Raw genomic sequence first — 72,089 nt, 5'->3', positions numbered from 1 at the left:
AACCTCTTCTTGAGCGAGACAAGGTTTAGATGGGACCCAATTTCAAACACCATTATTGGTAATGAGACCTAATGGTAGCAATAATCAGGGTATGTGCATGCACACCTATCCTCTTTACTTAGGATTTTTAGTTTTTTATGACGAGTCGGTAATCTATTCAAATATTCCTCCATTTAGGATAACAAAAAGGCCAAACGGTTTTTTAATGTTTCTCATTCTAGCCCCTCAATTCACATATGTTAATCTCTTAGTTTTGTTATTATTTGATGTTTGGTGTTGTTTTTATGTTTTCTTATAGTTTTGAAGGTTTTGAAGAAAAGAAAGCATTTCAGGAAAGTTCCAAGCTTAAAGGACAATTTGGGAGAAAAGCTGCCAGCAATGAGATCGAGTACAAGTACTTAGGCTCAAGCGCACCAGCGTTCGAGCACAGAAGCAAAGGGCTTGGTCGCATCAGCGCTCAAGCGCAGGAGCGCAAGGATCAAGCACGACAGCACTCGACTGCACATGTAGCTAGGCTCGAACGCATCAGCGCTCGAGCGATCGCAGCCTTGCGCTCGAGCGCCCCAATCTAAGATCAAGCGCACTCGAGACCCTAGCATGCGGCAGAACCCCTTTTCAACATCAGCTTTGGATTGCAGTCTCCTATTTGGACTAAGAGACTGACCTATGAGTTTCCAAGGGTTTTTGGGGTTTCTAGGGTTTTCCTAAGCCTATAAATAGACTTCTAAACATTAAGGAAAATATACAATTTTTGGAGAGAAGAATTGGAGGCTACTTCAAGAAGCATTTTTTGGTTTCTTCTTTTCCTTTTTGTTTTTATCATGTGTAACTAAACCTTTGTCATGGGCTAGATTGAAGCCCTAATCATGTCTTTTTAGGATTTCAATATTGGCGCCTTTGCTGCAATTATATTTTGGGAAATTTAACTTGATTATTTTCTATGTGATAGAATTCCTCATATGAATGTGCCTAATAAACATATGCATGTATTTGGATTTGTTAATTAAGTCAATTTAGATGACCGAATCTTGGGCTTACTAAACGTGACAAAAGAACCTCATCATGGGTTTTTGAATTAATCAACATGAAAAATCGGGAGTAGATACCATGCTCTATACTTCATGTGTTTGTTGATTTCCATAGATTTATGCTTTCTTGAAGAACAACTTAGTGCATATTATGTTAAATCCTTTGAGAAAGAAAAGAATTAGAGTAGATACCATGCCTAATTAGTTGCTTAGCAAGATCAATAGCTTAAGGAGTAGATACCATGCCCTTTGGTTGGCAAGCATTAAGTATACTGATATGATTGTAGTATTCGTATATTGTTTATCATAATTGAGTATGATTAGTAGTGGATATCAAAACCCTATCCCTTTTGTTCTTATTATTTCAATTAAATCTTTCAATTCGTGACAATTCATTTAATTAATTAGGAAAATCATTCAAAACATAATTTACGCAATCCTTGTGTGAATGATCTCGTATTTGCCTACTATATTATCATTTTGATCTTGTGCACTTGCGAGTAAAACATACTAAATATTCGCATATTAGTTTAGGTTGGTATTTGGCACAACAAGTTTTTGGTACCGTTGCCGGGGATTGTTTTAAATTTTGTTTAGAATTTTTTTTTTTTTGTAAGTTTAGTTTATTTTATTTTTTATTTTTTTTCTATTTCAAAGTTTTTCTAATTTGTTTATGTTTCTATTCTCTACAAGTCTAGTTCTTCTCCGCAACAATGCGATCAAGTGCACCACTGCCTGTTTTGTTTTTGTTCTGTGGCACCATGCTCGAGCACCCATTCTAGAGGGATCAAGCGCACTACTGCGATCGAGAGTATGGCCAAACAGCAGTACTGAAGCTGCTGTAATTTCTAAATCTGATTTAATTTTTAAATATTTTTGTTTTGCAGGGGTCATCGATCCACAAATTGAACGTACCATTCGACAAAGGCAAAGGGACAACCTAGAAACAGAAGAAGAACTCGAATCTAAGGAAAATATGGAAGAAGAACATGTTGAGAATCCAACACCAGTGCGAAGACCTATGAAAAATTACTTCATTCCTTAAAACCTCGACCAGCCATCATGCATTGATTTTCAGCCCATTGTGCAAAGCAATTACAACTTATCTCCACATCTGCTCAATTTGATTCCACACTATAGAAGCACACCTTCTGAGAATCCATACTTGCACATAAGGGATTTCTTTGATCTCTGCAAGACTCAGAATGTCCAGGGTTTAACCGCAGAAAGAATCAGGTTAATTCTTTTTCCTTGTTCATTGAAAGATAATGCTACGCTATGGTTCAATTATTTGGTTGTAGGTTCTATTCACAACTGGGAAGAGTTGACCGCAAAGTTCTTTCCAACTCAAAAGACAAGGCAACTTAGAAGGGAGATTATAACCTTTCAACAAAAAGATGGAGACCTTTTCTTCGAAGTATGGGAGCACTTTAACAAGCTACGTCTTAAATGCCCACATCACAACTTATCTCAAGACAATCAGGTACAAGCCTTCTATAAGGGTTTAAATGATTTTAACAGAGGTCTTGTAGATTTAGCTTGTGGCGGCATGTTGATGGAGAAAAGCAGTGAGGAAGCCATAGAGCTCTTTGAGACCTTAAGCAAGAACTCCCAACAATTCTCATCCAGAGGGAGACAAGGACTCAAAGAAAAGGGCATACATGAAGAGAGCATAAAGCATAAATAGTGGAGTTCAGACTCAAATGGCTACCATGGAGAGAAAGCCGGATATGATAGTAAAAGCCATGACTAGTCATAACATTTTCCCTGTTCAACAAATTGCACAAGTTGAGGTATGTGCCATATGTTCCCATCTTGACCACACCACTAAGACTTGTCCTATGTTTTCAATTGCAGATCAAGAGCCGAAAAAGAATGACTTTGTAGGTGCCACGACCTAGTTCTTAACTGCGGAGCGACAGACAAATGCTCAGAATAGTCAAACCATTTAGAAACTGGAAGCAACAATCAGTCAAGCCATTTAGAGATTGGAGGTGAAGGTAGGGCAATTGGCCAAGGAGCTGAGCAAAGGAGAGGGGCGAATTTCCAGCCCAAACAATACCCAATCCAAGAGGTCACGAGCAACTAAAGGCTGTAACAACCCTCAGAAGTGGTAACAGTGTTGATAACTAGGTAGGGACTGATGAGACAATACAAGAATCCCCAACTGAAGCCACAATTTCCAAGGTAAGTGAAAAGGAGAAGGTGAATGCACCACCCTTCCCTCAGAGGTTAGTAAAACCAAAGAAAGAAAAGCAAATTTTGGATATTTTTGAAACTTTGAGAAAAGTCGAAATAAACATTCCTTTATAAGATGCAATTCAGCAAATTCCTGCTTATGCTAAATTTTTAAAGGACTGTTGCACTCATAAAATGAAGTTTCAGGATCATGAAAAAATGTTGTTAACAAAAGAGGTAAGTGCGGTGCTGTTGAGGAAGTTGCCACCCAAGCTGAAAGATCCAAGTAGTTTCACTATTCCTTGCACGATAGGTGATCAGCTTTTTGAGCATGCATTATTGGATCTAGGAGCGGGTATCAATCTGCTGCTATACACTGTGTGTGCGACATTGGGTTTGGGGGAGCTACAACCAACCTCGATCACCTTACAATTGGCAGACAAAAGCATTAGAAGACTGAGAGGTATCTTGGAAGATGTCTTGGTTAAGGTAAATCAATTTATCTTACTTGCTGATTTCATTGTACTGGATATGGAAGAATCCCCTATGCTATTACCTTTGCCATTATCTTGGGAAGACCCTTTATGGGGACTTCGGATACAAAAATTTGTGTGAAAAAGGGTATCGTGAGTATGAAGGTAAATGGGGAGAAAATAGAGTTTAAAATTTTTGATACATTGAAATTACCCCATGATAATCTCAATTGCTTTAATGTCTGTATAATTCAAAGTGTTGTTGAGAACTTTATTGCGTTCATCATATTGATTCATTGGAGGCCACCCTCACTCACAGTCTCACAAGACAAGACATTAAGCCAGATTTTGTGGATGTCACAGATGATATCATTGAGGCCATGCATCACCTTGAGACCTCTCCACCTCATCCAAGTAAGTATGGATCCTCTTTTGAGAATCTTATACCAAATATAACTACTCGCGTTCTCTCTATTGTCCAGGCACTAGTTTTAGGGTTGAAGCAGCTACCTACACATTTGAAATATGCCTACTTGGGGGACAATCAGACATTACCTGTGATAATTGCTTCAGAATTAAGTTTGGGGGAAGAGAAAAAGCTTTTAAGGGTTCTTAAAGAGCATAAAACTGCACTAAGGTGGACTATTGCCGACATCAAAGGAATAAGTCCAGCCAAATGTATGCATCAAATTCTCATTAAGGACGAAGCAAAGCCAACCAGGGACGCATAAAGAAGACTTAACCCACACATGAAGGAGGTGTCAGGGCTGAAGTTCTAAAGTTGCTAGACGTGGGTATTATCTATCCTATCTCAGATAGTAAAGGGGTAAGTCCGGTTCAAATAGTGCCAAAAAAGAGTGGGATCACAGTGGTGAAAAATGAAGTGGATGAGCTGGTACCTACAAGAATGACCACCGGGTGGAGGGTATGTATTGACTACCGAAGGCTCAACAAGGTAACCCGAAAAAACAACTTTCCTCTGCCCTTTATTGATCAGATGCTAGAGAGGTGGCTGACCATAAGTATTATTGCTTCCTAGATGGGTACAATGGCTACAATCAAATTGCAATAGCACCAGAGGATCAAGAAAAGACCACCTTCACGTGTCCCTTTGGCACATTTTCCTACGGAAGGGTGCCATTTGGATTATGCAATGCACCAGCCACGTTCCAAAGATGCATGATGAGCATTTTCTTAGACATGGTGGAAAAATTCATCGAGGTATTTATGGATGAGTTCAGTGTTTTTGGGTCTAACTTCAATGAATGTCTCAACCATCTGCAGTTGGTCCTCAAAAGCTATGAAGACTGCAATCTGTGCTTAACCAGAAGAAGTGCCACTTTATGGTACAAAAAGGCATCATGCTGGGTCATGTTATTTCCAGCAAGGGCATTGAGGTGGATAAAGCGACAATTGACATCATTTCCAAACTCCCTCCTCCTATGACGGTCAAGGGTGTGAGAAGTTTTCTAGGGCATACCAAATTTTATAGAAGATTCATGAAAGATTTCTCCAAGATCTCTAGACCCTTCTGTGTACTGTTGGCCAGTGACGTCAAGTTTTTATGGACTGATGAATGCATGGATGCTCTTAACAAATTAAAAAAGTTGCTCATATCTGCACCAATAATGATGGCACCTGATTGGAACCTCCTGTTCGAACTTATGTGTGATGCCAGTAAATTTGCATTGGGAGATGTTTTGCGTAAGCGAGTTGATAAGGTACCTCATGCCATTTATTATGCTTCTAGGACCTTAAATGATGCTCAACTGAATTATTTCACCACCGAAAAAGCATTGTTAGCTATCATCTTTGCATTAGAAAAGTTTAGGTCATATCTAATTGGATCTAAAGTCATCATCTTCATTGATAATCCTGCTCTAAGGTACTTGTTTGGAAAGAAAGATGCAAAACCTAGGTTGATCAGATGGGTCTTACTGTTACAAGAATTTGACCTAGAAATCAAGGACAAAAGAGGTAGTGAGAATGTGGTTGTAAATCATTTATCCAAGTTGCTTCATGAAGAGGAAGGGAGTGAGCTTCCCTTGGGCGAACAATTTCCGGACGAGCAGTTATTTGCCACAATGTCCACCTTCCTTGGTATGCTGACATTGTGAACAACATCACTACAAGGTTCGTTCCTCTAGGTATGTCCAGTCAAGAAAAGAAGAGATTGATGTCCATTGGGATGAACCTTATCTATTCAAATTCTACCTTGATCAAATCATCCGGAGATATGTACTAGAGGAAGAGCATATTAGCATCCTACAACATTGCCATCAGTTTGCGTGCGGCGGATATTTTGGAGCCAAGAAAATGGCACTCAAGGTACTACAATCTAGATTCTTTTGGCCTACTATATTTAAAGATGCTTTTGGGTTTTGCAGTGCCTGTGACAGAAGCCAAAGGACTGGGAACATCTCATCCCGAAATCAAATGCCATTACAAAATATTCAAGAGGTCGAACTCTTGGATGTGTGGGGTATTGATTTCATGGGTCCTTATCCTAACTCCTTTGGGTATTCAAATATTCTTGTGGGTGTAGACTATGTGCCCAAATGGGTCGAGGCTACCCCTTCAAAGACTAATGATCATTGAGTTGTTGTGAAGTTCTTACAGGAAAATATTTTCACTCAATTTGGGACACCAAAGGCAATCCTTAGTGATGGAGGAAGCCATTTTAACAATCAAACTTTTGCTTCTTTACTAAAGAAGTACGGGATCACACATAAGGTGGGCACTCCGTATCATCCCCAGACAAGTGAACAAGTGGAGATCAGCAATCAAGAAATCAAGAACATCCTGGAGAAGATGGTGCACATTAACAGAAATGATTGGTCCCGGAGATTGAATGATGAACTATAGGCCTATCGAACTGCTTACAAGACCCCCATTGGCATGTCACCATATCCATTAGTCTTTGGGAAGGCATGCCACCTGCCTATGGAATTGGATCATCGAGCATACTGGGTCATAAAGAAACTCAATTTCGATCTGAAGCAAGAGGGTGAAAAGCGAAAACTTCAGCTAGGTGAGCCAGAAGAATTGAGGCTTGATGCCTATAAAAATGCCAAGCTGTACAAGGAAAGGACTAAGGCATATCACGACAAGCAACTTGTCAGAAGAGAGTTTCATATAGGACAAAAGGTATTTATATACAATTCAAGATTGAGACTTTTTCCTGGTAAGCTCAAGTCTCAGTGGTATGGCCCGTATCGTGTCACTAAAGTGTTCCCCCATGGAGCATTGGAGGTTCATAACCCAAAAGAAAATCAAACATTCAAGGTTAATGGACATATAGCAAAGCCATACATGGATATGAACTTTGAACCAAGAGAGGAAGATTTGGCGCTCTAGTCTGTCCAATATGCAGCATTACCAAGATTGCTCGAGCCACAATCAGAGGAGCTCAAGTGCATCTCCCCAAAATAATAGCACCAAAGCTATTATCAAAGGCGTTTGAGCACATCTGCCCAGAGCAGTGGTACTGAGACCACTTCATCCAAGAGAGTCATATAGTCTGGCTGAAGACGATAAACTTAGCGCTCTTGGGAGGCACCCTATTCTATGAAAAAGTGTTCATTCATTCAAGTTTGGGGGTATGCTATGAGCCATACCTATTCCAACAAGTTTTCTCATCTCCTTGGTACGATCTTTCCATGATTCTCTACACATTGAGAGCAATGTGAAATTCAAGTTTGGGGGTATGGGAAACACACACACACTTTGTCTAAGTTTTTTTTGTTATTGAAATGCATGTTCATATTATTCTTGAGGTTTTGGTTGATCTAGAAACTGTGATTTGAATTTCATTTCTGAGCTTAAAATGTTGAACATATGATCTGATGGTTATAATTTTTAAAGTCTTGTTACTTACTTTTGGCACTTGAGAATTCATTTGTTTTGATTTTTATTGCCACAAGCACATGAGCACTTAGTTTGTGAGGTATGACATGTGAATCTAATTCTGTATGTTTTCAATGTCTTGGGTGAAACTGGGTGACATGTTGGATGAATAATTTGGCATATGACTTGCTCGAGCAAGTCATTGGCTTGACTCGAGTTAGTATGTCCTTAGGGGTGTCTTTATATCTAATGCCCTAAAATCATCTAGTTTAGGAGTCATTTGCTTAACATTCGTTACATGGGTCAATTAGAAAGCTTAAGGGAACTAAGCATTGCACAGCCTCACCAAAAAGAAAGAAAATAAAGTTATGCCTTGGTTATTCATTTCAATAAGAATCCCAGTGAACTTTGAGGTATTGAGTCATTGCACATTGGAAATAGTTTGGAAGCCTCAAAATTATGTGTTAGTTTATTTTACACTAAATTGAACTTGTGATGCTTCAACATGTATGTGGAAACTGGTTAGACTTCGGAATTCCAATTCATTGTGAAGATGGATTTTATCCTTTTAAACTTGTTAATGAATGAAAATCATTGTTTTGAGTAATATTTCAATCTTTTGGATAATTTGAATTTTGCATAATGTTTGTGGGTAACATTTCTGTTAAACCCTTACAAGGCTTCACTCATCCTACTAGGGATGCCTAGGAGTTTAAAAGGCTTGTTGCATACGCTAAATGCAATCGTACATCCCACGAAAAAATGATTTATCTTTCTATTTTATGTTGTTTTTATTTTCAGTTTCATATTGCTAAGAGACTAGCAATATGTAAGTTTTGGGGTGTGTTAAGTGCTGAATGTTTCATGTTCTAGGCCCTTAATTCACATATGTTAATCTCTTAGTTTTGTTATTATTTGATGTTTGGTGTTGTTTTTATGTTTTCTTGCAGTTTTGAAGGTTTTGAAGAAAAGAAAGCATTTCTAGAAAGTTCCAAGCTTAAAGGACAATTTGGGAGAAAAGCTGCAAGCAATGAGATCGAGCACAAGTACTTAGGCTCGAGCGCAGCAATAGAAGGCTCGAGCGCAGGAGAGTAAGGATCGAGCGTAGAAGTGCTTAACCTCACATGCAGCCAGGCTCGAACGCATCAACGCTCGAGCGAATTATCGGCAGGATCGAGCGCAAGGCTGCGCTCGAGCTCACCAATCTGGGATTGAGCGCACTCGAGCGCCCAGCATGCGGCAAAACCCCTTTTCCACATCAGCTTTGGATTTCGGTCTCCTATTTGGACTAGCAGGCTGACCTATGAGTTTTTGAGGGTTTCTGGGGCTTTTAGGATTTTCCTAAACCTATAAATAGACCTCTAAACATTAAGAAAAATATACAATTTTTGGAGAGATGAATTGGAGGCTACTTCAAGAAGCGTTTTAAGGAGATCAATAGCTTAAGGAGTAAATACCATGCCCTTAGGTTGACAAGCATTAAGTATACCGGTATGATTTTAGCATTGGCATATTGTTTATCTTAATTGAGTATGATTAGTGGTGGATATCAAAACCCTAACCCTTTCGCTCTTATTATTTCAATTAAATCTTTCAATTCATGACAATTCATTTAATTAATTAGGAAAGTCATTCAAAACATAATTTACACAATCCTTGTGGGAATGATCTCATATTTGCCTATTATACTATCGTTTTGATCTTGTACACTTGCGAGTAAAACGTACCGAATATTCGCCTATTAATTTAGGTGGGTATTTGGCACAACAGGGGTCTTCCTAGGAGAGGGCCTCCATTTGGGCAATGAGAGCCTCCATATTCATGGAAGAGGGAGAGGAGTCAAAGGTTGAGTTTAGAGGGAAAGAAGAAGACAAAGTCTTAGGGGGGGAACCAAGGATTCCAGAAAGAGCTCTTCCTAGAGAGAGCGAGTTTTTTGAATATGTGACTACATTTGTTGAAATGTTGGTGGACCTTTCGAATCAAGGCCGACTAGTGGATGGCCATGTGCACCCAAATCAATGCTTACCTGTTGCCTCCCAATTGTTTGACATGTTTGGTATGACGTACACTTCAAGACAGTAAAGTGAAATGTATAAACGACTGCAAATGAATCATCGTAAGTTTTCTGACCTCCTCTTGAGCGAGACAAGGTTCAGATGGGACCCAATTTCAAACACCATTACTTGGAATGAGACCTAATGGTAGCAATAATGAGGGTATGTGCACACACACCTATCCTCTTTATTTATTTAGGATTTTTAGGTTTTTTGTGACGAGTCGGTAATCTATTTAAATATTCCTCCTCATAGGTTAACAAAAAAGCAGAACGGTTTCTTAAGAATGGGTACCCGAATTATGAGTTTTTGGGAGTGCTTTTGAATGAGTCCACTGTAAAAGGTGTGTTGAGGCACTCATGTGCACATGCTCCACCCAATACTGATGAAGAGGTCGAGCTGGACTACGAACTTAGGTTCGATATGCTTCTAAGCTCGAAAGGAGTGTAGGTAGCAGTACACTCTAGGCCAATGGCAGTACTGCTGCTAGGGATTGTGGCAATCCTTATGCCTCTCCTAATGCCAGGATTGTTATAGGTTGTAATGGACGTTTAGGAAAGTATCCAATGGTTGACGGTGACGAATTTGGGGGTAGGTCCCACAAGAAAGATAAGAAATTTGCATCTTCTTACATTAGTGATGCATAGAAGAAGTTCACTGAGATAGCTTGTCAAATGAAAGACTTAATGATGGTTGAGGCCATTAGGGGTAGTCAGGATGCTGGTAGCTCAACCATATTTGATCCTATGACCAAGTGTGTAAAACTGTTAAGTGAATTTGCACCTAATCTTGATTATGACCGCTATCTTAGAGCGGTCGAACTGTTGAGGGACAAATAATTACTAAAAGCATTTATATTTATGTCTAAGCAAAGGAGGCTTGCATGGGTTTAACGCCTCTAGCTGCAGTGCTAGATTGTTGTGTACTATCTATTGTTTTACAAAACAATTGTTATGTTTTCATGTTTTTATTTCTATGTTGTACTTGGCATCTTGTTCTACCATACTATTTGCTTAAATTTGTAAGGGAACTACCATTAGCTAGCATATTTATTGTTGGAAATTTTATTAATGGTATGCTATTTTTATTAATGATATCCAATTTATTTCAGGCAATTTTTTACTGTTCTTTGCATAAATTATTCACAACTTTTTGAAAAAGTGACGATGTTTGTAGTCTTTAATTATTTTCTTTTAGACATGCAAAAAGAAAACAAACAAAATGGTCTAATGGTATATCTACGTACCTTTGGCTTTGAAGTGGGATGTTGGACTATGAAAATAAAAATCATTGTATGGTATATCTCAATTTGGATTTCTTCTTTACATATAGTGGATTACATATACAATTCTATAAATATTGTCGACTATATACAGAATTATATAAATTGTGTGATTTTGTATACATTTTTTTGAGGTGTTTGTTCATACAAAAGTCATATGATTCTGTAAATAGTGTTTATTGTATATAGTCCACCTATTTTGTACTGTAATTCTATAAAATAGATTCACTTATTCCTACCATGACTTTCGTATGAGGTGTTCGTTTTGTTATGTGACTTGGAGCCAACTACGAATAATGCTACAAGTCCTTCTTGTATCCCTTTTGAGTCTCTTCAAGAATGATGTGGCTATTAAAATCATAATTTGATCATATTGGGAGATAAAGTGGTTATAGAGTTTTTACCAAGAGTACATTAATATACATAATTGAACACAACTCTAGCCTAAAAGTCTAAGCTAATGGGCTAAGGTCCACTTAGCTTTGTTAAGCACTATTTTCTTTTATATTTCCTCAATGTGGGACACAACACTCACAAGTGCACTCACAACAATCTCTCTCTCACTTGTGAGTCTCTTCACATTGACCTAACCCCTCTCGCTTGTGAGTCTTTTTACATTTCCAAGAGTGTCTCATGTCAAGAGTTACGGATGGAGACACAACTCTAAACCCGACGCGTCCAGACACCCATCCCAGGAAGGTAACCATGGCTCTGATACCATTTGTTGTTACAGTGCACAACAGTGATGAATAATATAGAATCGAAAAGAGAGAGTCAAGACACAGATTTATGTGGTTCGACAATGTGCCTACATCCACAAGAGAGAGTGCAGCTATATTTTACTATACAATGATTTAGGGTTACAACATAACAAATTTATCGAAAACCCTAATTGTAAGTATTCTGGAAAACCCCAAAATACCCCCCACAACTTATTTGTCCCCAAGCCCACATAAACTAATTACACTCAATGAGCCAGTAGTAGAATATGAGCCACTTGTTTCAACATATCAAAATCTAATAATGATCAATCCCTCCAAGAATGATGTGGCTATTAAAATCACCATTGGGCTTGTAATTGATCACTATTAGATTTTGATCAAATTGTGATTTTAATAACAACATCATTCTTGGAGGGATTTAAGAGAGACACAAGAGGGACTTTTAGAATTACTCACCAACTACAGATTAACGAGAAGCTCTCAGGCAACTGGAGGAAACAGTAGATGGGCTATTGGGATCTACCTTGCCCAAAATAAAGAAAACATTGGGAGCTAAAAGGTGAGGGATGCAGTAGCAACTGGAGCGGAGAAACATATACGAAATACTCAGGCGAAGATGTGGAATCATTGATTCAATCCAAGGAAGAGCCAAATAGAATAAATCGTTTAGAGGGTTGTCAAGAATGGTGAAATACTCGAATGAGGGAACTTGAGCAACGATCATATGGAAGAATACAACCCTTATAAAGAAGAATTGAGAAACTCTTATGAAGATGAAAGTGATCTGATAAAAGAAGATCAACCAACAAGAGAAAATTGAAGATAAAGTAAAAGATAAGTTTGACAACTGAGGGTATTTATAAAGAAAAAATCTTATAAGCCATACGGTCGTGTTCAAATCGAATAGACATCTAATGGACAGAGTTTTCCTCCAAACTTGGTTGGAGGAACTTTCTTCAACCCAGTCTATAAAATTGACATGTGTCTCTTTTTTTCATAACATGTGAGATGTAGGTGAGTTTTTAATATTATTTATGATGAGAAGCAACAAGCACCATTAAAGGATCCATTGCATGTTCCAGTTGGGCCTATTACTAGAGCAAGATCCAAGAAGGTCAAAGAAGCACTTAATGGGCTGATTCAAGAGATTTGGGCTGAATCTAAAATGGGGCATTCCAAGCCTGGCCCAAAGGGAGATGAAGGCGTAATAAATTTGATCAAAGCTATTGATGGAGCTGATTGCGCATAATTTCCTTAGCAATGGCATGAATTAATGGTTGATTATGGCTGATTGACTTTCCAATTACATACCAATTAATTGGATGATTGACTTGCCAAATTACATGATAATTAATTGGTTGATTGACTTAAATCAACCTTAATTTTAGGCTTTTATTAGTTAGTCCTTTTTTACCTTATTTACTTTCCAATGTTGGAATCAAATTAATTTCCTTTCCATAGCAAGTAGGTAGTCATATTTTCAACCATGCTTTATAAATAGCATGCACTCATTGTAATTAACATCATGAATGAAAATTAGAAAAATGTGAGGCTTGCGTCCTCTTTTGGTTCTTCAAAGAACTTGTGAACTTATCAAGGATTCTTCCTTGTGGCTAGGGCTGTTAAGTGAGCGAAGCGTCTCGCAAGCAAGCTCGGGCTCGGCTCGCATAAGCTCGGCTCGTGCTCGACTCGAATATTAAATGAAGCACTTCATGAACACAAATCGTAGCTCGAATATTAAACGAAGCAAGCTCGGTTCGACTCGGCTAAGCTCGTGAACAGCTCGTATAAGCTCGAGTGTATATATATATATATATATATATATATATATATATATATATATATATAAACTAAGTAATACATAATTAATTATAAATCTCATAATTATTAAAACCTTAAAATTGCATTTATATTTAAGCGTTAGAGAATGAAAAATTCTAGACCCTTCGTGATCAAAGAGAGAGAACAATCATTAAAAAGACCTCGATTCAATTAGAGCATATCCAAACGAAAGGAAGAAGAATCAAACAGAAACTATTGAGGGAGATTGCGAAAGGCATAAACTATTGAAGAATCAAACAGACCCAAACACTATCACTACCTGTCTGGTGAGTGAGAGTGAGAGAGTGAGAAATAAGAGTTTAAGTGGAAGATCCGTTGTGACTGGTGAGGCGGATTGAGAGAGAAACGTTAAAAAAATATTTTTTTGTAGGGGGTGTTGTCCCAATGCAGTTTGAATGCAACATGTTAACTTGTCCCACATTGTTAAGAAAACATCAATCTTCAAGTTTGCTTATCTATAAAAGGATGCATATCTTCTCTCTTTGAAACCAAATGCCTTGCTGTATTGACTCAGGCTCCATACTCGACTAGTCAGGCTAAGCAAATGCTCATATGCAAACTAACTTCTTAAGCCGTTTAAGAGTACTTGAAGTTAAAAAAAAAATTTAAAAACAAAAACATTAAATATAAGAGCCAGCTCGCGAGCTGGCTCGGCTCGACTTATTATTAGCTCGAGCTCGATTTTTTTGGCTCGCCCTTAAGCTCGACTCGAGCTCGAGCTCGAGTCAAATTTAAACGAGCCAAGCCTGAACAAGGGAAGCTCGCTCAAGCTCGGCTCGTTTACACCCCTACTTGTGGCATTCAAACTTTATACCTTCGGTTCGCGTTTCATTTATAAACGTTGGGTCGATGGTTGTTACTTCATACCTTCGGTTCACGTTTCATTTATAAACGTTGGGTCGATGGTTGTTACTTCATACCTTTGGTTCACGTTTCATTTATAAACGTTGGGTCAAGGTTTTCTATCCAAAAAAAAAAAATCTGAATTTTAGCTTTCTTGGGTCCGTATTCCAATATTGTTGTTGGGTCTCAAAGCGCGTCGATTGAGGTTCGCATCATTTGGTATCAGAGCACAGGCTCTAAAATCAGGTTTCCTATCCTTTCTATCTTTTGTTTATTATTATCATCCTATCTTGTTCTGTTTGTATTCATTATTCCTTCTTGTTGTTTTGTGTCGTGCACCAAGTACAAAAAAAAAAAAAAAAAAAAAAGAGAGAGAGGAAACAAAACAAAAAGAAAAAGAAAAAAAGAGACGTCAAAAAAAAAAAAAAAAAACAAAACAAAACAATTGTCCTCTTCCTTTTGATATAGGTGATGATTCGAGGACGAATCATTTTGAAGAGAGGGGGAATGATGAGAAGCAACAAGCACCATTAAAGGATCAATTGCATGTTCCAATTGGGCCTATTACTAGAGCAAGATCCAAGAAGGTCAAAGAAGCACTTGATGGGCTGATTCAAGAGATTTGGGCTGATTCTAAAATGGGGCATTCCAAGCCTGGCCCAAAGGGAGATGAAGGCGTAATAAATTTGATCAAAGCTATTGATGGAGCTGATTGCGCATAATTTCCTTAGCAATGGCATGAATTAATGGTTGATTATGGCTGATTGACTTTCCAATTACATACCAATTAATTGGATGATTGACTTGCCAAATTACATGACAATTAATTGGTTGATTGACTTAAATCAACCTTAATTTTAGGCTTTTATTAGTTAGTCCTTTTTTACCTTATTTACTTTCCAATGTTGGAATCAATTTAATTTCCTTTCCATAGCAAGTAGGTAGTCATATTTTCAACCATGCTTTATAAATAGCATGCACTCATTGTAATTAACATCATGAATGAAAATTAGAAAAATGTGAGGCTTGCGTCCTCTTTTGGTTCTTCAAAGAACTTGTGAACTTATCAAGGATTCTTCCTTGTGGCGTTCAAACTTTATACCTTCGGTTCGCGTTTCATTTATAAACGTTGGGTCGATGGTTGTTACTTCATACCTTCGGTTCACGTTTCATTTATAAACGTTGGGTCGATGGTTGTTACTTCATACCTTTGGTTCACGTTTCATTTATAAACGTTGGGTCAAGGTTTTCTATCCAAAAAAAAAAATCGGAATTTTAGCTTTCTTGGGTCCGTATTCCAATATTGTTGTTGGGTCTCAAAGCGCGTCGATTGAGGTTCGCATCAATTTATTTCAACTTTATCCCTGCTATTAGAAAAATATGTACATCTCACATGTTCAAATGACACTTATCATTTTTATAGACTGAGTTGGAGGAAGTTCCTTCAACCTAGTTTGGAGGAAAACTCTGTCCGACATCTAATACACATGTTAAGATTTCCCCAAGGGTTGGGATTCAAATCGGCACACTAAAAGCATAATGGGCATGAAACCTAAAAGTCAGCACCATTCCTAAAAATCATAAATTCTCATTATCTTCATTGACAAGTCGAACAAGAGAATTTGGGAGTAACAATTCATAATTGGGTCAACAGTTAAAGCCCATACTACTATCGCCATAATCAACTAGTGAAAGCCAACAACCAATAAGGGCCCATTATCAGCTCTTGCCATTTGAAGCCCACAATTGATTGGGGCCCATGATTGGACCCAACCATCTGAGCCTTTGACCTCGATCGCCAAGAACCATTCGAGCTTCTTCCAACAACCTATACCTTCAATCTTGGACACGAGGATCATGCCTCCCCCAACATGCAACACTTAATAGCACTAGCAGCAGATGTCCTATATGCCATTTTCTTCCTTATGTTTAGGGAAAATTAAAAAAAAAAAAAAAAAAAAAAAAAAAAAAAAAAACCCACAAAAACTTACTCACATCATCCCTACATTTAACCAATCCTCAATGGTTGCTATAATGTTTCCCAATGTATAGGGAACCAAAAGAGGTTCCCTATACATTATTTTAATATAAACATTTCTCTTTCCTCTCTCCTATTTCATCTTTTTGTCTTTAATTGAGAATTATGTTGGGATTTTGTGAAAAAAGTGAGGGTAGGTAGGAACTTATATTTTGTAAATAAATAATATCTTAATGGTATAGGGAAAGGTAAGGAAATCTATTGTGAAATATATTTTCATAGGGAAGCAAAAAGTAGTTGTATACCCTAAACTTAAGGAAAATAAAAAAGAAGCTGCTGCTAGTGCTCTAACAAGATCTGGCCACTATATAAACCATGTCCTGCGGAGGCTATGGTGGAGCCACATTAAGGCCAGCAATGGTCATGACCCCCACCACTTTTTTCTTTAAAAAAAAAAAAAAAAAAAAAAAAAAAAAAAAAATCTTAATGTAAATTTTTACCTACTTGAAGCATGGGTCCCATTGTGCACTAAGAAAAAAAACCAATGCCCCCCCACAGTAAAAAAAAACTTCACAAAGCCCAAACACCTTTTACTCCTTTTTTTTTTTTTTTTGTTTATTTGACGGAGATACCAAATATGCTACATCACCTGATATAGTGTACTATTGTTAGCTTATATATATATATATATTAAAAATTGCTATTACAAATTTACAATAGAATACTCGAAAGAGAAGAGGTAAATGCTACATCAATCATCCTCGGTAGGCTAAAGCATGTTTGAGATTGCGTTATAGAGCTTAAAAAGTACTTTTAGTACTTAAAAGTTATACCAAACAAAAATTTGACATGTTTGATAAAAAATTTTAAAAGTATTTATTTGACTTTTTTACTCTAAAAATGATCAAAACGCATTTGACAAAAGCTTTCTATTTCTCAAATACAATCTCAAACATGCTTTTAGCATGCAATAGCAATACTGTAAGAACTTAGATGCCTTGCTTTTTCAAGTTTTATTTTTTATAGTTCTCTTTCATAGCTTCATATGTTTTTTTTTTTTTTTAACTATTTTTTAACCTACTTTTTTGTTGTTTATAAAGTTTGATTGTCTCTTATGGGGTTGTAATTTAACTTGAAAAATTTAGGTTTATAAATCATGTCAAAGTTTAAAACTATCAATTCATTCTTCAAAAGAAAAGAAGCTGGCATTTTTAAAAGTAATACACTGTTAGATTTTAATGCCGAAACTTCAAATCTCAAAAAGCGTCCTCTTAAATCTCCAAGGGTTAAAGATGAACATCATTTTGAATCTCTAATTGTGGAAACCCAAGAAATTCATTTTAAATCTTCCACACTTAATGTTAACGAAGTTGATGTTTATTCTATAGAGCGAGATACATGATTACGTCTTCCGATGTGAGACTATCCAGTCAATAAACATGATGAAATAAGACATGCTTATTTGAAATATGGTCCACATCAAATTCTTCTTCCAAATTAGCCACTTTTAGTATTTCTGTCTTTTTGTACTAGTGCCAACATGTTACATTTCTAATATATCAATTTTAGCACATATTTATGAACTTTTATAAATATCTTTTTTGTGATACATATATTATGTGATAAATTATTCAATTTTTATTTTAAATTGTGCTTATCATATTTTTAGTTTGGCCCATACAATAATAATTATCTAGCTCCGCCACAATGTAGATGTAAGTAGACTTTTAGACTTTCAGCAAAAACTCTTATGATTTTGTCATTATCCACCTCTAAAGCGTTAACTGATGATGAAATAAGACATGTTTATTTGAAATATGGTCCGCATCAAATTATTCTTCCAAATTAGCCACTTTTCGTATTTCTATCTTTTTGTACTAGCGTCAACATGTTACATTTCTAATATATCAATTTTAGCACATATTTATGAACTTTTATAAATATCTTTTTTGTGATACATATATTATGTGATAAATTATTCAATTTTTATTTTAAATTTTGCTTATCATATTTTTAGTTTGGCTCATACAATAATAATTATCTGGCTCCACCACAATGTAGATGTAAGGAGACTTTTAGACTTTCAGCAAAAACTCTCTTATGATTTTGTCATTATCCACCTCTAAAGCATTAACTGATTCAATTATCGGAGCTATCCCCATCAACCTACTTGAGCAAGCTCTTTTGCCTAATTGTTTTCTTTTTTGCATGTATTGCATCACCACCAACCGAAAACTATTATAACAAATTTCAAATACGCGTTTATTCAGGAATTTATCATTCATTTACCATTTACCATTTACCATTTAGTTAATAAGTAAAGATGTCTAATTATAATAATGGGAAAAGTCCATATACCACCCTTAAACTATAACTCAATTGACAATGTTCCCTCCAAACTACCAAAACATTGTCGGAGCTATCCCCATCAACCAGCTCGAACAAGCTCTTTTGCCTAATTGTTTTCTTTTTTGCATGTGTTGCATCGTAGGGCTAGCAATTTGACCCATGACCCGCGAACCCGACACATAGTTAAAGGGTTAGGGTTGGGGCTTATCGGGTTCGGGTCATAAATGGGTCAACCCATTTATGACACGTTTAGTAAACGGGTCAACCCGACAGGTTCGTGGGTTGACATGGTACTGTTCATCTTCTTTTTTTTTCTTTTTTTTTGGGGGGGTGTTTGGAAACAATCGAACATTGATACCTCATACCCCTAGGGTTTTATACTTTCCTTTTTCTGACTTTCTCCCTCACTCTCCACGCCGTAGTGCCGCACACAGCACAAAGCACACTCACTTGTCTTTCTCTCTCAACTCATCTCATCTCTCAAACTCACTTTTTAGTCTCTCCTCTCTCGGACTTTGTTTTTAGCCGTGGGCTCTCTGTGACTGTCACTTCGTGTCTCTCCGAACAGGTATTGATCTATAATTTTTTATCTTAATTTGATCTATTGAACTGAATGGGTATGATTTCTTTAGGAGTTCTATTTATTTGTTGTTGTTGCTTTAGGTGTTCTATTTATTGATTTCTTTTTTTGTTTATTTCTTTAGGTATGTTTATTTGTTTATTGAACTGAATGGGTAAGATTTATTTGTTGTTTCTTTGGGTGTTCAGTGTTCTGTGTGTGCAAAAGATTAAAACTTGCGTAGTGGTTGAAGAATAGGTGTTCATAATTTTTTGTCAGATTCTATTAGAGAAAGAGAAAATGTATATATAGATATCATTGAAATAGCAAGGATGGTTATGTTGGCTTTTCTTTTGTTTAGGGTGTGTAAATGAGTAACAAAGAATATATGGAAGATATTCGTGAAGAAGACGAATTTGAAGGTAATGAGGATGTGGTTGAATTAGATCCAGTAGGAGATGATTATATGTCTTTGGTCAAAAGTAAGAAGGGCAAAAAGCGTAGGAAGACCTCAGATGTTTGGAACTATTTTGATCCTGTTCCTAGTATTGCAAGAGATGACAAGTCAAGGGAAAAATGCAAGTCATGGGGTATTAAATACTTGGCTCCAGGGGAATATGGAATAGAAAATTTAAAAAGGCACATAAAAGCTTGCCCAAGGATAGACACTCGTGATGTTGGCCAGATGCTCATATCTTGAAGACAGGGAGTTATGTCAGTAAGTTCCTCTCAATTTGATCCTAAAAGATTTAAAGAATTGGTAGTTGCATCGGTTATTAAGAATGATTTGCCTTTCTCGATTTGTTGAGTATGAGGGAGTAAGAGAAACAATGCAATACTTGGGTAGTGGTGTGCAACTTATCTCTAGAAATACAGTTAAGGCTGATTTGATTAAGATGCATGTAAGGGAGAAACAAAAGATTAAATCTATGTTGCATGATTGTCCTGGGAGGATCTCTTTATCATCTGATATGTGGACTTCTTTAACATCTGAAGGGTATATATGTATCATAGCACATTTTGTTGATGAAAATTGGGTCTTACAAAAGAGGGTGCTGAATTTTTCATTCATGGCCCCACCACATAATGGGGTACCTTTGTGTGAATAGATGTATAATATGATAAAAGAGTGGGGGATTGAGAACAAGCTTTTCTCTATGACATTGGATAATGCCTCTGCCAATGATGCTTTTGTTAAGTTATTAAGAGATCAATTGAACATTAAGAATCCCCTTGTTTGTTTTGGTGAGTTCTTTCATATTCGTTGTTGTGCACATATCTTTAATTTGATAGTTCAGGATGGTTTGAGAGAGATAGATGGTACTCTTCAAAAGATTCGTGATTGTGTTAAGTATGTGAAAGGATCACAAGTGAGAAAACAAATGTTTCTTCAGGCCGTGAATCAAATGTCATTAGACAGTAAAAGAGGGTTGAAACAAGATGTGCAAACTAGATGGAACTCCACATACCTTATGATTGAGAGTGCTATTTATTATCATCATGCTTTTAGTTATTTAGAGATGATTGAACCAAACTTTAAGCATTGTCCTACGGCACTTGAGTGGGAAAAATTGGATGGGATAGGAACTTTCTTGTCTTGCTTCTATCGTACAACTTGTGAATTTTTTGGTACCAAGTATCTCACAGCCAATTGATACTTTCCTGTGGTTTCTATGATTTATATGAACTTGAATGAACAAATTGAGAGTGGAGATGAGAATAAACGATTAATGGCAATTCAAATGCTCTCTAAATTTGAGAAATATTGGTTAGAGTTTAGTGTAGTGTTGGCCATAGCAATTGTCTTGGATCCTCGTTACAAGCTTCAGCTTGTAAATTTCTGTTATGCAAAACTTTATAGAGTTCCCAACTCTTATCAGTTTTTGCATGTCAAGAAAAAATTATCCTCTCTCTTTATGGAATATAATGGTTTCTCTACAACCGCAAGCACCACAGCGGTTCCAAAATATGGTGATCCCAAAAAGGTTGAAGTGGATAGGGAACCTATCAAAATGCTGCAAGTAAAATTATATGTTATTTAATTATTCACGTCATATTGCTAGTATATATTTATATTCTTTATGTTTTCTTTTAGGAATTTGATGAATTTGGTGTGGAGAATGATAATTCCCTAAAGAATCAATTATAACTCTATTTGGACGAACCAAAGATGGATAGAAGTGGAACATTCGACATTCTTTCATTTTGGAAAAGAAATGAATTTCGCTATCCTGAAGTAGCTGTGATGGCTCGTAACATTTTGAGCATTCCTGTTTCTACTGTTGCCTCGGAATCAACTTTTAGTATTGGTGGACATGTGATTGATCAATATAGGAGTTCACTCAAACCTGATATTGTTGAGGCACTAGTTTGCACCAGGGATTGGTTATATGGAAAGCAAGGTAATATTAGTTATTTGTGTAATGACCCCGATGGACAAATCAATTAACTAGTAATTGAACCCATGGTTCATCTCCCAGCTATCTCTCGCAGGACAAGACTCAGGAATTTCAACATTTCTCGCCGAAAAGAGAAAATCTCAACAGAAGACTTTCGAAAACTATAAGAAATAGAGAGCAGTAAATTTAACATCCACACAACATGCACTAGAGTAAATATAAAACCTCATAATATATAGATAACCATCAAATGTTTTGGTCATCAGACCGTCATCAAAATAGGAAGAGATTAAGATCTCTATCATATCAGCATGGATGGTTCCTCCATCATCCCACATAGACTTCAACCATACCGGGTCCATGTCCTTAAAAATGACCTGAATCAGATCCTGTGTAATCACCCAATTCTGCTCCGACGGCATCCTCTTCTAGGATAGCTAAACTGCTCAGATATTCGTAATGACAAGCGAAAACATAAATAAAAAATGGGGTAAGTCTAAGACTTGGTGAATATTAACTCAAATAACGCCATGCCAGTTTAGTGATGAACTCTAATTTTTAGTAAAGCAATAGCTCCATCATGACAGTTTTACATGGTTGTGATATAAATATATAATACATGCATATGATATAGAGTGACAATCATAGTTCAACAGTATGGTTTACCTGAGATATTATCTCTTCCCGGCAGGGTCGGCACTCTCCCGAAGGACTTGTAATACAACACCGGTGCCCCGGATATTGTATGCTACCGTACATAACACTAGAAGTACGACCGAGTCCTACCTCAAGTGGCACACATCGCTAATGATGTCCGTCCTGTAATGACCGCCCGTTAAGGCTGTGCCAGCCATAAAACAACCATTGGATCCAAGACCCATATAATACACACACATTTGACCATAAAGTTAACATATATAGTAAGGCCATGGCCGTTATCCCGCATGTACCAGTGTACCATGTCATACAATACAAAATTATCTTGTTTGTGTTTTACATGCATGCTTTTACAAGTCTCACTTTCTTAACATATTCAGCATAATATTTTTTTCAAAAATGCTAGAGTTCATGTGCAGCAAGTATAAATTGTGAGAGTTGCAAACATGCATGTTTTTGGTACACAAAATAGTCGTGCAGTGCATGGAAAATAACAACAAGCATTATGTGAGTTAAAACTTACTTGGGTCGTATAACGTCTCCGAGTATTCCAAATGATCTAGGTTTTCGAAATCTGTGGAAAACCTTCTATTAGTCCTATTTCTATCAAAACAACTCTAAAACAAGAAAATATGAGCTATCGGATGGCTGATTAAAATAAAGTCCCCTGTCACACTCCGAATTGTACGTCCGGGCTCGGGACCGTATGTCCGCTGTGATACTTCAGACAATACGTCCGGTCGTGATACCGTACGTCCACTTCGAGGTTTTCAGGGAGAACCTCATTTTGTCCACTTGTCCTCCTATTCTCCAAAACCAAATTCTAAGGCTATCAATGGGCTTCCTAAGGTTTCCTAACTCAAAATGAAACCTCCATGCAAACGCGATCATGCTAAGTCAAAACAACGCTATTCTAAAGAAGATTGAAAGCATAACTAAGGCAAAAGCTACAACTAACAACACAAGACAACATTATGGCAGCATAACGACGTAAAAACGGACTAAGTAAAGCGACATTACCTCCTTAAAATGAAACTTCAAGAATCTCCTCACCGTTAGCACCGAAACTAACAAAACCTCACAACACGCACACAAGGATGGATTTTCGCAGCCTAGTTGCTTGAGAGACCGTGAGAATTCATGAGGGGTAGGGGGTATTTATAGTTGAGAGGCTCTACCAACTCTCCAGAAAAGCAGCGAACGTTCGCCAACCCTAGCGTACGTCTGGTACTATTTACACAACGGCCCAAGGGCTGCCTCGTACGTCCAGGTATTATCCAAAAGGTATTCCGAAAAGTAGAATACGCTCGTGTGGTCCCGCATACGTCCATGTACTATTTGCAAAGCGTATGTATGGTGGTCCCCCCCGCGTACGTCCGCTAACCCTAGCATACGTCCGGTCCAAAAGTCCAAATTACCCTTCTAGTGTCCTTAGTGACCCAAAGCCCAAATTAACCCCATAACTAAGCTACCTAAGCTTAGTTAATTATTTGGGTCACTACAATTTGCATATTTATTTATTCATTCACTTAGATTATTTTTTTACTACGATGTAATAACACCAATTCCTCGTCTTTTGATGTAGTACACACACAAATGAACTTGGATGAGCCAGAGGAAGTTATTCTCACAACAGAAATTGATTCCAATGACATTTCGGTTAAGATGAAGACTTGAAGCTGTAACTCTTGATTTTGGTTAAATAATGTCATTATTTATGGGTGTGAATGTGTAATATTTTGGTTAAACGATGTCATTATTTATGGGTGTGAATGTGTAATATTTTGGTTAAGCTGCAACTTTTGATTTTGGTTACGCTATAACTTTTTATTGTAATATTTTAAGGTATGTTTTTTTATGGAAAAACAATGTCATTATTATCATCAGTGTGAATATGTGATGAATGAAACAGATTTTTAGACTTTTGTTAGAGTGAGAATCACATATTTTTTTTTTATGGTCTAAGCATGCTAAATGGGTCGTGTCAAGTCGTGTCGTGTCAACTTGACATGACACGTTTGCTAAACGGGTTACACGTGTCATGTCGTGTTACCCGTTTATATAGTGTGTCGTGTTCAGATTGGGATGTTCAACCCGTTTACGTAATCGTGTCGTGTTCGTGTTGCGCTAAACGGGTTGGCGGGTTACTCGGGTTAGACATGAGCACGACACGCGAACCCATTTTGCCAGCCCTAACCGTGACCTCGCAGCCGTGACCCAGCGTGGGTCTCTGGCCGAGACCCGCCTGGGCACCATAAGAAATTTTTTTATAATTTTTTTTATAACTTTCGTTTTTTAAAAAAATTTAATTTAAAATTTAGGGTAAGTTTGAAATTTTATAAAAACGTTATGGTATAAACGTGATTGTATCACTTTTAAAGTTTAAAATTTGACGGAAATGGGTCAATTAACTCAAATTGAAAGTTTAAGGGGTTAAATTGATAGTTTTTGAAATTTAAGGGGTCTTCTCAAAACGTGCGGTAGTGCAGGGGTTTAAAGTGAAGTTTTCCCAAACAAAAAATACTAAAACTTTTAGAAAAAACCTAAACCTAAAAAATAAATATCCAACAAATGGCCAAATTTAATTTTTCGTAAAAAAAAAATATTTTTTTTTATGAAAAAAAAATTAAAATTTTTTCGATTTTTTGTTTTATAAAATTGAAGATTTTAGTTTTTTTTTTTTAATAAAATTTTCCGTTTATATATATATATATATATATATATATATATAATTTTCGTTTTTTTTTTTTAATTTTCGATTTTTAATTTTTTTTTTAATTTATAAGAACATTTTTGTCTTATTAAAAAATATATTAAAACATTTTTATCATTTCACTAATATTATAAGATAATATTAATAATATTTTAGTAGTTTGAAAATATTGTCCCAAGACATTATCACAAGTAAAAAGTAAGGAGAAATTTCAGAAAGCCCCCCTGAACTTTCAGTCAATTTGAAAAATCCTCCCTGAATTTTCAAAACTCTCATTTAGGCCCCCTGAACTTTGGTTTTCTCTCACTTTGGACCCTTTTAACATTAAACTACGTCGTTTTGTTTCCTAAAATTACAATACCTATTCAGCCCAAAACGACGTAGTTTAATGTTAAAAGGGTCTAAAGTGAGAGAAAATGAAAGTTCAGGTGGCCTAAATGAGAGTTTTAAAAATTCAGGAGAATTTTTCAAATTGGCTGGAAGTTCAGGGGGGCTTTCTGAAGTTTCCCCATAAAGTAATAATTTTCTCTTTTCTCGATAGACATGAAACAATTTCTAATGCGATCTTACTATACGTCATGAGTAAAAGGTAAAAACAGTGACGTTTTCATCTCCCCCATTTAAGAAAGTCAAAGCAAGAGGTCTGCAAATTCTCACTTTCTGGGGAAAATCCCATGTTTTCCCACGTTTCATCGCTAAGATAGAGAGAGAGAGAGAGAGAGAGAGAGAGAGGGATGGATCCGGAGCAGACGTTCATACGCGTGCAAGAGAGGTTCTCGCAGATGCTGAGGCCCAAAGTGAGAGCTGCTTTGGAGTACTTTTACCTTTTCGTCGCCATCACCCTGTTCTCCATTCTCGTTGTTATGCACGCCAATTACGTTCAGCAGGTACGTCGTTTGGACATGCTAAGCGATTCAAAAATTCGATTTATGCTTTTATTCGATTGCGCTGAGGGCGTCGGATTTTCAATTCAGCAATTGCTTTCTTGTCAATTTTCAATTCATGGTTAATTTTTTGATGTGGAATAAACTACTGTCAGGTATTTAATCTACTAGGGATTAGTTCTCTAGTTTTTAGATGATCATTTTGGCTTCCGTGGGTAGAAATGATTAGGGAAAGTGAAAGAGAGATAAATGGAAAAAGAAGATAGGTTTCTATGGACTATATCATTGTGGTTTCCTTCTTATGTTTGCCATAAGTAGTACTAGTTGCTCTTGCACGGGTGTCCATTAACGAGTGGGCTTGGAGTGTTAGTAGGTAAGCGCATTACTGTTTCATCCCAACATTATGAGAAATAAAAGGGGATTTGACGACAATTTCTACTGTAACAGGCAACTTATGAGTTCATTTATCCATTAGGTGCGAATAGGAATTGGAGAGGGTGCTAATATTAGTGCCATCAATGAGGGCTGGAATAAAATGTATGGTGTGGATCGAGAATTGTAGGATTTTATCATTCAGATTAGAAGTTTTATAACAGCTATGAGTCCCATACAATGGGTATGGAGAATTAGTGCCTCTAATGGGGGGTTTGAGCAAACTATATTGTGTGGGATGCAAAATTGTATGATTTTATTGACACATCGGAAAGTGAAGTTGCATATTGGGCAGGTGAGTTGTGAAGGTGTTGGATTAGGTGGGTGGATTGTGATGGTATTGCATTGAATGCTAAGTCCTACATTAGCTCTTTAATAGGTGAAATTGGGCTATATAAATGATTATGCAGGGTTCCAATTGTAACATACTAGTCTTTTTACGGTATAGTGCAGATGTAACTAGTACTTCCTTGGATCGTGCATTTTACTTTTTTAGAGTGGAAGTTTAACAGCTATGAATCCATAAATGGGTAGTGAAAAATGAATTTGATGGTTTTAAATATTGCCTCTTGTGGTGCCTTTGGAGGGAAATGAATGATAGAAATTTTGAGGACCGCAAAAGGACATTGGTGGAGCTTGAGTCCTTATTCTATACTCTTTTTCTTTGGACAGCTACTTTTGTTTCTCCCCTGGTGCTCAGTTATCATGATTTTATTGTTCTTTTTTCTCCTTCTAGCTAACTAGGTGTTTTCTTGATTTTATTGTTCTTTTTTCTCCTTCTAGCTAACTAGGTGTTTTCTCTTGTATACTTCATGTATACATGGGGCATTTTACGCTTTTAATGATATTTTGATTACTTATAAAAAAGAAATATCATGCTCGAAGCTTGCTTTTACTCTAGATGACCCTTCAGCTACTTTTGAGAAGTGGGACTGACTTGTAGGAATAGCAAGTTATGCTTTGTGCAACTATTTGAAATCATGAGCAAGTTCTACTAGCTTCTTATTGTTTGGCCACTTACTCACACATGTATGAGTCTAATTTGTAATCAGTAGCCCAAAAAATGGAGAAGAATATAATTAGAAAAATGACATCAGTAGTGTTCCAACAGCTTAGGTTTCAAGCACAGTGTGATGGGGGTGTTATTTTACTGTTTTCATTAGATTTGCAAAGCATTTTGCTAATGCTTTTTAGAATGTGCTTTTTCTTTTTGGTTTTTGATGTAGTTTTGAGTGTTTTGTGAGCGTTTTTTGTGCTTGTTTGTTAATGCTTTTGTTTTTTTTGCTAAAAAGCAAATAGCAGTCCTAAAATGCATTAGCAAATGAGACCTAAGTAATTCAAGTTCTGCCGTTTCTGGTTGCTTGGATTTTTATGTCAGAATTATGCATTCTTTTGTAACTTCACGGTAATGGACTTATCAACATTATCTAGATAATGTTATAGAAATTGGATTCTTTTTCCAGCTGTTGGTTTTTTTGAGAAATGACAGTCATAGATTGTTGTAATTATTTGGCCAAGTTTCTATCAGATTGTTTTCATTATCTTTTTAATAGTCAAACATGTTTCTAGATGGCATAATAATATAGGCTTTGTTTGTAAATGCTTTTTCATTCTTCCCTTTGTTTTTTGTAAAAACAAAAAACATTAACAAATAATCCAAAACATAAAACACTCGAAACTAATTTCACATTTATGTCATATTAGAACACTTCAAACAAAAAGCTAAAAACTCCTTTTAAAAAGCATTAACAAACAGAGCCATAGCGGCTGGTGGTCAAGTTAAAAGCTTTATTTTTATGCTCTGGGCAGTCTACCATCTTATTTTCTTGATTTTTCCTTTTTTGATTGTAATTTTTGAGTTTCTTTTGTTACAACTGTTCTCGTTTTTCTAATTTCTTAATGATTTGTGTTTCTCCTTTGCTTCGTGATTGATGTTTCTCTTGTATACTCCACATGTAGGGCTATAAATCAACAAGCTACTTGTGAACTCACTTGGGCTTGGTTTGGTTAAGCTCGACTTGATTATTAAATGGCTATTCATGAACTCGAAACTAGACTCGATTATTAAACGATACATTTTCTTTTTTTTTATAAGTAAAACAAATCAATACTTAAAACGATACATGTTCGTATAAGACTCGGTTCGACTCGAATAATGTTTGTTAACATGCTTGTATAAGATTTGACTCGTACATATTTATTAATATGTACATATATATTAATATATATGTAAAAAATTTCTTTAAAATTTGAACAAAATTTTAGTTCCATATTTATCTCTTTGGTAACATCCACGTCCACCTCCCAATATATCCCATCAATAAAAACAAGGAAAATGGAAGTTTCACTTCGTGTCATTAGAATAGGCCCATATATTCTTCTACTCTTCTACAAATCCCATACTCAAACCTTCCATTAGACAACTAAATCAAACCAAACTGAACTAAATCTCTCTCTCTCTCTCTTAGATGTCTACCTCGCCAGCTGTATGTACGGAGATCCCACTAAATAGGTAATCTTTTGTACTCTATTGAGTACTTCAAATAGTGAGCTTTTATCCATCTATCAACCTAATTAGTCAAGGGCAACCACATAAAGCAGGATCAAACAATCTCAGCCGTCCAAACTAGGGAAACAGTTTCACATCACAATCTATCCTCACACACTGGACGAAAACAGAAACATTTTAATTTTTCTCTTAATTATAGTTTATTGCTCAAGTGGAAGGAGAATCGTGACAATTGAAGGGAAAGAATGTTCACATGACAAACATCTTAGCAAGGGCCCCACAATTAGCCGATTTGACTTTCTGGCCACAAGAAGAACATCCAAGATTGCTCTAGCTTTCAGAAGAAACCATTTACTTCTACTTTTGCCTCTTTGTTTTCTCTTCATCCTTTCTTGATTCATTCCTTTCTTCAAAGAAAACCATGGCATCGGGAGAGCCAACCCTTGCTGCATTCCTTGATGTGTTCTTTTACCGAATGGCATCTTGCAAGGTGTTCTCCTTTGCACGCTAACAGGGACTTCGAAAGAAGCTGTACAGGTGGAGAGAAACGTTAATAAGAATTAAGGTAGTCCTTGATGATGCGGATGAGAAGCAATGTGCTGGCTATTCACCATAGAAGCTTTGCGACGTTGAAATCACAAAATACACGTTGTTTCTCTTTCTCTCACAATCCCATTAGCCGAGCCGAGCTGAGTGGTCGATAAGGCGCTTGGCTGGGCTAATGAACGAGCTTGAGCTTGCACAAGGTTTTCCCCTTGGCAAGCCTAGCCAAGCTAGGGTTCCTAAGCTCATTACGAGTTGAAGCTCTTCTATGGTGCAAACGAGCTGAGCTCGCATAGGCACTAATCACCCAAGCTCGGCTTGTTTACAGGCCTATCCACATGTACTTAGGTTATGCCCCTTTGGGCCTTTTTATGATATTGAATTACTTATGTTAAAAAAAAAAAAAAAAATAAATGTTAGCTGAGGAAGGCTGGTTAACTTAGGCTGGTAAAGTTAACTCTTGATTGCACTTTGGTTGGTAACCAATACAATAGCTGAATTGGAAATGAAAGTTAAATACATGCCCATTTCAAGAAACATTGGAAGAGGCATGGAAGAACAGATCCTTGTTCCCTTAAGTAGTAACTGTTGTTTTCATCATTAACGTTGTCTTTTCCACAGTTTCATTGTTGGCAGTTGATGTATTTCATATAAGGTAGTGATTCAGTCATAATAATGGCTGGTTGATTACAAAATTCCAAACATTACTTCCCTTTGTTTAAGTTTGTGTATTTACCAAATTAAGGCATCTTGGTTTATTTCATAGTGCTCTAACTAAAATCTATGTTTTTTTTTTTTTTTTTTTTTTTTTTTTGCATTTGAAGCCTGGCTGTTCAAGTGAGCTCTCTAGAGTTGAAATAACAGAAGCCCAGCTTATCCAAATTAAGGTAATATGTTGTCTAGTACTTTTGATAAATTAGCGCTGTTTGTATGTTTTTGCAACTACTTCATTGTGGCAAGTTACTAAGTGGGCTTGACATCATTGTGCTGGCTTCCTTTGGGATTGGGGATTTCACAGATTGACACCTAAATACTGAATTTAACTTTTTTTTTTAATCATCCTGCAATTGCTTCCTGGTATTTTCACTCTTTCTGCTGTGCCTTGACTGGCTACCAGATCATATCCTTTCTCCATCTGCAGCTAGTAGTTTTTGATTACCAAAAGGGTTTGGCAACATGTCCTTAGGCATCTTAGTTTTATTTATTAATTCTTAATTTTATTCCCTTTTTTTTGTCGAGGGAAATAGGAAAAAGATTATGGTGTAACTTTTTCATCATGGCATGTCAATTTGTTTGCTTTGGTATTTATGTAGCTCTGATTTGGTTCAGAAAGTTCTATGTCCGTAATGTATTTAAGGTTTTTTTTTCCTCTTCTTTATGGGGCATTGCCTATTGTTGTGCTGAAACTTCTTACAGCATTTTGTTAGTACCAACTAGTTACAAGTTGAGTACAATGCATATTAATTGGATTGTTGTATCCGGGCCAGATTTCTGGGCCTCATATTCAGTTTTGTTTTTGGTCACTCATATTTTTTACTCTAGAACTTAAATCTATCACTTTTTTTTTTTTTTTTTTTTTTCTGAGATCTATGGAGATGAAATTGTGAGATTCACTGTGCGTTTAACATATGCTATTGGTTTTATTTCTTAAGTTAAGCAAACTGTCATGTTTAAGTAACAATTGTGACGTTTGGTGTAGATAACTAGTGCAGGGTTGTGGTCACAGAATGAGTCTGAATCTAATGCGATAGACTTCCCTAATATGGAAACTGCGAAGGAGAAATTAGAAGGTGCAAATGTGGATGGAGAAGGATTGACATTTTTGGCTGCGAAGTTTTGGCTAAATTGGATTGGTTCTGGAGCTAGAAGGGACAAACTAGCATGGAAGTTCTGGAAGACTGACAATGAACTTCTTGAGCAGCAAGCAGAACTGTCGGTGAGCAGTCAAAGCCCTAAGCAAACAGTAGATGATGCAGCCACGAAAATTGATAAAGAGGAACGACGTAGTAGTTTCCCTGTATCTGCTAGAGAGACATTTAAAGCAGCAATATTTCACTTCGGCAAAAAGTGGTACAAGCGTCTACTATTCATTTGGAGACATGCAATGCAGGTCGTTAGAAGTTTCTGGAAACTGTGGGTGAGTAAATCAATAAAATGTTCTTGTGTTGTGCTAGACATAGTATTCAATACAATAGCCCCATTTTTTAATTACCAAATTATGGAAATAGCTAGTGTCATTCTGATTTCTGCTTGCTTTACTTGTAGTGATGTTAATTCCCCTTCGGTCTTGATCGGCACTTTTTTGCCTTGCATTTCCCTTTTCTTTCTTGTGTTTATGGGTTTCCTTCATGAGCATGTGTTTTGTTACAGTTGTCCGCCTGGGTGCTTTGTAGATACTATTGATTCTGGAACTTAATGATACTATCATTTTGATGCCTTTTTATTCTGTGAATGTATGTTACATTATTTGTTTTTATATCTTTTTCAGCTCAATTTTAGTTATTTATTGATGATATACTGGAAGAAGACATGGGGCTAGAATTTGGTCATGCAGATGCTTGTGGCATGAGCCTAAGTCTCCCCTAGATTTCTTGTTTTGGCAAATCTAATATGTCTACATATAAGTATCTACCTTGGCAATAGAAAAGAAAATTGTGTAAATATTGGGTGGGTCAGGAAGAAAGGGGGGGGTAGGGGGGGTGATCAAGTTAAAAGTTGTGCTCATGTCTATTATGTCATCTTATTAAATTTATTTATTTATTTTTTCTTAATTCTTGTCTTTATTTGATTTTCAATACATGCTCTATATTATTCTCCTGCATACTCTATTCTTGGAGTGTGATGAACTCTTAACAGATGGGGTTTTAATTTTTCTTCTTGTCTGCAAGCAGGACTGATTGGTACCTTCAGTATTTGATGCATTTCTTGCTCAATTACTCTCGCCCATCTCTATCTTTCTCACATGTTTTTCCATCCATGTTTTCTGAAAATATTTTAATTTCTAAATGGTTTATGTGGAGAAACCTAGAGTCTGTACCATAGTTGGTCATTACTTGATTTCTTGTATCAAGGCCTAATCTCTCTTTGCTGAATTTTACTTTTTAATTGTAGAATCTTGCAGGAATACATTTAAATATTGACATTCCCAAGTGGTTGCATATACTTCATTTGGACCGGCTTAATTCATATGCAGGTAAGTGCCAATCTTTTTAGTTCTGCTTGTTCACTATTATCAGGTTGCAGAGCTGTAGTGGTTATGAATAAATTGAAATCACTTAGGTCAAGTGATGAAGAATTTTCTTTTCTTAGAATTGCTTTTGTCCTCACTTGGCTTGATGTGAGTCCTCTTTTCATACTTGCTGACCTAGAGTATGTAATTCTAGAATGCTAGTTTACTATTTTGGTACTCAATCTTGCTTCAGCTTCTAGGTTGTCAAATATTGACAAAATATAAACGGGAGAAAATCCATGAAATGAGTGTATTTTGGTCATCTTCCTAGTCAGGTCATTGTTATTATTTTTGCTAGCTGCATTGTTTAGGGCTGGAAAGAGCGGCTTTGGGTGGGTCAGGTGAATAATTATCATTAACCTATATATCGACCTTGTGACATTATGTGCTGAATGCGCATACTGACCCAAACCTGATTGTTTGAGTGGGGCCCAACCAATTGCCAGGCCCTTTGGAGATAAAAAAAAAAATCAAGTGGCTATTTCACTTTTTTTGTTTTTTTTTTTTTTGTGGGGGGGGGGGGGGGGGGGGGTGTCATATGTTAATGTATGGGATAATTTTATTGCTAAGCATTGAGGAGGCATTGAACCACCTTGTTTTTCTTATCTTAATAAAATCTTAATTAAAAGTAGGTTATTTCTTTCATGCTCCCAATATTGTTCAATCGCTCCAACCTGTAATATTAGGGCACCATTTTTTTTTCTTCTTTTTGTATTATTTAATCAAATGTACATTATAAAATTTCAAACTATTGCATGAATCCACCGCTTATGTCTATGAGCCAGAAGAAATGATCTGATTAAATTCCAGATCTGGCATTGAACCCAGAAATGATGTCTCTAAGAGCCCGGTTTTTTTTTCTCTGATTTCAATAATATTTTTTGTCGAGAAGAAAAATAAAATAAACCTAAGATGGATTAGCTCTGGGCGTAATGGTGTTGCCTATGTCATTGATGTCCATGGTGGGGAGATGATTGCATTTAATTTAATGTAGCAGATGCTTAGGTAAAAAAGGAAAAGGAAAAAGAAGGGCACAAAATGCATAAGAAAAATAAAGCTAACCTAAGAGAAGAAGTCAGTTTTTGGACTAAAAGTCCTGTCTTGGCCATCCAGTGTCTATGGTAGAGAGATGGCTGCATTCAATTTTGGATGTCAGGTCCTTGTTTATGTACATTTTCCGAGATGTCTTTTTCTTCTTACTGAGATTTTCTTTCTAAAAGCACAACAGAGAATTGTCAAGGGTATTCGTAGTTTTATATGTAGTTGATATGGATACTGCAGGATATGGCTGGGTAGGTATTAGATAGATATCCATAAGTTAAAAGTGTTAGCCTTGGGGTTAAAGGCGCTGTTTTGGCCACTGGTGTACATAGCAGAGAGATGATTGCATTTAATTTCGCATATTGGTTGCTTATTTATGTATCTTTGCTACACAATTTTTTTCTTCTTATTGAGATCCTCTTAGGTTTCTTCTATGAAGCATAAATACATGGAAATATCAATCATTTTTATATCTGATACATATCGGATATAGAATACGGTGAGACAAGGCAGAATATGGAGTGCTCGTGTAGGTTTTTATTTGCCATTTGAGAGAGAGCATGACGACATGCTTGGTAGGAAAGAGATAGGGACTTAAGGGTTTCTTTTCCAGTGGGGACGGGTGTTTTGTTAAAAAAATAGTGAGGCCATACTTTAAAATTAGTTACTCTCATTTGATTGAGGATTTGCCTAGCACGTGGCTTACAGCAGGTTTTGTTTTTTTTTTGCTCGGTTTGCTTCTTTTGACCAAGTGAAGGTAGCCCAAAGTTGTTGTTGCCAAGAGTGAAAAAGAAAATTATTCTTTGCTTCAAAACTAATTTTTTTATTTATGCATATGTTATGCCCTTTAGTGTTTTTTTTTTTTTTTTTTTTATATTAAAAAATTAGCAATAAGGCATATTCAAAAGTACTTATTTATACACTCTGCATTGTGTCCGAATCATCTATCCCATATTTTTGGAGGTGGTTCCTAGGGTTTCTTTTGATTCTTTTAGATTTTTTTTTTTTTTATTTATTGTTGTCTGGCATTTGTGAATTTTGTGTGCTGAGATAAGCCATTATCTTTGGTGTTCAGGCAACCAGAAGAAATAAGGCCATGAGCTTTTCTTTTTTCTTTGGATTTTAAGAATTGCCTTAAGGGTACCCATGTATTCCCCATTTACGCAGACCCCTCACACATTAGAGTCAATCAAGCTCCTCAAAAGCTCTGTTATGCCTCAGAAGACTAAAAGTCAGATGTTCCTCATAGTTTCTAGTATTGTAGAATGTCTTCTTATTGTGTATTTGTTATAAGAAGTTGGGAGAACTCAATAAAAGGCTTTCCCCCTTAATTAATCAATATGGAAATGATATGGGGAATTAGGGCAAAACATGAGTGGTTATCTTAAATTTTGGAAAATTTGAATTATTTAGTCATTATGAAAGGCTAAATGGGCAATGTAAGACTTTGTTAGCACTATTTGGTAAAAGAATCATGGGAAAAGTCCACATACTCTCTTTAAATTGCCACTCAATTTAACAATGTCCCCCTCCCTCCCCCCCAAAAAAAAAAAACTTTCAATTGAGACAATGTTTTTCCCAAACTACCAAAACTTGTCAATGTCTCCCAATGATGAAAATACCCTTAATAAAATAAAAAAAACTAAAACTATTTTTTAAAAATAAAAGGTAAAAACCCAGGGTGTGAAAATTTTAAATTTTTTCATTTTCTTTCATAAAGAAAAAAAAAAAAAAAAAAATTGTTTTTTTTTTCCAATTTTATTTTAGCATTTTTGTCTTATTGAAAAAAATTTAGGATTATTTTTGTCTTTTTGCTGGCCTTGGGGGGATATTGTCAATTTCTTGGTAGTTTAGAGGGAACATTGTCTTAATTGAAAGTTTGGGGTGGAGAGACATTGTCAATTAGGTGGTAAAGAGTGTATGTGGACTTTTCCCAAAAATCATAATTCTTAACATATCAAGATGCGTGTATATATATATATATATATATATCTGTGTGTGTACATATATTCTTAAACTGTTGCTTTTATAGACCTGTGACAATCTGGCAAAAGAAAAAAAAAAAGAAAAAAAAGGGCAGGCAATCATATAATTATGATGGAAGAATTCATGAGCTGACCCGGATAGTTTCACCTGTTCTTCTAATTTCCCTAGTTGTACCATATATTTCTTGTTTTCTGATCATGGTTTTTGCATCTGTTTCAGTGCAATGGCTTGAGAATAGAAGCAAAGCCTTTGAACCAACTTATATATACACTATGGAAAAGGTGATTGTTCACCTTATTTGTTTGTTCCTCGCAATTTATGAAATTTTTCTGCATATACTCTGATTCCGTATTTCTGCTTATACTTTGTTATTTCCAATGTTCTAATAGTGCTTGTCCTGCAGGGATATTTCTTGCTACCTGAAGGAGCTAAGTCTCGCCATAATATTCGTACTGTTAACATTAGCATATCAGCTCGGCATTCCTGTTTTGGAAACAGGTTATATCTTCCAAACATAACTTAACCATTGTCGGGGTGGTTTGAATTGAGCTTGGAAGTGACAATTTTTCTGAAGAACCTATTTTTTCAATAATTTTCTTTGTTAAGTCCGAGTTTTTAATTCTTATTTGGATATCTATTTTGAAATTTTAATCTTTGTGGTACTTATCAAAAAGAAAGATTTATTAATTTTTTTGTGGAATCCAAGTGTCTGTAGTTCAAAACCTAGAGTACAGATTAAGAACATCTGTGGTTTAGAGTTTATTTGTTTGTTGACAAGCTAGACTCACTGAAAACAATTGTGTCAATGCCTTTTTTTGGAAGATAATGTCCTAACATTCTTCTAGGCATAATACGAGGTTTATAACTAGATTTGTGCTTGGTTGAGACAATTAAAAGCTTAACACTGGCATTTGTATCATCATTTTGGTTAAACTTCATCATATTTTTAACATTTTTGTCAAACTGTTGTTGTACTTTAGAATTTGAGTTATATGTGTATACGTATAGGAGCTATGTACTAGAATGTAACTGAATGGATATTTTCTTATTGCCAGGTGGCAGCAACTCCTCATAAACAGAATTGTCGGATATGATACTATTTTGATGAATAGTTTATTGACTTCTCCTGGTCAAGGTAGCATCTGATTCTTTGGGTGCATCACATTACATGTTTATATGTTAAATCTCAATCACTCTCACACTGTTAGACTATCTTCTTGTTATTCTTTTTCTTATTTAATTATTATTTTCTGTCATTATTGCATTGACATGTATAAACAGATGTCAATTTGTCACACATTATGATCTAGTCTATGATCCTCTTGTTGTGGTACAAAAAGCAATTTTCCATTGCTATATGATTTTATTAAGGCAATACTTTTCAGTCCCATTTGTTTATGAATAACATCTCTCATTGAATCAATATCTGGTTGTTTTGTCTTTCTTTCTATGTCCTCTTTGCACATGTTCGAATCATAATGCTTCTGTTAAATGGCCTTCTTTTGGTATTTAACCGAACTTGTGTGTGGTTCTAGCAGTTCTATACATCCGTTGACCCATGCTAGCTGTTTTATTTCCTTCTAAATGTCTCTAATTTTCATGTGGCTGAAGTGAAGCGTGGTTGTCTTTTTTTTTTTTTAATTGTATATTCTGATGTAAATCAATGCTAACTCTAGAATCGACCTTTTGATGGTCAGTTGGACATGATCCATCTGTGTTGAATTATCATAGCATTAATATGAAGCATGGATTGAGCCAGTTGATGTGTTTTTTTGCACGGTTAGTTTGATTTAGTTGATGGTTTTATTTTGTCTAAGCATCTTTTGGTACTTCATTGCAGGGTATCTTAAGGCAATACTTTTCAGTCCCATTTGTTTATGAATAACATCTCTCATTGAATCAATATCTGGTTGTTTTGTCTTTCTTTCTATGTCCTCTTTGCACATGTTCGAATCATAATGCTTCTGTTAAATGGCCTTCTTTTGGTATTTAACCGAACTTGTGTGTGGTTCTAGCAGTTCTATACATCCGTTGACCCATGCTAGCTGTTTTATTTCCTTCTAAATGTCTCTAATTTTCATGTGGCTGAAGTGAAGCGTGGTTGTCTTTTTTTTTTTTTAATTGTATATTCTGATGTAAATCAATGCTAACTCTAGAATCGACCTTTTGATGGTCAGTTGGACATGATCCATCTGTGTTGAATTATCATAGCATTAATATGAAGCATGGATTGAGCCAGTTGATGTGTTTTTTTGTATGGTTAGTTTGATTTAGTTGATGGTTTTATTTTGTCTAAGCATCTTTTGGTACTTCATTGCAGGGTATCTTTATAATTATCAAACAAAGGAGTTTTATAATCTTAGTTATGCACAAGTACCCCCAGAAGGTCCTGCAAGATTTGGAGGTTTGTTGACTTGCGCCTTCTATCTGCATTCATGCAATGTTTTCTTACATTGAGTTTGCAACATCCAGTTGTGCAATGTCATGAGTTTTGCTTTGTGTAAATAATAATAAGAGTATTGATCTAGGGGAAGTCATGCGTATATTGTACATGCATCAAATTAGGAGGCATATAGGATGATTAATGTATTAACCAACTAAAACCTTGATTACCTTGACTGTCAACTATGGATTATTTGAAACTGAGGGCAGGGTGCTAGCACCTGCAGCAGTGTGTCAGATATTACCATAGGCTGAGTTATATAAGGTTTGTAAACCATGAGTGTTGCTGAATCTGACTTGTCATGAGCTATTATTTGGTAGTTATTCTTATTATTTGTTGTATATGCTGAAAGGGTAATCTTGGGTCATGGACTACACTTTGAATAACGTTGAAAAATTTATTTCTTTTCATAATAGTAGCGTAAATCTCTCCAAGTATAGCAGGCTGCGTCTACTTGGACTCGCATGTGTAGGTCAAAGTGGTTTGGTTTGACTCTCGACCCAGTTTCAGGGGATGTCCATATATTAACTCCTTTGAATATCTCCAAATAGAAATGAGTTGGCCAGTTGGATTTGGCTTGGGCAATATTTATCGTCTGTGATCTTACTTTGACCTGCATTTGCTTCATTGCCAGGTTTACCCCAAGGTTTTCGTCTTAAGTAATAGAACTCAGGAACTTGTGTTGGGAGGGTAGAGGATTTTCTCAACAGGAGACTTAAATCATTCATCTTTTGATGAGTAAGATAATCATTCAAGTCACTGAAATAATTCTACATCAGTTTTTATTTTAGAAAAAATGCCAAACTTGGTTTGAATGATGTTATCATTTGGTCAATTTACCACCATTCTGTCCACAGATTTTTACTATTCATTACCATTATAAAAGCATGTAAATGGCTGAAAGAAACTATGTTTCCGTTACTTGTGTGTTCTTTTGTCACTTTGCCACCATCATTATTATTGTTATCTTACTAATGTTGTTCACTCTTTTAATTTTTTCTTTAATTTTGTCCTTATGCATGCTTAGATCCTATGCTACATGGATACTTCACTCATTTTGATGTGTCTGTGTAGCATGATTCTCCAAATCATTTACAGTCCAGGGTGTTCTTGAGATGGTTTTTTAGGGTGTATTAAATGTTGATGGCTATTGAAAATGCTATTTTCAGATAGCCCGAAGAAACTTTCCTTTTGAAAAGAAATAAATTAGTGAGACCTTATAAAGATTTAGGCAAAGAAACATCAGGAAAATTTATAATCATAATTTGGTTATGGGCAAATTAAGCTCTTAGGAGTGTAATATCTTAGATGGTGTCCATGATTCTTCATGTTTACTCCTTTTTGTGTTTTTTTGGGGGGCTGTGGGGAGAGGAGGGTGGGTTGGGGGTTACCATTAGAGAGGAAGCCAACTTACATAGGATAGTTTTAGGTAAACCTGTCTACAGGCACTTGTGGTGGTAGGCTTTAGGATAGAAGTTATAATTTTAGGATTTGTTATGGTGAGAGAATTGATATAGGGTTTATATAAATTTAAAGTTTGAAAATGTTGTTTTCCTATTGGCTGAAAGTTGCAGACATTTTTTTTTTTTTTTTTTTTTTTTTATAAGTAATGATGCATTAAAGAGCGCAGAGGGGCACAACCCAAGTACACAGGAAGTATACAAGAGAACGATTAAGTAGAAGAGAAAGAAGAAGAGAACATAAAAAGAAAGTTAGGGAAATTGATCACTAGGGGGGCAAGCCAGCCTGCCGTCCAAGTAAAGAGCGTGTACAAAACGAAATGAACAAGGTCCTCAAGGTTCTTCGACAAATCCTCGAAGCATCTAGCGTTCCTTTCCTTCCATAAGCACCACATAAGACACAGGGGAGCCATCTTCCACACTACCGCACTTCGGGATTTACCACCCGACCACCAACTATCAAACATCTCCTTGACGCTTCTAGGCATAACCCAACACATGTTGAAACGAGAGAAAATAACATCCCACAAAAAGCGCACAACCTCACAGTGAAGAAAGAGATGATCCACAGACTCCCCTTCCGATTCACACATACAACATCAATTAATCACAAGAATACCTCTCTTCCGAACATTATCCAAGGTAAGAAATTTCCCAAGGGCGGCCGACCAAGCAAAAAACGCCACTCTTGCAGGAACCTTGGTGCACCAAATACTTTTTCAAGGGAAATGGTTGGACTCTTTAAGGATAAGCTTACTATAAAAGGAGTGAACCTCAAACTTCCCTTTTCTAGATGGGATCCACCACATCCGGTCCTCTCCTTCCCCACGCAACGAGAGTGAATACAAGAGCGAGAAAAGGGAGGCTAAGGCCATCTCCTCCCAATCCTGAATTCTTTGAATAAAGGTAACATTCCAATGAACCATACCATTTATGCTCTCCCTGATATCCGCAATTGAAGCGGCCTTATTGCTAGCAATATTGAAAAGCCTGGGAAAAGCATCCTTGAGGGACATCTCACCGCACCAAATATCCTCCAAAAATTTGACTTTCAGCCCCAAGCCAGGATCAAATCTAAAGTGACAGTGAAACGACTTCCAACCCCTACAAATGTGTTTCCATAACCCCACCCCATGCGAACCGCGAGGAACTTTAGAGCGCCAACCGCCCCAAAACACCCCATACTTTGCCACTAAAATCCTTCTCCACCAAGCTTCTTCCTCATTGGCAAATCTCCACAACCATTTCTCCAAAAGAGCTTGATTAAACAACCGCAAACTCCGAATCCCTAGACCACTCTCAGAAATCGGAGTACAAACCTCGTGCCAACTGACCAAGTGAATCTTAGGCTCGTCATTGAGCCCCTCCCATAAAAAATCCCGTTGAATCTTCTCAATGCGATTCGCCACAGAGGCGGGGATAGGGAAGAGAGACAAAAAATATGTAGGAAGGTTGGATAAGGTGCTCTTGATGAGGGTGAGCCTAGCCCCCTTGGACAAATACGAACGTTTCCTTCTTGCAATCTTCTCCAACATGTCTTCCCAAATAGCCAAAAGCTTGAAAGAAGCCCCTAGAGGAAGACCCAGATACTTCAAAGGCAAAAAGCTGGTGCCACATCCCAGAATGCCAGCCAACTCACCCTCACCCGTGCCTCCGACAGGGACCAAAACAGATTTGGCCCGATTAACTTTTAGCCCAGAGACAGCCTCAAAGCCAATAAGAAGGGCTTTAATAAATCTAATTTGGTCAGGGGCAGCCCCACAAAAAACCAACGTATCATCAACAAAAAGGAGGTGGGAAACAACAACTCGATCAGACTCACCGGCTCCCACATAAAAACCATTGATGAAACCCCTGTTGATAGAAACATTAATCATTCTGCTGAACGCCTCCATAACCAAGATGAACAAAAAAGGCGAGAGAGGATCGCCTTGTCTCACCCCACGTGAACTCTCAAAGAAACCGGATGGAGAACCATTGATCAAAACCGAGAACCGCGCAGACGAGATACAATGCTCAATCAATAAGCACCATTTCTCACCAAAGCCGCACCTTCTTAGCAAGTAGAGTAAAAACTTCCAATTCATGTGGTCATAAGCCTTTTCCATGTCCAACTTGCACAAGAGACCGGGATCCCCAGATCTGATTCGGCTGTCAAGGCATTCATTGGCAATAAGAACCGAATCCAAAATATGTCTGCCTTTGACGAAAGCATTCTGCGGATTGAAGATGACCCAATCCATAACTCTCCTCATTCTATTGGCTAAGTCCTTGGTAATGATCTTATAGGTACCCCCCACAAGGCTGATTGGACGAAAGTCCTTCAGATCGGAAGCCCCATGAGTCTTCGGAATAAGAGCCAGAAACGTGGCGTTAAGACTTTTTTCAAATTTACCTCTATCATGGAACTCCGCAAAAACAGCCATAATGTCCAATTTGATCACATCCCAACAATCCTGGAAGAAAGCCATAGAAAAACCATCCGGGCCTGGTGCCTTGTCCCTATACATATTTTTAACCACCTCCCACACCTCCCTTTCCTCGAAAGGAACTTCCAAACTAAAGGACTCGTCAACATCCAACATGTCGAAGTGGAGATTATCCAACCTCGGTCTCCGGCTAAGAGTCTCCGAGAGGAGCGACTCATAAAAATGAGTAATGTGATTACTAATAGCCTCTTGATCAGAAGAAATAGTGCCATTAATATTCAATGACTCAATGCAATTCTGTCTACGGTTGGCGTTAGTAATCCGATGGAAGAATTTCGTACACTCATCCCCCTCTTTCAACCAACGGATCCTAGATTTTTGCCTCCAACTGATTTCTTCTTGAAGGAGGGAGGATTCTAACTCCCTAGCAAGCACCCTTTTCCTCTCAATCTCCTCAGAAGATAAACCCCTCTCTATTTCCGCCTTCTCAAGGGCTTTAAGATCATCCATACTAGCCTTAATACAAGCCCCCACATTGCCAAAATCTTGAGCATTCCATCTTTTAATGTCCCTTTTTAGAGCTTGCAGCTTCTTAGAAAGGATGAAACTTGGGGTACCATGAAAATGATACGAGGCCCACCAACTGCGAACTTTATCGACAAAGCCCTCCACTTTTAGCCACATATTCTCAAATTTGAAGGGTCTTTTGCCTCCCGAAAAAGGATTGCAATCCAGAATAATAGGGACATGGTCGGAGCAAACCCGGAGCATCCTCTTTTGCCGCATATCCGGATGACGAACCTCCCAATCCGTTGCTGAAATTGAGTGCAGGAGATTCTATTCAGCAGCTAAGATGGTTCTTTTGGGATGGCTTCAGGGACTGTTTATACTTATCAGCTATGGGCAAACATATAGGGTTTTAGGGTTTTGATAGGTGAGGAGAAAGGCTTGATATGGGGTTACACAAGGGAGAAGAAAACGGAAAATTTTGTGCTGTTCAGGGGCTGTGACCAGTAAACATGAACTGTAATGCCCCTCCAAAATAAATGTGATACCTCACATAATCCACGTACTACTATTACCTTATGAATATCGTAGCGGAAATTGCTATATATATTTTATTAATTGAACTATATACTTAACAATAATCACCAGAGCACTAGTCCAGAACATACTCGCATTCAATCAATCATAATGTAAGGGATATAGTTTTAGTGGGCCTTCAAGTGTAATGGGCCCATTATAATGTGGGCCTTTTAGTATAATAGGTGTTGGGAGTTAGAATTGTGTAGCTGAATGTGGGTTGCATGAATATAAGCAGCTCAGTTCATTAGAGGTATGAAAATGACTTGAGTGTTTCAGTTGCTTCCATTTGGAGTGGCTTTCTCGAACAACCCATTTATCAATACAGTTTATATATCCATTTCATCATCATCTTTTCATTATAATCCTATATCTTTCATATTTCATATATAACATCCATACATCTTACAGATTATGAATCGAAGAATAGAAAAACCCTTAACAATTGGTATCAAAGCCTTCAATCTTACGATCCTACAATGGTATGGTACTACCAAGATGCAGATACACAAGCGCTTCCCAAATGTTATGGGTAGAATCCTTCGGCATCGATAGATCAGGATTTACTATTGAGAAAGGTGTTGGAGATGCTAGAAGAATTACAAGAAACTATGAATGAAAGGGCGGAAAACACACGCCAATTGGTGTGTAAATTGGACAAGTGTGTTGGGATTGCTCAAGAACTTGACGAAGAAGAAGCGAAAAAGGAGCAAATCATGCCAGCAAAAATGGCTTCTGGTATCCCAGTGGTATCCATTGAAGAAGAAATTCAAGAAGAAGAACAGATTTTCATTGAAGTTGAGAGAGATTTATATCAGCTATGGTAATACAGAAAACGACACTCACCAACCGTTCGATGAAATTCCTCAACCAAGCCAAATGGAGTTAAGCATATTAGAATCTAATGGCGTGGAAATTGTTGGCATTCCTAAAGAAGCGCAAGAAGCAATGCAAAAAAAAATGGCAAGCAATGGAAGAGTCAAAGATAGTTCCTAAAGAAGTCCAGAGCAAATAAATTGTTTGCATGCCTGAGAAAGAACGAGAACCAATCCAAGGAATTCTTTTAGACATGGAGAGGAATTATTGTGATGTAGAGAAGGTGTTTGATAAAAATCTAGAAAGAGAGTTGGATGATGGTGTCTTCTTTCAGTGGTGTTTTGATCCCGACAAGAATCCTTTCCTTCTTGAAGAAACCTTCTCCAATCTCTTGTCCAAGACGATCAAGTACATGAAGTTCGAGAAGCTACAATTGGCTTATGAGAATGCAGAGAACAAGGCTCAGGAGGTGATTGTGATGTTACCAGTATCAATATGCATGCCCTTGGGTCAGTTCCAGACCGACACTGTCCTAGTCGACGTGTCGTATATGTTGGGCTCAAACGATGTCCTATGTGAAATCCGTGAAGGGCCAGAGAACATGTTTGATGAAATGTTGAAGCAAAAATTTAAGCTAGTGAGTATTTTTGTGCTGGCAAGCATGCACATGAAGCTGCATCTTCAAAAAAAATTTGTTGTCTTGAAGCACCTATGGCGTTGGAAATTCCTTGGTGGCGGCCACCGTGGGTGCTGAAAATTGGGGCAGAGGCTTGCAGCACCTTTCACGGAAGATGATGGAAAGCGTGGTCATTAGGGATGGAACCTGGCTGTGAGGCTAGAAGATTGTAGAAACTTTGAATGTCTAAAAGAGGGGTGGCGTTGCTAGGGGTAAGAGAAAGGGATGGTAAGGATGAAAGTCTTGTTATTGAAGGTGGAAGATGGGTTGTTCCTTGCCTTGGGCAGCATGGGGTTTAAAGAGAAAATGGAGGTCAGGTCAGTTGATAGTGCAACAGTCAAATATGGGGAAGAGGAAGACGCGTTGGATGATGTCTAGGAAATGTGCTGGGTCAAATTGGAAAGTAGAATTTCGCTGGATTCACACATTTTACATTGAGCAACGAGCGGCATATTTGGAAACAATAAATGTTAGTGTTGGGCACTGTGAACATCTGCAAGAGGTGCCATCATTCTCTGTTGGGCATTGTAAATCTATCTCACAAGGAGGAATTTTTGCTGCATATATTATAAGCCTTGAGCCTATAAAGGACTTGGCATTAAATGGAAGTGGATGTGGCAGGTATAAATGTCAGGGGTGAGAAGGGAAAAAGCTGGGTGAGAAAAGAGGCATGGAGTATTGTGAACGTCAATTTGGGGGAAATGAAGCATCTTGGGGAGAGAAGCTTACACCACTTTAGCTTGGGTCTTTAGTCAATCTAGAGAAGTGTGTGGGTTGCTTGACAATTAGCTTAGTGCTTTGGGAAGACAAACGTGCATATGGCAGTTTATGGATAAAGAGTGAAAATGCATAAATTCAATGCATGATCTTTAGACACCCTTTTATCCGAAGTGGCCATGTTTTTGGTTTGGTACAGGTGTTAGGCAGGAACGACTAAGGAGGTGCTCCAAAAAGGAAAAAAGTTGACTTACCTTAAGTGGTCTTCGAGAAGATCTTCACGTGCTAGATCATAAATGATTAGAATTAGTGTGTTGAAACAAAAATATCGATTTTTTTTTGTCAACCGTACCTTGTGGTCAAAAATATCGATTACAAGCTACCCCCAACATTATTATTTCTTCTCCTTTTCCCCCTTCTTTTCCTTTTTAACTAAATTGGACAACTCCCATTAATTCACCCAATTATTTAACATAACTACTTCTAGACTAATGGTGACTTATATTTGACGTTTGTATCATTTGGTATCAGAGCCAGATACCATGTCATGAGTTGGAGTCATGGAGGGGGTGACCTATGGGATAGAGTGGGCTTGCTGTGGACCTTAGCTATAGAGCATTGTATTATATTACGATCCTAAGTGTCCCACATAACTTAAGTACAAACTTAACCATGTGTATATAAGTTATTGGGCACCTTCCCCTAAGCCGGTTTTGAAGGATGAATTCTACCCGAGATTTATATCATTTCATGTGGGACACTTAGAATGGTAACATATCACTATGTTTCCAAATCGAACGTCCACAACGGACCACTTTATCTGATAGGTCACTGCTTTCATTACTCGAACCCCATGACATGGAACTTGTCTTTGATGCCAAATGATGCAAACCTCCAGTAGAACGCACCCAAGAGCTTATATACACGTGGTTAAGATTATACATAAGCCATGTCCAATTCCATTAATCATCCAATTATTTACCAAGCTAACCGCTATATCTAATTTTATCTTCGGGAATTTTATTACTAACACTTAGTATTATTATTACCATTTTTTCATTTTCTCATGTGGGATGCAACATCCTCCATTCCTTATAAAAATTATTCGAAATTTGCCTGAAGTGGTTCTTGCCTTGAGGAACCTTCTAAATCTTTTGGGGTAGATCCTTATGCTTGCTTGCTAGTAGGATGATATCTTCCCCCTCCTCCTTAAGAATCTCTACTACTATTCAATTATGCCTCGACAACTCAAGATCTATTCTATAAGATATCATAAATGTTGTCTTGCCATACTGTTGGGAAGATCTACTCCTATGACCTTATGCTGATCTCTATCTTGGCTGCTAACTCACACCTAATTAACTTGTCAAACACGAGCCCTAGTCCTAGATCCTTGAAGCCAACTTCTCTGACCTAAGCATCGCCTGGTCTATTCCCTCAATCCTTAATCATACACCCAATTCCACATGATGCTAAAATCCAGGATTTTATATATATATATATATATATATATATATATATATATATATATATATATAAGTTTCGAGGATTTGGCGAGGAACCTAGAGGATCTTATTCACTTCTTTTTGTACACTTTATTCACATGGACAGCAGGATGGCTTGCTCCTTTAGTGATTGATTTTTCTGATTTTCTCTTTATGTTCTCTTCTTCTTTCTCCCCTACTTAGTCGCTCTCTTGTATACTTCCTGTGTACTAGGGTTGCGCCCCTCTGCGCTCTTAATGCATTATTACTTATCAAAAAAAAAATATATATATATATATATATATAAGTAATGCATATCATTAATAAGTGTAGATGGACGCAACCCTAGTACACAGTATTTATACAAAAGGTAACTCCCTTTAAGTATTAAAAGAAGCATAAAAATCCACAAAATCATAAAAAGTTAGAAAAGTGGGAAATGTTATATGTCAATGTCAATATAGAAAGCGAATTAACCAAGATGTTCTTAAGCTCTTCCATCGGCCTCTCACGATCTTCAAAACACCTTCATTTTGCTCTCTCCAAATACTCCACATTTAGCATAAAGGGGGCATCCTCTGCTAAATTTAACGGCCACCCAACTGCCCTCCATGACAATTTAACTCAATTACCCTTCTAGGCATAACCCATTCTACACCGAAAAGGCGAAAAAAACACTCTCCGGAATTCTTTAGCCACTTCACAATGCAGAAAAAGATCAATGAATTCCTTGCTCCTTGTACATATAATTGTCACGGGGTTCTCTTACTAAACCTCGAGGGGCAAGTCTACAAGTTCCCTTTCAAGTCCCGCATCAGACTAGGTCTATATTTTCGTACCTCACATCACGCTAGGACCTCACTGAGACCCCTTTGTCCTATGCTCATTGACTCTGCCAACTTAGTATTGAAATTCCATCACCCATTCTGAGGGAAGAAATCCTCCTTGAAATCGAACTTCCGGTCCGTAACACCTCTAAACTTTCAAGACTCTTCGGTCCGTACACTTGACGTACTTGCAGGACCTCCTCAACTTCCCGGTCTACCACACTTGATCTTAACCTATCTTAGTTACTTCCTAACTGCTGGAGCTCAATATATCACCTTCCTAACTCCTTAATGCCTATCTGGTGCACATTGAAATTCTAAGAAATTAATTTTTGATCCTACAATTACCCCCACTGAGTGATTTCGATGGGTTGGGACAAATCCCCCTTTCATAAGCATGCAAAAATATATGTGGGGTTCTAAGTCATAATATCATTACAACTAACCCCAAGTTTACCTAAGTTACATGCGCCCAAAATCATCAACGCAACTACATGTTGAAGTCCTAAAAAATCAAGTCAACTATGATTACATCAAAAAGTGGCACTAGATGCCATCTGACTGAACACGCAATCACGTGAATCTACAACCTCAAGTCAACATAAGACTAGCGCAGTCTTCATGACTCAAACATCCACTCCTATTCCTATCCCTCGTTCCCTTTGAGGTGAGTGTGTGTCAAGCTTCTCCGTGACTGTCTCACCCAGGGTAAGAACATACAACCTTACCCACATTGTCAGCCTTTGACTTTTTTCATTTGACAGAGCTAGATATCTTGTGGTTGTCTTGGGGACATTCCCTATCGAAGTGACCTGATTGTCCACATAGTTAGCACGCTTTGGATCCTACTCTACAATCCCCAGTTTGGGATTTGTCACATTTCTAGAACTAGGGTATTGGCAGAAATGCGGGTAGTGGAACCAGGATCTTTGCTGATCTGATTTGCTATTATAGGCCACTCTCTTCATGGGTCCCTGATCTTCCTTCCGTTGTGATGCCTAGGGCACTTGCCTTGCCCTTGGTTGATCTGCATTATCACTGACTGGGTAGTTAAAAGTGGCTCTCCTTGCCGCATCGATAACAAACGCTCAAACCCCATCTGCATTGTTTCCAATGACACTTGCCAAACTAAGGGCATCGAGGTGTTTGCTTCTTTTTGAATTTTTGGCGCTTGTCGATCTGTGCTCCCTAGGGCAACAACTTCCCCTTCGGATGCGAAGCGTATTGTTGGCAGAACTCCTCCTCAAACCGGGTCCAAGTAATGGTTTCCTCACTTCCCAACTCTATCAATGAGAGTCCCGCTTGGTGCGCCACTAGTGTCTTTCTCTTCTCGAAAATTTGTAGGTAGCATGCTTGACCTTTTGCTTCGTCATGCAATCCCTAACCCTGAGCAACTCCTAAATGTTCGTGAGCCAACTCTATTCTTCCGTTGGGCTCGAGTTCCTGTCAAATGAAGGGTAGAGGTGCTCGTTGAATTTCTTAAAGGAACAACCCTTCTTATCTTGCCTTGAGTTCCTCCTCCTTGGACATTGGTCACTACTCCCACTAACTGGTTCGCCACTACCTCCAATGCCAGGGTGGCATCGAAGATATCTCGTCTTCTCATCCGACTGGGAAGGCCCTTTGCCACCCTCACTTTCCCCATTGCCTTGCTTTGGGTGCGTCAACATCTCCTGGAATAAAGCGACCGTTAGTCTCATCCTAAGCAAATTTTCTCAAAATATTACTTGCAACCTATACCTTATTGCTAAACTCTCCTATCAAACCTGTCCCTTTCCTAAATAATTATAGCCTATGCTCTAGTATATATCTTACTCCTACGTCCTATTTCTAGCAAGATCATTTCCTAGGGATCCTCAGAGTTGATTTTCTCTAATACTACCTTGTAACGCCCCACCAAATTAAATGTGATATTTTGCATAATCCGCGTGGCGCGCAATGGAAATTACTATAAATATATATGTTTGAAACTTAATTGAGCTATATACTTAATAATAATCACCAGAGCACTAATCCAGAATATACTCACATTCAATCATAACTTATGTACTTCATCTGTTCACAGTTTACATCCCACTCATCTTAACTATACTGTTGACAATTTTACAAAATTACATACGATCAAAAGTATTACTGCCATCTAACCAAAACCATGATCTCTAAATGATGTCCTGGCCTGGGTCCCAAAATGCTATGGCACTCCCACTTTACAGATCTAATTGCACTGCCTCCTTATTCTCGGCTGATCAATCAACCGAAAATCAAAGCACACTACTCAAACTCAAGTTACTACAATTGGTTTCTCCACCGTTTAGTCCCATGGCCACAAAATCCAGCAACACAAACAAGAAGAAAAGCAATTGAAAACAGTCCATTACCTTCCCCGTGCGACCACATGCCACTATGGCTAGCCCCAAATGCCCTGCTACAACTGAGCAGCCTCCCTGCTTCTTCCTCTCTATCTCTTCGATTTTCCCTCTCCAAATTGATTCTCTCTCTCCCTCTCCCTCTCTCTTGGTGGTTGCGGAAATGAAAGAGGTGGCGTGGGGGGGTTTCTGTTTTTTGTTCTAACAGGGGTGGGGGTGGGTTTCGGGTCCTTAACTTCGACGGGTGGGGGAGAAGATATTTCTCCCCTCCCCCCCTTCCCCCCACAAACACACCACAGCCAGACATGTGGCTGTAGATATTATTATTATTTATTTTTTTAACCATCTTACCAAGAAGCCCCTAATATTTTTTCTAAATTAAAAAATTACCCTCAACGTTATTATTTCTTCTCCTTCTCCCCCTTTTTTAAACTAAATTAGACAACTCCCATTAATTCACCCAATTATTTAACATAACTACAACTAAACTAACCAATCCCATTAATCGAGCAATTATTTACCAAACTAACCACTATTTCTAATTTTATCATCTATGATTTTATTACTAAAAAAATTATTATTATTGTTATTACCCTTTTCGCATTTTCTCACGCGGGTGCTACATGAACAGTATTAATCACAACAGAGAGGAAAGAGAAATCACAATAGGCATCCATGCTGTCAGTAACTCCAACGATCATAATTCATCGATCAATTTCTATTCTTTTGGTACATTGAGGTCAAATCTCTATTCTTTTGAGTGCACTGGTAGCATTAGGACTTCTAAGTTGACTTGTGAACTAAAGGCCTGATAAATCCCTATAAAAGACTCCTACTATTAGAACTTTCTTGGTAATCATTACTCAGAAAATAATCCTAAAAATAGAATTATGCACAGGCCTTATGAAATTTCAGATCTGCTCCTCCACATCAAAACACCTCTAATTGTTAAACTAATAAAAGTTGTTTTGACCCTAGACTCCTTACAGCATGACCTTTAACACCACTGAACTCTTGCTTCAATTGGACTTGTGAACTAAAGGCCTGATAAATCCCTATAAAAGACTCCTATTAGAACTTTCTAGATTTATCATTACTAAGAAAATAATCCTAAAAATAGAATTATGCACATGCCTTATGAAATTTAAGATCTGCTCCTCCACATCTAAACACTTATAACTGTTAAACTAATGGCTCAAATTAAAAGCTGTTTTGACCCTAAACTCCTGACAACATGACCTTTAACACCACTGAACTCTTGCTTCAATTGGGCATGATGTGAACCACAGAAAATAAATCTTGAAATTGACAAAATTGCGAAGTAGCATGCATATCAACAGCAAATCAATATTCCATGGTTCCATCGCCAACAAAACCAAAATCATGTTTGTTGTTTCACTGCAAACAAATAAAGAAAGAGACTTAAATTTTTGTCAGAGGGACATTTAATAGCATTGCACGTGTTGCAAGCAGTGGTATTGATCATGATTAGGACCTTTAAATTATTTATAACTAGGACTGTAGCATTAATCCAAAGTCTTCTAAGTTATCTTACATGCTGAGCAATTTATTATTATTCTACTTTGTATTAGCTGATCAGAAGGGTGCTATCCCAGGAAGATGTATGCATGAAGATGGAATAATTTCTGCTCCTTTATTTGTACCTTAGTCTATCTTTGCTGCATCCAAAAACGAGAGGCTATGGCATTCATGAAAGTTGTCCATTTATAATCTTTGTTAGAAGCTGTGAATATGAAAGAAGGTTCCTTGTGAATAGACTTGTAGAGTGTCATATCTAGAATCCCTTTTATAGATTTTTGTTCTGTTTACACTACCAATGAATAATGCTCCTAAAATGTGTGGTCAAGTTGTAATATTCTGACTACCAATTTTTTTCTTTTGATGTGCTCAACTTGTGGCATTCATCTCGGTTCCCTGCAGACTACCTTGTGACAAAATGCGGTGTGCTTATGATGTCGCTGTTTGTGTTCTTTACGACCACAATGTCAGTTTCATTTACATTGAGAGAGACACAGACCCGCATGCTGAAGTTTACAGGTTTGATAACCTCTTTTTTTTTTCCGTGTTATTAGCAACTGGACAGAGTTTTCCTCCAAACTGGGTTGGAGGAACTTCTTTCAATCCAGTCTATAAAAATGACATGTGTCCATTTTTTTAATAACATGTGAGATGCACATGAGTTTTTAATATTATTTATTTCAACTTTATCCCTACTATTAAAAAACATATGCATCTCACATGTTCAAATGACATATGTCATTTTTATAGATTGAGTTGAAAGAAGTTCCTCCAACCCAATTTGGAGGAAAACTCTGTCCTTGCTTCTTCCTTTTCGATTTCTTCACTGGTGAATCCAATGGGTACATGGATTGACGTGGCAAATGATTAGGGTGCTACAATCCTCATTCGTGTGCTCTCCCTTAAAATTTCGCTTTTGCCAATTTATTGCAGTGCAGCTTCAACACCATGCCCGGCATCGGCTTCCAACTTTTCAGTTGATCTTTGTCCATGTAATTGAATCACTTGTCTTTGTACCGGTAAGCATTGATTCTATTTATTTATTTCGGATAGAGATTCTACAAAGCCATTCTCAAATTTTTATAAACGAATTCAATTGTCTTCTTCCACAGACTATTTTGATTTCTGTAGGTTGTTGGCTAATAGAGTTATAAATTGGGTTTTGCAGATTATGATTGGTATCCTATTTTTTCTGTTCGAATTTTATGATGATCAGTTGTTGGCTTTCATGGTCCTGATTCTTGTTTGGCTGAGTGAACTCTTTACCCTTATCAGGTCTCTCTCTCTCTCTCTCTCCATGGATATATAGCGACTGATTTGGTGTACCGGGTATACTTATGCATGTTGTCTTTGGTTGAGAAATATTGCATATATGTTGCATTCTATTAGGACAAGGTAGCCTATCTGATGGGTTTGCAGGCAAAAAATACCTGTCTGCAACAGCATTTTTGGATTTCTGTTAAGAACAATTTACTCTATTCAATGTAGAAGTTTATGCTTTGCAATGAGGCAGGTAGGATCAGGTCGGGCCATACATGGGTCAGAGTTGTGGTTGGGTATTCATGATGAACATTGTTTGGATTCCTTGACTTATTATGACCAATATCAGGAGGTGTGGGTTGAGTTGTGGTTGGGTATTCATGATAAACATTGTTTGGATTCCTTGACTTATTATGACCAATATCAGGAGGTGTGGGTTGAGTTGTGGTTGGGTATTCATGATAAACATTGTTTGGATTCCTTGACTTATTATGACCAATATCAGGAGGTGTGGGTTAGGTTGTAAATGAATCTGGTTCACCCAAAGGCAGACCTACACTCAGTCAAGACTAAATTTGGGGTAGTGGACAGGCTGGGTTGTTATTGACACTCATGGTAACAGTATCTTAGCTCATACAAAACCATTTCTGGGATTCTTGCAGAAGATGCCCAGATTAATGGCATTGATGCAATGATTGAGCTATTTTTTCACTTGAGCAATGATTTTGACACGAGTTGTTGTGGCTGAAGGGGAGCAACAGATGGACACTTGTTTAACAATTATGTCTGACTAATTAACCCTCCATCTGGCAAACACTTCATTTGCCACTTTTCTCTCTCTCTCTCTCTCTCTCTCTCTCTCTGTGTCTCATCATGTGTACTTGTCTATATGCATGTATGTGTGCTTCTGGTGTATTTTTCTAATTTGGTTGTGCAGGTAAATTCATGTGTAATGTTTTTCTAATATGGTTGTGCTTGCTAATATATCTTGCAGCGTCCGGACACCAATATCAATGAAGTTCTTCCCTCGCTTCTTTTTGCTCTACTTTCTGGTTTTTCACATTTATTTCTTTTCCTATGCTTATGGTATGGCCCTATTACCTTTCTGGACTTATTTCTGTATCAGGTGGAATCTCTTGTTTTTCTCTTAAACTATTGCTTATAATTTCTCCAGGTTTTTCATATTTGGCTCTGTCTACTGCTGCAGCATTTATGCAGCACCTCATTCTATACTTCTGGAACCGTTTCGAGGTAATGATTATTGTATATGCTAAGTTCTTTTTTTCTTTTTTTTCCTTCTCCTCTCAATACATTTATGCATTGGCTAATAGCAGGTCACTATTAGCTTGCAATTGTATTTCATGAAAATTATTGAACTGAATTCTTTTTTGTTGACTGTTTTCACTTGCATGTATCAATAGGTTAGTTACAGCTCTATCTTTACTGAAAAATGAGCAGGGCTTGTTTCTATTCATGGTTTCTCAATTGTTTTTGGTTAATAGACATTTCCTATTGCATCTTTACTTGAAGCCATTATATATGGATTCTTCTGCTTCAATGGCCATTGGTCATATACATGGGTTAGCTTCCTTGCCTTGTCCCATAGAAGTCATTTATGTGAATGGGTGGTGTCTGGGTTATTTGTTAAAATGGGCTTTGAAATGAGTTGTGTTTAACAATTTATTGAATAGGGCCCAGAGACTTCGTGATTCTGTTTCTACTGGGAAATATATGAAACAGATTTGGAGAATTGTTTTTTTATTTATTTTTTCATTATTGATCATACAAATATTTTAGAGGCATTATTTGTTTAAATTTTAGGGAAAATGCCATGTTATTAACCTGAGTTTTGCCTGTAACAAATTGCCTCATGGGCTTCTAATTTTTCGAATTCACTTCCTTTAGTTTTGCTCATTGATAAAAAAAATAATTTCATCCAAACTTTAGTCCTGTTTTTAGCAGGACTAATGCCATGTATGCAATTTTGCACATTAGATCCACAAACAAACTTCTGCATGTTTGCACTGTCTCATCAAAAAAAAAAAAGTAAAAAACAAAACCATATAAAGGAAAAAAAAAAAATCAAAGTATTCATGGAGGGGCAAGCAAACCCCTTTCCCACCCACCCTCCACCGAGTGGTGGGGTGGGCTGTGTAAAGGGGGTGGGGGTGATGTCCCTAAGTGGAGGAGTACAGTGGGTCGACCCATCCCTCCCCCAACAATTGTAAAATGAATGATTGACACCCTGTCTAACTAAAACTTAAGAACACCCATTTTGATTTCTCCTTTGTGTTAAAAAATGCCCTATTAATCCTTTCCATAAAGATGTGCTGTTGAATCTTCAGAATCTTTGGAGCATGTTACTGTTTATTATATTGAAGTCAGTTCGATATGGTTTCATATCCAAAAGTAAGGATAGAGTCATAGCTGCTGCCAAACAAGATTGCTTATGGCACAGCCTGTATGGCATTTGTGTTGGTATAGAAATTTGAATGAACTTTTCTTGACTTCATGTTTGATCACTAATACAGTGCTAAACTTGTCCCAGGTACCTGCTTTACAAAGGTTTATGCAAAACCGTCGATCACAGCTTCAGCAGCATCCAGACTTCCACATTACCTCCTCAACCATCCTTGCGTCGACTTTACACATCACAAGATTGAACACAAGGAATCCTGGTTCGGTTAACACAGACTTGACCTCTGGGACTGGTTTGAGACATGGATCTGACCCAGTGGTGCCAGCCAATGCAGGAGTAGATGTTTCTGGGCTTCAGGAACAATCAGAAAGCGAAAACGGGGCAGGGAACCCAATGCAGATGGCTGGACAACCTAACCTTCAGCAAGCAGATAATGGTCCCAACCCTGGGGCTATGAATTCGTTCAGTTCGCTTTTGTTATGGATCTTAGGAGGCGCTTCTTCTGAAGGCTTCAACTCATTCCTTTCCATGTTCAGAGATGTGAGAGACCAAGGACAGGTTTTTGCTGAATCCCCTAGGCGAGACAACCGTGCAAATCAAAATGTGCAATAGTGTTGGAACACTATCTTTAAAGGAGATTTGCTTGTTTATTAGTGTTAGATTGTAGTGCACGTTCATGTTTAATAGCATAGCACAGGGTTTTACTGGATCTACTTGTTTGTACAGAAATGATAGATATACATATGTCGGATATGTTACTTGTTAGAGACTAAACCCTGTTAATTCATCCGTGTAAGCAAAAAAGAACAAGAAAATCAAAGAAAATGTCTACATTGCATGTCTTGCATTCACATTACATACAATGGATAGTACATGACTGTAACATATTGTTTGGGATGCAATGTTATTGAATCCTGTACTATATTTTACCTCTTCAAGTAAGGATCCAAGTGACAATGTTTGAATTTCAAGAGAGAAGATGCTTGTCTTGTAGGGGTTGTGTGAGTGTGTGTGTGTTTTTTTTTTTTGAAGAAGAAGAAGAAGAAGAAGATTGGAGGACTCTTTCCATTTTTCTATTTTTTTGTAAAGATTTTAATTTGTTGCATTTAACTGCAGTATACTGTCATATCATTTAAACATTTTGAATGGCATTACAACATGTTTCAACATATACTATTAATGTTGGGTCTTGAAAATGGTGATATCTCTTATGGAGATGTTGATCTCGTGGGAGACAACCTGTCGAGCGAGACCCCAATGTCTTTGGGGTCTTTGTGGAGCTTGAATGCCATTGATTTTTGAAAATCAAAGAATGAGAGCGGTGAGCGAGTGAATTAAGGAGGCCTCTACAACAATGTTCGTGTGTGACACAATTAGAGCAAAACTGGTAGCTTTCTTAAATTTCATTCTCTTCTCTAAATTTAAGGAAAACTCTCAAAAAAAAATTACATTCCATTGGTGTTCTCTAAACCAAGGAAAACATAAGTACTTTAGGGCAGCACTTTTAGTTCTCTTAACATTATTTTAATATAAAAATTAAAAAAAAAATTAAAAAAAATATATAAAAAAGGCTTTATCTTTTCTTTAACATTTATTTGAAACAGTATTTAAATGATTTTTCTTTCCTCTCTCTTTCTCCTAACATTTAATTTAAAAAATATTTAACTAGTATAAAAAAAATAATAACATAAGCTATTGGGAAGTTTATTCGAATAGAAAAGCAAAAAGTAGCTTGGCTTACTGCATTTTTTAAAAAGAAAAAAAAAATGTAAAGAAAGCTGCAACTAGTGCTCTTAAATGGTAATTTGGTATGAAAAATGCAGTACTTAACATTCTTTTCTTACTCTCATTTACTTAAAACCCTTAAATGGCCGATTTTGGGAAAAAAATAATTTATTGGCACTAGTGAATTAAGTGATGTGATGAAGGAGAAAAGACATGGCTCGTCTTTTCTAAGTTGAATACAGCTGTAGTGCATACAGCATACAGCTGTAGTGCCTCTTTAAACTCAGATGGGTTTGCAAATAATTGTCCCACATGTATTTCAACCTTCTCTTTCAGATCATACACTCCATGCCATTCCGGATACTTTCTCCTTTTTCTTTTACTTGTACCTTCAACATTCTCATCACTTTCTAGGCTGAGCAGTTCAGGACTTTGCACACCCTCTTCATTCGGCTGTTTGAGTTTGCCCTTTCCAGTGTGAACCTCCTTAGGAGCTGATGATGATGCTTCACCCAATGGCTTGAACCACTTCATTGCAGCCTCCCTTGCCGCCCGTAGAACTTCTTCATTTTTGGGATTGACATAAGCGTCATCCTCCATTCCATCAGTATCTTCAAAATCACTTAATGGAAGAGGTGGAATATCCACTTCATCCTGCTCATCTTCTTCATCTTTATCCTGGTCATCTTTGTTATATCCATGACATGGAGGCTGCCTGCGTGTGGAATACATGGTTGTGGAATGTCTGGCAGTGGACTGCTTGCGTGTGGACTGCCTGGCAGTGGATTGCTTGCGTGTGGACTGCCTGGCTATGGACTGCATGGCTATGGACTGCATCTTACCCTTTCTTCTCCCTGGAAGAAGTTTGCTCAACATTCTTTTGCTGCTTCATTTGTTTTTCTATCTCTTTGACATTTTGCTCAACCTTCTCTTTTTTTATCTCCTTCATAAGCACCTCTTCATATCCATGATTATCCTCATGATCTACAAACTCATCTCCATCATCTACATGATAACTTATAAAACCATCTGGAACTTCAACAATAGCCCAACTATGTTTGCCTCCATCTTCTTCTACATTGACCATATCTGTTTTTTCTTCAACTTCTCCAACTCCATCCTTTTCACCAACTACAACTCCAACTTCACCTTCCTTTTCACCAACTACAACTCCAACTTCTTCTACAACTCCAACTTCACCTTCCTTTTCACCAACTACAACTCCAACTTCTTCTACAACTCCACCTTCGTTTTCACCAACTTCTGTATCTCCATGATCTACAAACTCATGCAAGTTTTTGGACTCGCAGCCAAACACCCTAAACATCTCTTGGACATGATTTCTCCTTGTAAGTTCAAGAATTTCTTCATAATCATCAACCTTGTAATAGAGAGCAGGCACCTTTCCATATTGATAATCAAGGTATACTTCCACTATGGTTATAATATGTGAGTAGCTTAACACAGAAATATCTAAACCAGGAAAAGTCATCACTTCCCCCCCTACATACTCCATACGTGGTCTACAAAATGAGCCATGATGGTGAATAACGAGATCAATGGATCTTGTAAGTGGTGATCCTGTATCAACAAAATAATGGACATATGAGACACATACAGACCTACGTACCAACTCAAGCTATCATGCACATTGGCCCCCACCCACCAAACAATCCCACATTATAACAGCAACAATAAATAAGTCTTCAAAAGCATATATAAAAGTCTTCAATACCCCACTGACAACCAACACGACAACCATATATTAAAGTTTCCAATGTGAAAAAGGTGAGAACTTTCTACTTGGCTTCAAAACAGACAAAAAGTACTACATTAAGTGACAACTAAAAAAACAGGCAGCCATAAAGTGATAAGTGATTGCAACGTCTCAAACCCATATGCTATATAGTATTAAAAAAACACCCCACTGGTGGGGGATTCAGTTCAACAAAGCAAAAGTATCCCCTATTTTATTCTCTAACTTTTTTGCAACAGTACATACCTTCACCTCTCCGATTCCGATTTCTCCGGGGTCATCCCATTTTGCTCCTCCGGTGTACAAGGTCTCCGCCAACATGCTGAAATCAGGTCCAACCACGCTGCAAGGTCGATTTCCTTCCCGAACTCGCCCCAACCCAAACTACCAGTCCACACCCAAAATCAAACTCAAACACTCAAACTTTCGCCGATAATACTTCCAATCGTAAGCCAAATTGCAATCGCAATCAAGAATCGACCCACCTAAATGGAAACCCTAGAACAAAAATTTGGGGAAAATACGGTTCTTATGAACCCTAGGTCGACGACGAACGGGAAGAATGGAGAAAAGGGGGGAAACGTCGAATTTTTTTTAACTTTTTTGTGACATTATCTAAACGACGTGGATTTTTTTTAACTTTTTTGTTTAATTATCTAAACGACGTGGATTTACCTTTTTTTTTTATTATTTCATGGTGGACATGTGTCGAGATATAACTGGCGATGACGTGGACGTCCGTTAGTTGGGACTGACGGAACCTAACGGAGGTAGTAATTCCGTCTTTTCCCATAGGTTGGGTACTAGATTTGTCATGTTTTAAAACTCAAGGGAGAAAAAATAAAAAAGTGAAAACTCAGGTACCAAAAAAGTTATTAACCCTTAAAATAATTTTAATTTTAAATTAAGGATAAATTTAAAATTTTATAAAAGTTTTGAGAGTATAAAGGACATTTTATCATTTTTAGGGTAAGAGATAATTCACGTGATATTTATTTTATAATTAATTAATAATTTGGCATTTTAAGATAATATATATTTAATATTTTAACGCCAAACCCTAATGGAGAGGGATATTGTATCAAATTAGATGTTCGAATAGTGAAATATTAAATATGTTTTTATTATTAAAATATTAACTAAAAATTTAAATTTAATAAATTTTTAGGATAAAAGATAATGAAGGTGATATTTATCTTATAATTAATTATTAGCCTAAAATTTTAAGATATGTAGTAATTTAATATTTTAATACCAAACCCTACTGGAGGGATATATTGCATCAAATTTGATGTTCGATGGGTGAAATATTAAAGAATTTGTCACAATTGATCTAACTAATACATAAAGATAATACAAAATCCAAAGAGTTTTGTCGTACCTCTTAAATATAGGTCAAAATATCAAAAGTCAAGAGAAAGTCCAAGATTAACATCCAAGCATATATCCCATTCATAACGGTTAAGCACATTAATGACTGGGGGCGCATATCTCATTCATAACCACCAAATTAATGACCGAGATCACATTGATTGCAATAGCGATTTCACATTGACCATAACGGTTAGGAGCAAGGTTATTAATCCACCGATCAATCACTCTTGAATGCCATTTTCCTCGCCAGGTTACCATTCTAATTATTAGGCAACCTACACTATATATAGGTACATGATATGGAGCATAAGGTACGCCATACATTCGAATTCTTGAGAATGGGAATGAAAGAAATGACCTGACTTAGGCATTGGAGTAAATTCTCCGACACCCCACCAGCGAGTTCTCCTGATTAGCTATCCTTTTGCAGGAATAAAAGGAGCGGGAAGACTAACAAAGATTGAAGATGAAGGATGCCTCGAAGAACGTGCCGTTCACACCAATCGGAGACTGTTGGACCAAAAAATGCACCAACAATTTGGCGCCGTATGTGGGAACAACTATTCGATCTCTACAAATAAAATAAAAAAAAAAAATCGATTGCAGTGAACACACGTGCAAATAGCTGATAGGTCATACATCGCAGATCGTGTTCGAAAACCTACGAGAAACGAGATAAGTCTTTATGTTTCCTTTTCATCACTATTTGAAGTGGCTATCCATTTATAGTCAAATTCGTGACTTCTTGGTCAGAGCTATGGTTCTTGAGATTCAAGAATTTAAGAGCAATTAATGGCCATGGATTTCATAGGAAAAGACAAATCTCTTATCTAGACTTGTGTATATGGAAAGCATGTGTCCAGAATTTTGCTTTGGCTTTGATGAAGGACGAGCATTGAAGAATATATATATATATATAACTGTGGTGTCAAACCCAATACATGTTTATGATGCTTATACAGGAAAAGAACTTTGAGAGGATGGTTGGGTTGTCTAGCAAATTTGTGTAAATCTTTATTCATCCATAGAAAATCCAAATTCGGCAGTAACTCTCAGAGTCCACACGCCAAATTGGTGTTTTAATGAGATAAGTTTATCTTATGCATTTTTTGATTCAAGGTATTCTCATATTTGATTAACTGTTCAAGATCGGTTAGGCCTAAAGCTATTGCTGAAGAATAATAGAAGAATATATTGCCTGCAGCTCTTGGCTATTGATTTCACGAGATAATCTTTAAGGAGGGTTAAATTGTCGTATATTGAACGAGAGGAGCCTAAAAAGATATTATAACCCTTAACCCTAAAATGGGCGTAACTTATTTTTCTTGCCATTTTTCTTATGATGATAAAAGCATTAAATTATGGAATTTATCATCCAAAAGTCAGATTTGTGAATCTTTGGTCAAACCAATTTTCGAGAATGGTGGATAAATTTTGAGAAAGCATGCCCCAAAAACGCTGAAGAAGAGGGGTTGCTTTTGTCTTATGCTTTTGTACATTGAATATGTACAAAATCCACCGACTCCCTCAACTTTAAACCTGAGATGCTAGAGGTATGTGGAAAATAGTCGTATCAGATAGAAGAAGCAACTCATCTGACAGACACACCCTCAATCACACCGAGAATGTTGTGTGACCATGGATCCTCTGTGCCATTTATTTTAGGATTTGTGAAAAGCGTGTTGGGTAGATGGTGACTGTCTGATTTGTGAAGTCTTTCTTACATGAAGGTCGCAAGGTTACTCTAATGCAAAATGGAACGCTTTTGGAGAAAGTATTTATGTCTTCTTTTGCAGATGACAAAGAACAAAATAGATAGCAAAACGATAACATACTGGCATAGAGTCGGTCACCAAGGCACTGATGGTAGTTGAGGACCTCCAAAGCCCCGACAAGTGATTCAGATCAAATCTCCACCCAGGGTGCAAGACGAGCAAGCATGGCAGCTGGAAATCCAGCAGATGGTGAGTGACGCTAGAACTGGCATTGTCCTTAGCGACGGCGGGAGGCTTCGAAAGAAGAATCTAGCCTATATCCATGTGATTGATGAAACTTGGAATCAAAAAGGAGAAGCTACATGCGAAAAAGCGTAAGAAATGTGGCTATGGCCACCTATGAACACGATAAACTCCAAGGACAAGCTACAAATTCCGGGAGACCCTCACTGTCAACAAGTTGTACAACCGAGAAGAGCCACCGAACTGGAATCGTGAGCAACCTCTCAATTCCAAGGACCACTCAATCTTGAGCCACTCAAACAGCAGTCTCCATTAAAAGCTTTCTACTCAGGAGTAAAAACTCTCAGAACCAAAACTCAATGTCGAAGGGAAAAGCGTGAGAGCCTCTGAGCCCTCGCCCTGAGCACGTGCTTCACACAATTTTGGCAAACGGAGTTCCAACTCTGCAGCTCAAATACCAAAACAATGGAAGTGCCTGTCAAAGGATCCAGATCATTCGCCGCACAGGCTCGGAATAGAAGAATCGAGACCCCCTTAGGAGGTTTCGGGCCTCTCGGTGCACAGACTTGGATGAAGATTAAGACCCTAGTCAAGGGGTTCCGACTGCTCGGTGCATTCTCGAACATTGCTTGGAATGAAAACTCAAATCTAGCAGGTCAGCATCAATCAACAAGGCAATCCCAAGTTGCAAAATTCCGAGAGCCTATTCTAAACATCCCGAGGAATCATTTCGAGCTTCCGAGAAGACATTTTGAAGTTCCAATAAACCGAATCAGCTCCATTCCAAGCTGCACTTTAAGAAGCATTTCTCGAGTCCAAGTTGTAAGTTATCAATATTGAATGCGGAAATGTGGAAATGGCAGCTTACAAAGTTTGTAGACCATACGTATATTTATAACTTTGAAGACTAGTTACACCTGAAAAGATAAGAATGCATTTGAATTACAAACAAAGACTAAAGTTATCTACATTTGAATTACAAAAGAGCTAAAGAAGATAAGATAACATTGCTACAATTGAATTACAAAAGATGCAATGTTATCTAATCTGAAATAGAGTATCCTTGGAAGATTGGGACTCTGTTACAGACGTGGGCAGCAGAGTATCCTTGGAAGATGTCTTATCCTCCCCCCTCAAGTTGATGGGAAGATCACGAATGAGAAGCTTGTCACGCAGAAACTGGAATCGAGCAGTAGTAAGTCCTTTTGTAAAAATGTTAGCTAGCTGTGCAGAAGTGGAGATAAACCTTAGCTAAATATCACATCTTACTACCTTCTCTCTAATAAAGTGGTAGTCCACTTCTATATGTTTGGTGTGTGCATGATATACCGAGTTAGATGCAAGAGACAAAGCACCCAAATTATCACACCAAAATGTGGGAGGACAAACCAGAGGAACTCGAAGATCACGAAGCAACATTCTAATCCAGTAGAGCTCAGCAGTGGCAAAAGCCATTGATCGATATTCAGACTCCGTGCTAGACCTGGAAACTACTGGTTGTTTCTTAGCACTCCACGACACCAAGTAGGAACCAAGAAAAATTGCATAACCAGTGGTAGATCGTCGATCATCAATATTGCCAGCCCAATCAAAATCACAAAATGCACTCAACCTGAGTTCTCCTTTGATAAAATGTAGACCTCGATGTAGAGTACCCTTTAGATTCCGTAAGACTCGCTTGGCAGCAATCCAATGATCTGTTGTAGGAGATTGCATGAATTGACATAGTTGATTAATAACAAAAGCGATTTCGGGACGAGTCAGTGTGCTATATTGCAATGCCCCTACTATGCTTCTGTATTCAGTTGGATTGGGCAGTGGATCACCAGAGAAAGCAGTGAACTTCACACCAGATGCTATAGGTGTTCCACATGGCTTTGCTCCAACCATCTTGGAGTGATGTAAAAGATCAACAATGTATTTTGTTTGGGAAAGAAACAAACTTGAAGAATCACGATCAACCTTGATTCCCAAAAAATAATGTAGTGGCCCCAAGTCCTTCATTGCAAAATCAGATCTTAAACAATCAATCAACCAAAGAATACATGAAAGATTATTTCCAGTAAAAATTATATCATCGACATAGATGACTATAAAGAGATGCACATTCAGATGATGATAAGTAAATAACGAATAATCAACTAGGGACTCAGAAAAGCCAAGATTAAGTAATGATTGAGATAATCGGTTAAACCAAGCACGGGGTGCTTGTTTAAGACCATAAATTGCTTTCTTTAATCTGCAAACGTGACTAGGGAACTTGGAATCAACAAAACCAGGAGGTTGCTCCATAAACACTTCTTCTTCAAGAGATCCATGCAAAAAAGCATTAGATACATCTAGTTGCCTAAGAGGCCAATTATAATAAACAGCAAGTGCAAGGATAATGTGAATAGTAGACGGTTTGATAACAGGACTAAATGTCTCTGTGCAATCTAAACCACCTTCTTGTTGAAACCGCTTGACTACCAATCGAGCTTTAAAACGTTCTATGGAGCCATCTGATTTTTGCTTCACTTTATAAACCCATTTGTTTTGAATGACATTCTTGTTACGTGGTCTGAAACACAAATCCTATGTATGATTTGTTTGTAAAGCGTTAAACTCTACCTACATAGCATTCTGCCACTCATCAAATTTGGTAGCTTGCTTAAAAGAAGTTGGTTCAATGGGAACGACAATTGAATGCAAAGCACACAATGGATGTTTAGTGGAATAATAGGTATGGTAGTCTGGGAATTGCTTAGGACAGGCAACACCATCTCTAGCACGAGTCACCATAGGGTGAATAGACTGAGATGATGTGGTAGAAGGAAGACTTGAGTTAGGAGGATCAGAAATAAGCTCCTGAGAGACGGAATTTCGAGGTGCAGGAACTACTTCTTCCAATGAAGTTGCAGATGATGGTAAGATCATAAAATCTAAGGGGTCATGATTTGTAGCAGGGACTTGAGAACGTGCAGATGGAGGCAAAGATGTATCCAAGTCAAAATTGTTACATATTTCTAAGGAATCAATAGGCACAACAGAATTACAAGTATCTGAGTTTGCAGTATTGGAAATCTCAAGAGGAGAGGAAGACAAAGCAGGTACCTGAAGTGGAAGGTTCTCAGATGCAGCTATTGGTGCAACAAGCCGTGACAGAGGAGGACTTATATCCTTGGCAGGAAACTGCAATTCATCAAACACAACATGTCTACTAAGATAGACACGATTGGTAGATGAGTCAAGACACTTATACCCTTTATGATTAGCACTATATCCTAAGAAGATGCATTTCTTAGATCAAAATTGCATTTTATGATTATTGTATGGTCTCAACAAAGGATAACATGCACACCCAAAAATTCTGAGAATAGAGTAATCTGGATCTTTATTGAGGAGTACTTGATAAGGTGACTTGTTTTGTAAGACAGTAGTAGGGAACCTGTTAATCAGAAAATTTGAGGTATTAAAAGCTTCAACCCAATACTTTTGTGGAAGATGTGAGTGAGCCAAAAGAGCCAATCCAGTTTCTACCAAATGTCTATGCTTCCTCTCAGCTATACCATTTTGCTGAGAGGTGTATGGACATGACATTTGATGCATTATGCCATTGGTGTCAAGGAACGTTTTAAACTGATTGGAAAGAAATTCCCCTCCACCATCTGACTGAAGTGTTTTAACTTTGCTTGTAAATTGATTTTCAACAAAGCTTTTGAATTTGACAAAGGTAGCAAATGATTCAGATTTAAATTTTAATGGAAACATCCATGAAAAACGAGAGAACTCATCTATAAATGTAATGTAAAAACGACACCCACTTATAGATGAAATGGGAGAACACCATAGATCAGAATGAATGATTTCAAGAGGACATTTAGTAGTTCTAGTAGAAATAGAAAAAGGAATGCGTTTGCTTTTGGCCATTTGACATGATTCACAGATTGAATCTTTATTGATTGTGCCTTTAACAGGCAAACTACAATGAGTTTTGATTAATTGAAAAAGATGAGAGGCAGGATGCCCTAAACGAGAATGCCAAACATAAGCAGTATCAGAAATTCCAATGAGAGCAGTGAATGCTCGAGCCTTATTGATGGAAGTTGGAAACTTGATAGGATATAGTCCCTCTCTACTTGGCCCTTGCAAAAGTATCTACCCCATAAGATTGTCCTTCACAAGAAAATAATTAGAGGTAAGTTTAAACCAACAGTTATTGTCTTCGCAAAACTTTTGAATGGAAATAAGATTAGTGGCTGCATTTGGACAATGAAGTATGTTTTTCATATGAAAATCAGTATTGGAATGTGAAAAATGAGAGGAACCAATGTGTGCTATAAACAAACCAGAACCATTGCCCACTGAAACTTCTTCACCACCATGATAAGAATCTTTAATCTCCAAATTAGCCCCATCATCAGTAATATGATGGTTGGCTCCACTGTCAGCAAGCCATGTTTGATCAGTGGCTGAATTGTTCTTGGCCATCATGGCAGCTAGCTATGCTGGAGGGTGTCGACCCTAGTAGCAAAAATCCATTCAATGGAAACAGTCAAGAGCTTGGTGTCCACTTTTGCCACAGATTTGACATGAGGGTCTGTTGGTATTTGGAAAAGAAAGAGAATCATTCTTGGGTCCTTTAGAATGAGTGGATGACACACCAAAATTCTTCTTTGCACGATCGGAGAATTTGTTCTTGTGAAACTGCTGATTCTTGGGCTTCTATGAGTACAAAGCAAATCCACCTATTTCCTGCTCAGTTGATTTCCGGGAATTGTCGAGCAGCATCTCATAATTCAGCAATTCAGTTTGAAACTGATCATAAGGTAAACTGGTTTCTCGAGTTGCAAATGAATAAGATGTGATAAAAGGATGGTATGAAGAGTTTAAACCACCTATCACATAAGATATCAAGTCATCATCATCCACTGGTTTGCCAATGGCAACCAGTTGATCAGCACATGACTTAGCCAATTGCATAAACTCAGAACAAGATGAGGCTCCCTGGTGTAGGAACTGCAATTGTCACTTGATTTGTGCTATCCTGGAACAAGATTGAGAAGCAAATCTCGAGGAAAGGTAGCTCCAAACTTGTTTTGAGGTTTTCAGTCCATAAACAGAGGAAAGAATACTCTCAGATAAACAAGCATTGAACCAGCTTAGACACCACTGGTCCTTCTTGACCCAGATAACAAACTCTGGGTTAGCTTGAGGAATTTCTTCACTATCAGAATCAAGAAGAAATTTTGGAGGACAAGGCCCGGTTCCATTAACAACACTGAGTATGTCATTGCTTCATAGAGTAGGAAGAAATTGTGAAGTCCACGTAAGATAAGAAATGGAGTGGTCAAGTCTTCTATTGCTGATATGAAAAATGTTTGGTGGGTTGAAAACAGCAGCCATTTGATCAATATTGGTTGTGAACCTGGGGAGGCTCTGATACCATGTAAGTTATCAATATTGAATGCAGAAATGTGGAAATAGCAGCTTACAAAGTTTGCTGACCATACATATATTTATAACTTTGAAGACTAGTTACAACTGAAAAGATAAGAATGCATTTGAATTACAAACAAAGACTAAAGTTATCTACATTTGAATTACAAAAGAACTAAAGAAGATAAGATAACAATTGCTACAATTGAATTACAAAAGATGCAATGTTATCTAATCTGAAACAGAGTATCCTTGGAAGATTGGGACTCTATTACAGACAAGGGCAACAGAGTATCCTTGGAAGATGTCTTAACACAAGTTACTAAACTCTAAAAGTTCACAAAATTGAAGGGCGAGGCTATTTCGCAAGCAAGCCCAACACTAACTGCTAACAAGATACACTGTCGGGCAACCACGACATGAAAAATCCACCTTCATCAAATGCATGGGGCATTCGAAAAAAAATGAAGGTACAAACAGAGAAGCACAATTATTGCTCTAGCACAGCAGCTCAAGCAGAATTTCAAAAAGAAGAATCCCGAGTATATGGACTCTAAGAATAAAAAGTCAAAAGATGAAACTCCAAATTCAGAAAACAATAGTTGAAGGTAATTATTTTGATAATTATATTACTATGTGTTGATAATACCTATATGAATGCAGGATTCATATTCAAAGTTGCTGGGGGGTGAGATGATAATCGAAAGCGTCCGACTAAAGGATTCCGAAAAATCCCTCTTCATCGGAAACAAGGGAATAAACCTTTTCACGAAAAAAAATATCTCTTCATCGGAAACAAAGGAATAAACCCTTAACAAAAAAAAATCCCTCTTCATCAAAAACAAGGGAGTAAACCCTTAACGAAAAAAAAAAAAAAAAAAAAAAAAAAAAAAAATTCCTCTTCATCGGAAACAAGGGAGTAAACCCTTAACAAAAAAAAAAAAAAAAATCCCTCAATCCATCTTCATCGGAAACAAGGGAGTAAACCCTTAACGAAAAACAAAAAATCCCTCTTCATTGGAAACAAGGGAGTAAACCCTTAACGAAAAAAAAAATCATTCTTCATCTGAAACAAGGGAGTAAACCATTAACGAAAAAAAATTCATCTTCATCGAAAACAAGAGAGTAAATCCTTAACGAAAAAAAAATCTCTCTTCATGGGAAACAAGGAAGTAGACCCTTAACGAAAAAAAATCTCTCTTCATGGGAAACAAGGGAGTAAACCCTTAACGAAAAAAAATCCTCCTCATCGGAAACAAGGGAGTAAACCCTTAACGAAAAAAAAAAAAAAAAAAAAAAAAAAAAAAATCTCACTTCATCGGAAACAAGGGAGTAAACCCTTAGCAAAAAAAAAAAAAAAAAAAAATCCTTTGTCTCGGAAACAAGAGAGTAAACCCTTAGCAAAAAAATCACTCGTCTAGGAAACAAGAGAGGAAGGAAATCCTCAATAAAAATAAATAAAAAATTAATTAAAAAAAAAAAAAAGCATCATCAGAAACAAGGAGACAACCTTGGGCTAAAAACAATTAACGAGAGACAACCCGGCAAAAAACAAAGAATACCATTGGATTCAAAACAATAAAGGGGGTCGGACAATACCCTCGGTTCTTATACTCGGATTCAAAACAATAAGGGGGGTCAGACACTACCCTCGGGTCCACCCTTCGGATCAAAGAAGATTATTACTTGGTTTTTCAACCAAGTCTTGAAGAGAGGATCTCGATTTTTATCCTCAGGTCTCCGGTCCAACCCTCGGATCAAAAAAGATTATTACTTAGTTTTTCAACCAAGTCTTGAAGAAAGGATCTCAATTTTTGCCCTCGGGTTCCGGTTTTCACCCTCGGGTCCTGATTTTCAACCTCGGGTCTCAATTTTTATCCTCAGGTCTCGGGTGGAACATGCTGTGGAATCCCCAAGACATGCTGAAATTCCCCTATCCAAGTTCCTCGGATAAAAGAATGTGGGGGGTAACTATTGTACCTCCCAAATACGGGTCGAAATATCAAAAGACAAGAGAAAGTCCAAGATTAACATCCAACCATATATCCCATTCATAACAGTCAAGCACATTAATGATTGGGGGCGCATATCTCGTTCGTAACCACCAAATTAATGACCGAGATCACATTGATTGCAATAGCGGTTTCACATTGACCATAACAGTCAGGAGACATGGTTATTAATTCACCCATCAATCACTCTTGAATCCCATTTTCCTCGCCTGGTTACCATTCTAATTATCAGGAAACCTACACTATGTATAAGCACATGCTATGTAGCCTAAGGTACGCCATACATTCAAATTCTTGAGAATGGGAATGAAAGAAATGACCTGACTTAGGCATCGGAGTGAATTCGCTGGCACCCCACCGGCAAGTTCTCCTGATTAGCTATTGTTTTGCAGGAATAAGAGGAGTGGGAAGACTAACAAAGATTGAAGATGAAGGATGCCTTGAAGAACGCGAAGAACATGCCGTTCACACCAATCAGAGACTGTTGGACCAAAAAATGCACCAACAAGTTTAATAAATCATTTGATCGCATTATGATCGATCAGGCTAATGTACTAGTATCGATCAGAATTGATCTTATCAGATGTTCGATTGAACCTTCAATCATGTCAAGTTCTATTGATTGTATCACGATCAATATAACTAATGCACTAAGATAATATAAAATGCTTAGAGTTCAATTGAATGTTTGATTGAACCTTCAATTGTATCCAATTTGATCGATCAATTGATCATATCACAATCAATCGAACTAATTCACTTGGATCGATCAGATGTTTGATCGAACATTTAATTTGTTTGAAGTTTGATCGATCATTTGATCCTATCACGATTGATCAAACGAATGCACTAGGACCAATCAGATGTCTGATCGAACATTCAATTTCAACTATTTCAATCATCTAATCCTATCATGATCAATCAAACTAATTCACTAGGATCGGTCGAATATTCGATCGAACCTTCAATTTCAATTGTGTCAAGTTTGATCGATCATTTAATTCTATCACGATCAATCAAACTAATTGACTAGGATCGATCAGATGTTTGATCAAACCTTCAATTTTTGCAAGTTTGATTGATCATATCACAATCAATCGAACCAATTCACTAGGATCGATCAGACTAATGATCGATCCTTCGATTTTAGCACAATTGATCCGACTAATGCACTACTATTGATCGGACATTCGATCGAACTTTTAATGTGTCAAGTTCGATTGATCATTTGATCCTAACATGATATATCATATTAATGTACTATGATTGATCAAACGATTGGTCGAACCTACAATCGTATAAAGTTCGATTGATCATTTTGTCGTATCACTATTGATTAGACTAATGCACTACGATTGATTGGATGTTCGATCAAACTTTCAAATGTGTCAAGTTTGATTGTATCATGATCGATTGAACTAATGCATTATTCGTTCTTATCACTATCAATCAAATTAATGCATAAGAATCATACAAAATCTAAAGAGTTCGATCGATAATTTGATCGTATCACAATAGATTTGATGTTCAATTGAACTTTTAATTGTGTCAGGTTTGATTGTATCCATTGATCTTGGCTTAAAACATGACTTATTGAGATGCTGAAGCAATGGGCTCGAGCGCAACAATGACCCTCCATTATTTTTACTATTAGCGTCCACATCAAAAAGTGGACGTTATTGCGTTTCGGTTTTCAATATATATATATTTTTTATTATGATGGAGGATCATCAGCGTCCAATTTTTGGTGGACTCTATTGCTTTTCAATTTTCAATTTTTCTTAAATTTTTTTTATTATGATGGAGGATCATCAAGGTGGATGTCGATGACCTACTACCAGCGTCCACATCCAAAAGTGAACGCTAATGACATACTATCAGCATCTACATCCAAAAGTGGGCGTTGATGATAGGTCATCAGCGTCCAATTTTTGGTGGACGCTATTGCTCTTCGACTTTCAATTTTTTATTATGATAGAGGACTATCAGCGTCTACATCCAAAAGTGAACGCTTATGATAGGTCATTAGCGTCTACTAACAATTTCGCCCTTGATAGGGCTCTTGAGAAAACACATGAGTGTCCCATCATGCAAGGTTAAAGTATTTTAACTTCCCATCATCGTTAGATTTATATGTTCTTCTTGTCACACCAAAACCCACTTGCTTGACATATTTCGTATAATATCCGTACCGAACATCATATTTTTCTTTAGTTCTTTAACAATCTCATGTTTAAGAATAGTATTATATATGCCATTATTATTCTGAATCTCTTCCACATCTAATTCACACTCAATATTCTTTCCAGCTATATCAAAAAGAAAGAAAAGAAAAAAAAAAAAAAAATTTGACACAATAACAAGGCTAGTAGTTACAAAATTAAAGAGTGACAAGTCTAACCATTTGGAGGGCCAATTGCTTCCTCAGTGCCCTCATTCCCCATATTCAAGTCCATCTTACGCCCAATTGGCATGCATTAAAAGCGATAAAAAAGAACGTTGATGGCTTTTGAAAAGTGAATACTTGTCATGCATTAAAACATAAAGGGGAAAATGCAGTTTACCGCCCCTGAAGTTTCAGGAGTTTTTCAATTTTAACCTCAAAGTTCAAAAGTTGGCAATCTACCCCCCTGAAGTTTCAAAAATTGACAATTTAAACCTTTCGTTTAATTTTTCCGTTAAATTGGACGGAATTTTTTTAACAAAAGCCTGAGGGTAATGATGTAATTTCATAGATTTCCGTCAATTTTAACGGAAAAATTAAACGGAGGGTTTAAATT

General features: G+C 37.2%; 1 protein-coding gene and 1 non-coding gene across 3 annotated transcripts; one reads left to right on the top strand and one right to left on the bottom strand.

The window, feature by feature from the left end:
* Window positions 1–2,388: 2,388 nt before the first annotated feature.
* LOC132168286 (small nucleolar RNA R71) lies at window positions 2,389–2,495 on the bottom strand. Its single transcript, XR_009438804.2, has one exon. It is a non-coding gene; the product is annotated as a small nucleolar RNA R71 (small nucleolar RNA).
* Window positions 2,496–25,565: 23,070 nt separating this feature from the next.
* Window positions 25,566–56,004, top strand: LOC132180791 (S3 self-incompatibility locus-linked pollen protein). Of its 2 annotated transcripts, XM_059593741.2 has the most exons (14): window positions 25,566–25,810; window positions 30,116–30,178; window positions 30,991–31,428; window positions 32,403–32,484; window positions 35,767–35,828; window positions 35,951–36,045; window positions 36,603–36,682; window positions 37,868–37,951; window positions 51,790–51,906; window positions 52,321–52,406; window positions 52,556–52,662; window positions 53,642–53,733; window positions 53,822–53,898; window positions 55,196–56,004. In XM_059593741.2, the coding sequence occupies exons 1-14, from the start codon at window positions 25,658–25,660 to the stop codon at window positions 55,676–55,678; spliced, it is 2,019 nt and encodes a 672-aa protein (XP_059449724.2). In that variant the 5' UTR covers window positions 25,566–25,657; the 3' UTR covers window positions 55,679–56,004. The 2 variants fall into 2 exon arrangements, with proteins under 2 accessions (XP_059449724.2, XP_088369384.1); XM_088513258.1 differs by lacking the exon at window positions 30,116–30,178.
* The last annotated feature ends 16,085 nt before the right edge of the window (window positions 56,005–72,089 follow it).

Source organism: Corylus avellana, chromosome 2 (assembly GCF_965113065.1).
Source record: "Corylus avellana chromosome 2, dhCorAvel1.hap1.2, whole genome shotgun sequence".
Classification (NCBI taxonomy): domain Eukaryota; kingdom Viridiplantae; phylum Streptophyta; class Magnoliopsida; order Fagales; family Betulaceae; genus Corylus; species Corylus avellana.
The sequence above is the reverse complement of the archived record's forward strand: the minus strand, read 5'-3'. Positions and strand labels throughout refer to the sequence as shown.

Excerpts from the sequence above, each read along its gene's own strand:
- LOC132180791 (XM_059593741.2), top strand. The coding sequence starts at position 25,658 with ATGGATCCGGAGCAGACGTTCATACGCGTGCAAGAGAGGTTCTCGCAG. Across the intron at positions 36,046-36,602 it reads CATTCCTGTTTTGGAAACAG|GTGGCAGCAACTCCTCATAA; the intron begins GTTATATCTTCC and ends TCTTATTGCCAG. Across the intron at positions 37,952-51,789 it reads AGGTCCTGCAAGATTTGGAG|ACTACCTTGTGACAAAATGC; the intron begins GTTTGTTGACTT and ends GGTTCCCTGCAG.